At 37.6% G+C, this 72,089-nt stretch overlaps 1 pseudogene; it reads right to left on the bottom strand.

The window, feature by feature from the left end:
* Positions 1 to 27,543: 27,543 nt before the first annotated feature.
* LOC112840750 (angiopoietin-related protein 5 pseudogene) lies at positions 27,544 to 58,534 on the bottom strand (annotated as a pseudogene).
* Between the last annotated feature and the right edge of the window lie 13,555 nt (positions 58,535 to 72,089).

Genomic DNA, 72,089 nt, shown 5'->3' with positions numbered 1-72,089 from the left:
CACTCTTTTTTTTTTAATTCTCTCATATATTCCTTTATCCTATCGATCTTTAACAATTCTTACAGGTTACTAACTTACTTACTATTGATATTTAACATGCCATGTGAATTCTGCCTACATTTTACAAACTACTTTTTTACCTCCTTTTTATGTTTAATACTTCTAAAAGGGTTTCATCCATCCCATTTATTTTTCTTGTTTTCTAGAGCAGAATTGAATATTCTCAAATAATAGAGCAAACACACATTACAACTTCTATATCCCCTGCACTGAGATAAAAACTTCCATGGATGCTGTCTCATTTAACATCCCCAATGGTCCTTAGATGTAAGTACTACTATTAAATAGGAAGCCGAAATTATGTAACTTGTCCAAAAATCACCCAGGCAGTAAGAGGCCATGCTGGAATTCACGTGATTTCTGTTTTTCATCGTCTTGACATACTCAGAGCTCTAAGAGGTCCTACTGCATGGTGGATATGCCTCTAATATGGCCCTGTGGTACAACATCTGCTTACCAACCTGTCTTCACATTCTGATGCAAGGGGCTGAAGAGACTGTGCCCATTCATTTTGTTATCTGCACTGCCTGACACTGTGTTTCACACAGAATACATCTCAATAGACTTAAATATACCCTTTTCAAAAATTGTAAGTTGTTACCTACCTGAGTTTCCTTCTTTTCTTCCTCCCTACCTCAATTCCTTCCTCTCCCTCTCCCTTCTTTCTTCCCAGGAAATCTTAACATTTGTTAGATGGTCTTGATGTTCTGCCAGGGATTTGTTTAAATAACTTCCTTCCTATCTTACCTTCCCTTTTCCCCTGATCACCATCTTTGTTTGAACCGTGTTTCAACTGTTCAACATTTGTAGGCGAGAGAGAGAGAGCTCTACATATCATTCGGTTGAAAGGTGTTAGGACCTATCTCTTTAATAGCACAAGGAGTGGAAAGTAGTTTTACTTAATGAGACAGAAGATCTGAGCTACTAGTCCAGAAAAGATCTAAAAGAAGGTTGCTCATGTAACTTGTCAGCCTCCTGGTTTTTACTATACAGGCCATCCTCATTTCCTGAGACATAAAAAATGTGTCATTTAAAAGGCATTAGATACATTTTTCTGGTTTAACACATTTAATGAGTCTTAGATATTATAAAAAGCTGTGGAGCCTCAATTCTTACAGCCCCAGTGTTGGGAACTGTCTACATGGAGCCAGAGGGGAGACACAGAGTTATAAAAATGTGCATTAGCCTCCATGTAACAGAGAATAAAGTTTTTCTTTAGATTTTTCAAAAAAATAAACTGGAAAAAATTAGGGATGAAATGTTAGTAGAAGACATTAAAAGGCATGATTTCATTCTTCATTTTGTCCATTGAGCAGTCTGAGATTAGGAAAGGGAAGTATCATGTCCACATTCCTACAGTGGTTTCCCAAGACTCTTTCCAACCCCTGTGGTATTCATCCATTAATTCAATGAACAAATGCTTACTGAATCCCACTACAGTTCAAGCACAATGAACAAGACTAAGTCCCAACCCATTCCTCAAGTTATTTAGTATGCCTCAAATATCACAGCATTTCCACCCAGTTAATGTTACCTTCCTCTGAAATCTCACAATCCTCTGATTGTTCCTCTTTGTAGACTATCCCCTTTTTATTTACTCCTGCTCTTCCATATTTCTCCTCTGTTCACTTCTTCCTCCTGGTTCCCTTTTTCCTTTCTTCTTTCCTGGAACATTTATTAAATAACTTCTGTTTTCAGGGCACTGGAATAGACACTGGGAAGACACAAATGAATATGCATTTCTGCTTTTGAAAGGCTCACCGTACAAATGGAGATAGTAAATTACAATACATTATGATACAGGTCTTGTTTTAATTGAATGTCTCCTCCATCTAGCTCATGGTAACATCTCGATCATTTTTTCCTTTTTTTGTTAAAGATTTTATTTATTTATTTGACACACAGAGATATAGAGCACAAGCAGGGGATGCTGCAGAGAGAGGGAGAAGTAGGCTCCCCAGTGAGCAGGGAGCCCGCTGTGGGGCTCGATCCCAGGACCCTGAGATCGTAACCTGAACTGAAGGCAGACACTTAACCAACTGAGCCACCCAGGCACCCCTTGATCATTTCTTAAAAGAGAATAAATCTTTAAAAGTAGAATCTGGTTCCACGTCATCTTTATACTGTTCCTTGTATATATTGGATGTACAATAAATGTTTCCTGAATTAAAATGGAGAGAATCAAAATGCTGGGCAAATCATGAGAGACACTGGATCATGCCTTGCTATCTTTAGTTTCTTGCTGCCTTCTCTTTCTGAGTTTTGTTCTTATGCCTATGCCATAATGAAAATAACTTTAATCACCCACTTATTATGTGCCAAGTGCATGGTGCTGAGTGAAGTAGAACTATTATTCACATTTACAGATGAAGGAAATGAGGCACAGAGAGAGAAAGAAATCTGACCAAAATTATGATGCAATGAAGTTGAAGAAGCTTGGATTTGGTTCCATAATATGAGCTCTTGTTTGTGATTCTGCATAGCACAATGTAGTAGATATAGGATAACCGTTTAGAGTCAAGTAACCTTGACTATTTTATTTGAACTTCAGTAAATTAATTAATCCCTCTGAGTTTCAGCTTGCTGGAAAATTGGTATAGTAATATTTACTTTAAATTAGTGCCTTGAGGATTAAATGAAATAAATATCCAAAACAAGGCCTAGCACTGAAGAAATGCTGACTGTTGTCTTTCACTTTTCTTTCTTCAGAGACTCAGTATCCTTCCCCCTCTTCCTCTTCTCCTTCTTCTTCCTTCTTCCTTCTTCTTCTGTCTTCTTTTCTTCTTTCTTCTTCTTCTTCAGACTCAATGTTCTTGAAAATGGACTTATTTATTTCTGTTTCCTAAAGAATCGACACTTTATACCAGGTTGTAAATGCTCTGTCACTATTATAGGACTTGGGGGGAAGTGGTAGGAAGTGGGTAATGCTGGTGTTGGCACTCCAGGGGCTTTGGATTTCTAAGGCCAATGATCATATTCTAGAATTAGAGGGAGACCACTGTGGTCATTGTATGCAGGGGTCTTTAAAGATTTTGGCATCTGAATATAAATTTGTTCCTAAAAATTATATACAATAGTTGCCTCAGCAATTTTTCCATGTCCTTAAAATTTTTTGAAAAGATTGAGAGAGTAACAGATGTCCTCTGCTTTAGCATCCTTTTCTCCAGTCACAGAATGGCTCCAGGTATCTGCCCTCTTCTCTTCCTGTAACAGGAAGTCAGTGTGCTTATCTCTTCTTTTGGAAATTACCTCCCCTACCACACTCCACCACTTACTCTCTTACTTGGTTTCTTGTTTATATTTAACATAAAGTGTTAAATTAATTTCAGATGTGCAATATAGTGATTCAGCAATTCTATGCATTACTCAGTACTCATCATGGTAAGTGTACTCTTTTTTAAAAATTTAAATCAATTTAGTTAACATATAGTGTATTATAAGTTTCATGGGTAGAACTTAGTGATTCATCAATTGAATATAACACCCAGTGCTCATTACCTCAAGGGCCCTCCTTAGTATCCATCACCCAATTACTCCATCCCCCCACCCCTCCAGCAACCCTCAGTTTATTTCCTATAGTTACGAGTCTCTTGTGGTTTGCCTCCCTCTCTGTTTTTATCTTATTTTATTTCCCTTCCTGTATGTTCACCTGTTTTTTTCTTAAATTCCACATGAATGAAATCATATGGCATTTGTCCTTAGCTGACTTTTTTTGCTTAGCATAATACCCTTTAGTTCCATCCATGCTGTTGCAAATGGCAAGATTTCATTCTTTTTGATGACTGAGTAATATTCCATTGTGTGTGTGTGTGTGTGTGTGTGTGTGTGTGTGTGTATACACACACACACCACCTCTTATTTATCCATTCATTTGTCAATGGACATCTGGGCTCTTTCCATATTTTGCTTATTGTGGATATTGCTAATATAAACATTAGAGTGCATGTGCCCCTTTGGATCACTATGTTTGTATCCTTTGGATAAATACCTGGTAGTGCAATTGCTGGGTCATAGGGTAGCTCTATTTTTAACTTTTTGAGGCACCTCCATATGGTTTTCTGAAGTGGCTACACCAGTTCGCATTTCCAGCAATGGTGTAAGAGGGTTCACCTTTCTCCACATCCTCGCCAACATCTGTTGTTTCCTGTTTTGTTCATTTTAGCCATTCTGACCAGTGTGAGGTAGTATGTTGTTGTGGTTTTGATTTGTGTTTCCCTGATGCTAGCAATGAGCATTTTTTCATGGGTCTGTTAGCCATTTGTATGTCTTCTTTGGAAAAATGTCTGTTCATGTCTTCTGCCCATTTCTTGACTGGATTATTTGTTTTTTGGGTATTGAGTTTGATAATTTCTTTATAGATTTTGGATACTGGCCCTTTATCTGATAAGTCATTTGCAAGTATCTCCCATTCTGTAGGTTGCCTTTTAGTTTTGTTGACTATTTCATTTGCTGTGCAAAATCCTCATCACCTATTTCACCCATCCCCCCACTCACCTCCCCTCTGGCAGCCACCAATTTGTTCATTCTAATTACAAATCTGTTTTTTTGTTTGTCTCTTTTTCTTTTATTTCTTAAACTACATCCATATATGAGTGAAATCATACGGTATTTGTCTTTCTCTGACTTATTTTGCTTAGCATTTTACCCTCTAGAACCATCTGTGTTATTGCAAATGGCAAGATTTCATTCTTTTTTAATGGCTGAGTAATGTTCCACTGTATACATATACCACTTCTTTATCCATTCATCTATTGATAGGCACTTGAGTTGCTTCCATATCTTGGCTATTGTAAATAATGCTGCGATAAACATGGGGATGCATATATCTTTTCGAATTAGTGTTTTTGTTTTCTTTGGGTAAATACCCAGTAGTGAAATTACTGGATAGTATGGTAGTTCTATTTATATTTTTTTGAAGAACCTCCATATTGTTTTCCACAGTGACTTCATCAGCTTGCATTTCCACGAACAGTGCATGAGGGTTCCTTTTTCTCTACATCCTTGCCAATGTTTGTTGTTTCTTGTGTTTTATTTATTTATTTATTTTTTATTATTATTATGTTATGTTAATCACCATACATGACATCATTAGTTTTTGATGTAGTGTTCCATGATTCATTATTTGCGTATAACACCCAGTGCTCCATGCAGAACGTGCCCTCTTTAATACCCATCACCGGGCCAACCCATCCTCCCACCCCCCTCCCCTTTAGAACCCTTAGTTTGTTTTTCAGAGTCCATCGTCTCTCATGGTTCATCTCCCCTCTGATTTCCCCCCTTCATTCTTCCCCTCCTGCTATCTTCTTCTTTTTTTTTAACATATAATGTATTATTTATTTCAGAGGTACAGATCTGTGATTCATCAGTCTTGCGCAATTCACTGTGCTCACCATAGCACATATCCTCCCCAATGTCTATCACCCAGCCACCCCATCCCTCCCAACCCCCACCGTTTCTTGTGTTTTTGATGTTAGCTGTTCTGACAGGTGTGAGAGATAGCTTCTTGTTTTAGTGTTTGTCTTCCTATTTGCCCCTGAAGGGAAACCTAAGGTCTTTCTGGCTTAAGGGAGTTGCTGACTACTATGGAATATAAATAATTTTAAGCAAAGAATACAAGCAAAGGAACAAGTGTTCAGAACCTTGGAAAGTTCTCAGAGTTTGGCTTCCAGACTTGAGTCCTTCCTGACGTGAAAACTAGAAGTCCTACTGCTTTTATTCTAAGTAGTGGAGACTGCCAACCCTCCCCCACCACCACTCCATTCTCCAGAGTCTACCCTTTAATGATACCAAGTTGAAAAATGGAAGGAAGGAAGATAAAAATTGATGCCTGCTAATTTCCAGAAAGCAATGTGATCTAGGCCAAGTGATCAAAAATGTTTTCATTTAATGGAATTTTTTGGCAGTCCTGTCAGGCTTATACACCAATTCTCAGAATAAGTTTCTTATATACATACAATAAAATACCCAAAATTACAGAGGATAACAATTATACTGAAATAAAGGAATCTAAATATTAGCACGACTCAAACCTTTCACTATATTCACCAATAAGCAGTTTTAAGGTGCACTGGAAACCAATGACCATGTCTTGGTTACCAGTGTGAGAACACACAGCTTTATTGTTAGGGGTTGAATGACTACGAGGGGCAGAGGTGTGCTATAGTTAGGCCAACATCTGTAGGTAGGAAGATTGTGATTAAGTGTGATTAAGGGCAAGTCTAAATACTGTAATTTCACATTAGTGATATGTGTGATATATTTGTAATATTTATGTTATATCAAAGTATCTGTCATTTCTCCTGGCTACAAAGTCACAGGCACAGCTAATCCTATTGTGCTTTTTACTTATAGTCATAGTTTAAGGAAATGCTAAATTTCAGTTAGAAATAAGTGAAAATACTATGCAATATATTTTTGCATGCAAATTCATGGACTCCAGAAATCCATTTATATTCCTATTGGTGGTACGTGGACCCCAAATTAAAACCCTGTTCTAGGACTTCCTGTCAGCTCTCGTCTTTCCCTGTCTTCTTTACTAGGCCAATGGCTCCTGTCCTTTGGGCCTTCCTTGCTGTCACATAGTTTTGTCTAAATATCTTGGAATATCAGTAATATCGGGATAAATTAACAGCATCTGTAAGAATAAGAAAGTTTGAACTGTCAGTTTGGCTTGAGGCTGCAAAATACAGTGACATAATTTTGCTTTGCTACCCTTGCCATTTCTTGCCTTTTTTTTTTTAAGCAGTTATTTAGTGGAAGACTCAAGGGGTGGGGAAAGGAAGATAGCAATTGTAGATGCAACATAAGGACCACACAGCTCATGGTAGCTTTCCAGATGAGTATGAATATGCAGATTTTAGGCTTATGATAATGAAAAGGCCTGGAGGTTCTTTTCCCAGTCTCCTTATATTTCAGTGCTATTTCCAGTGCACATTCTGATGATCCTAATTAGGTTTTTCTCCCATATGTGTTAGAATTTCTATTGTGATTGTATGCATATCAATTTTTGAATAGGCAGGAATGCCATTTCATCTCATGGATCATCTGATCTCATCGATACAGCACTGACAGGCAGGGGTTGTCTCACAGTCTCAATATTCAGTGTGCTCTGTTGTCTCTGAAGTTGTGTGAGCTAAAACGCCTCCACGACTTTGGGCCTCTAAATGAATGCATCTTGAATATGTCAACTGCTGCTTTCCTAACTGACGCGGACAAAAGAGGGCACCTTCAGATTTACCACACAGGTTATTTTAGTCATTTGTATTCATAAGAGTGTGGTGTCCTGAACAATGGGGTGCTAGTCCTATTAGCATCCACACAGAGTCATGTCCCTGTAGTGAAATGTATGAACTCTGTGCTGTGGTGGATCACATCAAGTTGGTAGCACTTGGCTTCTGTTCCCCTTTCTCCCATGAGAGAGAAGCGCTCTCTCACATGGATGCTGAGACTGAGCCACATCAATCTGTAGATCCCCAGACACACCAGGCCATTTCACACCTCTTTGCTCCCGTACATGTTGTCCCCATTGGCTAGATGTACTCAGGCTGCTGTTTTCTGGGGGACCTCAAGATTTTGCTCAAATAGCACTTCATTCAATTAAACTTCTTCAGGAATCTTTTCCTGAAAACTCTAGGAATAGTTAAGCACTTCCTTCTATGTGTTCTCACACTACTATGATTAAACTTTGTATATTGATGCTATAATTTGTCAATTCTTTCAGCAGATGTTTATTGGAGATATTCTCAGTCATGGACTCAGTCTCAAGGCAGTGATGAGTAAGACAGACATGACCCTGCCTTCCCAGAGCTTAGAACCCTGTAAATATTCCACAACACTGTATCTTCTTATTTATATTTCTTGCCATCAACTCAAATAAGAAACACAGTACTCTTTTCTTTAATTTCCCCCAAACCATTCACAAAAATATTTATGTTGCAGCAGACCTTAGAGAGGGATATTTTTCATTGCAGAAATTGAAAATACCATAAATTTCAAATGTAGACAATTCCCTTCTTAAAAGTTCTTCTACCCCTCCACCACTGGAAAGTGATCAAATTTCCCAGTAAGTTCCAGCCTTCTGCCAGGCTGATACGTTCTCTCCTTCTTGAAGGTACAATCACATCTTACTTTTCACAATAGTTTTGATACCAATTTTAACTTTCTATTCCCTTATTTGCTTCCAGGCATGCTTTCCAGAAAGAAAAACTAATTGAGGAACTCTGCTAAAAAAGTCATCTGCCCTGGGTCTTACTTACTCTTTAACAGTTACAGAAATAGTAAAAAATAGGAAATCTTATGTTTTATTATCTTATTCATCATAGGTGAAGGAACCAGGATAGAGATATTTTTTCTTCCATTAAGATGATTTATGTACCTTATCCAAACTTTTAGAAGGCAGAGGTATCTACAATCAAGTTTGGTTTTAAATAATATCAAAAATTTCTGCTGTAATATAATGTTATATACTGATATAGCATTTATGGCTTTATAAAGGATTGTAACTTTCACTGAGAGCCAGTAATGAAAGATTAACAGACTGTAGAAAGATGAATTTAGCTTTGTTATGGGACTGGAACTTACTAAAACCTAGGGAGGGTTTACTGAATCAGAGCCTTGGTTATTTCTAGTAAAATATCCTTTTCTGCAAACTTAAAACACAGTCCATGTTACACTTATTTTTTTCTTGCCATAAATCAGCTTCTTCATAGGTCCCTTCTATTCTTTGATTTTTTTAAAAGTTTTTACTTTAGTTCCAGTTTTACATACAGTGTTATATTAGTTTCAGGTGTGCAGTATAGCGATTCAACACTTCAGTACAACACCTGGTGCTTATTACAGCAAGTGGGCTCCTTAATACCCATCACCTATTTCACCCAACCTCCCAACCCCTCCCCTCTGGTAACCATCAGACTGTTTTCTATAATTAAGATTCTGTTTCCTGCTTTGTCTCTCTCTCTTATTTTTCCCCCTTTCTTTTGTTTCTTAAATTCCACACATGAGTACTTAACATAATATTCTTTGACTCCATCCATGTTGTTGCAAATGGCAAGATTTCATTTTTTATGGTTGAATAATATTCCATTGTATATATACCACTTCTTTATCTATTCATCAGTCGATGGACACTTGGGCTGTTTCCATGATTTGTAGATGCTATTGTAGATGCTGCTGCTATAAACATTGGGGTACATGTATCCCTCTAAATTAGTATTATTGTACTCTTTGGGTAAATACCTAGTGTTGCAGTTGCTGGATCTTGGGGGCAGTTCTATTTTTAACTTTCAGAGGAGACTCCATACTGTTTTCCAGAGTGGCTGCCCCAGTGTGCATTCCTACCAAGAGTGCAAGAGGGTTCCTTTTTCCCCACATCCTTGCCAACACCTGTTGTTTCTTGTGTTCTTGATTTTAGCCTTTCCAACTGATGTGAGGTGGTCAAATATTGTTAAAAAGTCTATAGTACCCAAAGAAATCTACACATTTAATGCAATCTCTATCAAAATACCAACAGCATTTTTCACAGAGCTAGAACAAACAAACCTAAAATTTGTATGGAACCACAAAATACCCTGAATAGCCAAAGAAACCCTGAGAAGGAAAAGCAAAGGCATCACAATTCTGGATCTCAAATTACATTACGGAACAGTAGTGATCAAAACAATATGGTACTAGCACGCGCACGCACACACACACACACACACACACACATATAGATCAACGGGACATAATAGAAACCCAAAAGTGAACCCACAACTATATGGTCAGTTGATCTTTGACAAAGCAGGAAAAATTATCCAAAGGGAAAAAGACAGTTTCTTCAACAAATGGTGTTGGGAGAACTGGACAGCAATATGCAGAAGAATGAAACTGGACCACTTTCTTATACCATACACAAAAATAAATACAAAATGGATTACGGACCTAAAACCCAAAACCATAAAAATCCTAGAGAAGAACACAGGCAGTACCTCTTTGACATTGACTGTAGCAACTTCTTTCTAGGTATGTCTCCTGAGGCAAGGGAAACAAAAGCGAAAATAAACTAGTAAGACTACATCAAAATAAAAAGCTTCTGCACAGTGAAGGAAAAATCAACAAACCTAGAAGGCAACCTATGCAATGGGAGAAGATATTTGCAAATGATATATCTGATAAGGGTTGGTATCCAAAATATATAAAGAACTTATAAAACTCAACACCTCCAAAATGAATAATCCAATTAAAAAATGGGCAGAAGACATGAATAGACATTTTCCCAAAGAAGACATACAGATGGCCATCAGGGAAATGCAAATCAAAACTACTATGAGATACCACCTCATTCTTTCTGATTTTGTCAGAAATTTTCTGTGGCTGTGGATGTATTGAGCCAACTTTTTATTATGTTTTCAAATTCTTACATGTTTAAGGAAGGATTAATTACTTAATCTTATTTGTGGTGGCTAATATTTTCATGATTCTTTAGATGTGGATTTGTGTTAATTTGAATGGAATGGATTTCTATGTGATTAGCTTGATTTTCATGTTGTAACTGTTATCGTCATTACTATTACTACTTGGTGTATTTCATTTCGGAAAATTTTCATATGTGTTTATATTACTGTCATAAAAATTCACATCATATTTTGTATTTTGCTTTGTTCAGTTAATATTTGATGTGCACTTTGAAGAATATTCAAAACCGATTTTTCCAGATTTATTAAGAAATAATTGACATATAACATTGTGTAAATTTAAAGATACATAACATGATGATTTGATACATTTATGTATTGCACCATAGCATTAGCTAACACCTCTACCCCATCACATAATTACCATTTCTTTTTGTAGTGAGACATTTAAAATATACTCTCTTAGCAACTTTCAAGTATATAATATAGTATTATTAGCTATAATCACCATGCCGTACATTACATCCCCAGAACTTGTTAATCTTTTTTTTCAAAAAAATCTTTCTTTTATTCTCTTAATCCCCTTTACCTATTTCACCCATTCCCCCCACCCACCATCCCTCTGGTAACCACTAGTTCTCTATAGTTAAGGGTCAGTTTTTGTTTGTCTCTTTTTCTTTGTTCATTTGTTTTATTTTTTAAATTCCACATGTATGTGAAATGACCTGAGCCGAAGGCAGACGCTTAACCATCTGAGCCACCCAGGCGCCCCTGCTCTGGCTTTTCAGAGTCTTTGTGGTTCCATTCAAATTTTAGTATTATTTGTTCTAGTTTTATGAAAAATACTGTTAGTATTTTGATAGGGATTGCTTTGCACAATTTATTAATCTTATAACTGGAAGTTATAAGACCAATGTCTCTTCATTTCCCCCATCCCCAAGCCCCTAGTAGCCAAAACTGTGTTATCTGTTTTACTGAGTTTACCTTTTTTAGATTCCATGTATAAACAATATCATAGAGTATTTGTCTTTCTGTGTCTGACTTACTTTGCTTAGCATAACACCCTCAGGATTCATCCACATTGTCACAGACAGCAGGATTTCCTACTTTTCCGTGGCTGAATAATATTCCGTTGTTTATATATACAGCATCTTTTTTATCCACTCATCTGTTGATGGACACTTAAGTTGTTTTCACATATTAGCTATTGTGAATGATGCTACAGTGAACATGGGGCTGCAGATATCTCTTCAAGATCCTGCAAAATCAAAATTTTTAATGACTGCATAATACTTTATTAAATTGATGTCAGTATTCACTTCACCATTTCCCCAGGGAAGGTTGCTTATTTTCATTTTTAAAATAAGTATAAGTAATTCTGTGATTAACTTCTACTTAGATTTGACCTGTCCATATTTTAAATTCCTAGAGATGCAACTGCTGTCAATAAAGTAGTTTTTAAATTTTTGATTTTCAAAGGTTTGAGGTAGTATACAGTTCTACCAATTAAATGGAAAAATTACTGTTTTATTGCTCACCAGTCTGTTATATGTAAAATCACTAAAGACACATATAAAAGATGTTACGTCATTGTTGCTACAAGGAGTTAATTACTATATTGCTATAATTGCAGTTGTATTACTACATTTTTATGTTTTGGTTATTAGTTGCTTTTTCTCTTTTGTGAATTATTTATTTTCTCCCTTCTGATTATTTAATCTATTATAGTTTGAGTGATTTTTTACTTTATAAGACTTTTTAAAAAAATTATTATGCTCAATTAGCCAGCATCATTAGTTTTTGATGTAGTGTTCAATGATTCATTAGTTGCATATAACACCCAGTGCTCATCACCACATGTGCCCTCCTTAATACCCATCATCCAGTTATCCCAGCCCCCAACTCCTCCCTTCCATAACCCTCAGTTTGGTTCCCAGAGTCCAGAGTCACTCATGGTTTGTCTCCCTCTCTGATTTCTTCCCATTCAGTTTTTCCTCCCTTCCCCTGTGGTCCTCCATGCTATTTTTTATGTTTCACATATGAGTGAAACCATGTGATAATTGTCTTTCTCTGCTTGACTTATTTCACTTAGCATAATCCCCTCCAGTTCCATCTATGTCGATGCAAATGGTGAGTATTCATCCTTTCTGATGGCTGAGTAATATTCCATTGTATATATGGACCACATCTTCTTTATTCATTCATCTGTTGAAGGGCATCTCAGCTCCTTCCACAGTTTGGCTATTGTGGACATTGCTGCTATGAACATTGGGGTGCATGTGCCCCTTCTTTTCACTACATCTGTATCTTTGGGGTAAATACCTAGTAGTGCAATTCCTGGGTCATAGTGTAGCTCTATTTTTAACATCTTGAGAAATCTCCATACTGTTTTCCAGAGTGGCTGCACCAGCTTGTATTCCCACCAACAGTGTAAGAGGGTTCCCCTTTCTCCACATGCTTGCCAACGCTGTTGTTTCCTGTCTTGTTAATTTTTGCCATTCTAACTGGTATAAGGTGGTATCTTATAGTGGTTTTGATTTGTATTTCCCTGATGGCTCATGATGTTGAACATTTTTTTATGTGTCTGTTAGCCTTTTGTATGTCTTCTTTGGAGAAGTGTCTGTTCATGTCCTCTGCCCATTTCTTGACTGGATTATTTGTTTTCCGGGTGTTGAGTTTGAAAAGATCTTTATATATCTTGGGTACCAGCCTTTATATATAATAAAGTTACTTTCCTGGATTATAGTTGTTGCAATTTTATTTTCTTTTTAATCTTTTTAATATTTGCTACTGACACTTAAAAAATTTTTAAATCTTCATCAGATCTGTAGATCCTTTCTCCGATGCTAGAAGTTAGAAGACTGGAGTAAATGTTCTTGATGTCTAGGAGCCTTTTGATTTTGTAATTTTGGGGGTTTATGATTTTATCATGGAGAATCAGCTTACACATTTTTTTTTCCTGCCTTCAGATAGTGTGTCTTATTGGGTACTACCTTTCATTCATATTTCAGAGCACCAGTTTTTTAGAGAATAAACAATTTAAATTTTATATTAAAATGCTAAGAAGCACAATAAGAGCCCCAAACAATGACAAAGACTCAATGCATAATTTAAGAGAATTTTATGTAAAAATAATTAATAAGGTAGCTGTGATTTTAAACTGTTTGGCCATGTGCTTTATTAACACACTTCACAGCAGCTAAGGAAACACAGCTAGGTTGTCTGTTCTGGTTCCAAAACCTATAAGCTTCTTCTGTGCCTTTTGCTTTCATGATCGCAGAACTCCCTTTTATTATCATTGTTATAATAACATGGAATCAATAACAATTAAAAATGATTGAGAGCCTATGATGTACTCTCTACTCTTCTAGGTTCTGATGATACAAGCAGATAAATCTTTGGAGATTACATTTGAAGGAATTGCATAATATAATAAGGAAAGATGTGATAACTCCTTTGAAATCCTCTCTCTGTCTCTCTCTTTTTTAAATAAGGATGAACATAGAAAACATTGTGTCAAGGAGAATCTGAATTTAAATAAATATGACTGAAAAAATTCTTTAATATAGTAGTTAGAAAATCTTGATGCTGATGAAAATAAATAAAAAAAAAATATCCCCAAAAGGTAAGATTTGAACAGAGAAAAATCCATGGACTCTTGAAATTCATTACTTCTTTGCAGTCTGAGAATGACTTTCACTCTTATTCTTAGAAGGGTAAACGTCATATCTAATATATTTTCTAATAAACCTTCACATTTCAGTAAATTGAATTAAATGAGAATGTAGCTTCTTACCTTCAATTTGTTATGAATAAAAACTTCAGTCCGCATGTCAGCTCAAGTTTCTGACTCATGTTCTCCTCAAGATGTCCACATATCATTAAGGGCTCTGATCTCAGAGTCTGCTATATAACTTGGGCTAACATTTTGAACATCACTGCTGGGGAAATGTGAGACAGTCCACTAGAGAGGTGGAATGAACTATTCTGGCTCAGCCACAGACATGCACAAACCTGTTCTCACTGGCTGGGATAAGGGCTTCCTTCTCAGCTGTGTCTGTTCTCTCTTTTCTTTCTGTCTACCTTTTTAGCAAGGAGACTGTCTTAGGTATCTTCAGGATGCATAAAAGCAAAAGTTACTCAAAGTAGACAAAGAAAAAGAGAATAAGCGGAAGGATGCAGGGAAGTCTCAAAGAACTCAATCTGGAAACACAGTTGAGTATTTCCCTGCCTTCCAGTTTCTGCTTCTCTTTGTTTATCTGTCCTGTTTCAATGCTTGTTTCTTTTTCTCTCCCAACTTTATTGTGGTATAATTGACAAATAAAATTGTAATATATTTAAAGCATACATCATTATAATTTGATATACATATGTATTATGAAAGGATTTCCCCACTAAGTTTCTGCATATCAAGGTTCACATCAATTGAAATAAAGTTTCCAAATACAAATATGTGTATGTGCAGCAGTTTAAATTCCACTCTCCCAAAGTCTTTTGATGGTAAGTGGTAGTTGTATTAGGTAATATGTACTTAGTGTTTTCTGCATGCCAGGCCCTTGTTCCAAGTGCTTTAGAAGTTTTAGTTCTTCAAACCTCATAAGCCTATGTGGAAGTTACTATTCTCACCATTTTGGAGTTGAGAGGTTATGTGACTTGTTCAAGGTCACACAGCTAGTAATGTTATAGAATTAAGATTTGAACTCAAGCATTCTGGCTCTAGAGTCTGTGGTTTTAGCCATCGTGCCTTACTGCCTCTTAAAAGGTGCTAATGGAAGCTTTTTTTTACATTGCCAGGTATATCTAGTTTTATTGCTGTACACTGAAATGCAGGCTATTCAATTGGGTGCCAGTCCTGCATGCATCACTATGAAACTTCACAAAACTGGCATTTAATATCAATGCAAATAAATCTGTCACACAATGACATTGTGTTTGAGGCAGAGATAAAAAATATTGTGTGTGGCTTTGTTGACTATCATTCATCCTTTTATTTATAGCAAATTATTGAGTTAGAATTATTGAACACCTATTCATAAAATATTGGTAAATTAATAATAATAGATTACAAGCTGGAGATCATTTGTATTTCACCTAGCATGGAAGGTAAGGAATAGTTTAGAATAAGTCCCTTATAATGCATCATTTTGCCATTCTTGTGTAATTTCAATGCAGTCCAGAATGAATATGACTTCACTCTGGAACTGAGGCTCTATCAGTGCCCAAAGAGCATCAGATCTACTGAATATTTTTATTTCTGAGTACATATGTGTATCTACTAACCACACTGAGATTTAGAAGGCAGTATGATAGAGTCTAAATTAGGTAGACTTTAGAGCCAGAGAGATAGTTCAAACCTTAATAATAAGGAATAGCACAGAGGACCACAGGGGAAGGGAAGGAAAACTGAATGGGAAGAAATCAGAGATGGAGACAAATCATGAGAGAATTTGGACTCTGGGAACCAAACTGAGGGTTATAGAATGGAGGGGGGTGGGGTAATGGGGATTAAGGAGGGCACGTGTGGTGATGGGCACTGGGTGTGCAACTAATGAATCATTGAACACTACATCAAAAACTAATGATGTACTTTGGGAAAATGTCTGTTCATGTCTTCTGCCCATTTCTTGATTGGATTATTTGTTCTTTGGGTGTTGAGTTTGATAAGTTCTTTATAGATTTTGGATACTAGCCCTTTATCTGATATGTCATTTGCAAATATCTTCTCCCGTTCTGTCGGTTGTCTTTTGGTTTTGTGGACTGTTTCTTTTGCTGTGCAAAAGCTTTTTATCTTGATGAGGTCCCAATAGTTCATTTTTGCCCTTGCTTCCCTTGCCTTTGGCGATGTTTCTAGGAAGAAGTTGCTGCGGCTGAGGTCGAAGAGGTTGCTACCTGTGTTCTCCTTTAGGATTTTGATGGACTCCTGTCTCACATTTAGGTCTTTCAACCATTTGGAGTCTGTTTTTGTGTGTGATGTAAGGAAGTGGTCCAGTTTCATTCTTCTGCATGTGGCGGTCCAATTTTCCCAACACCATTTGTTGGGAAAAAATTTTTTTTCCATTGGACAATTAACATAACATAATAAAATTAAAAAAAAAACTAATGATGTACTATATGTTGGCTGATTGAACATAATAAAAAATAAAAAAAGAAAAGAAAAAAGAGAAAAAACAAACAAAAATAATGAAAACTCCCAGAAATTGACAATTTTGTGATTTCACCTTCCTTTCTTCATCTGGAAAATGGTAATTGTTGTGAAGATTAAATAAGAAAATAATCTTTTCATGAGAGGAGTAACTGTTAGGAGATTATTTAGCCTTCCTTGACTTCCTTATTTGTAGAATGGAGACATTAGTGTCCATTTTTTAGGTGATTGTGATGATTTCATGAAAAAATATAGGTAATGTGCCCAATGCTAATTCTAAGCTAGTAGGTACTCAAATACCTGATTTCTTTCCTTCTTCCTCATTTCTGAACTAAGTTAAAGTACTTCAGTTGGCTCAGTGTATTCTGATGAAAGTGTTTTCTGAAATATTCAGGTTACTTATATATGGAGTAATATATTTGGACAAGTAAGAATTGCTATGACAATTCAGGAAGATAAGAAAGGAAGTGAATGGGCCAATTTTGGAATTAATGCTAAATCCTTCTAAGCATTTCACAGCAATTCAGAATCTCTTTCCAACTGGTCTGTAATCAGATTATCTGGCATCTGATATTTGGAGAAGCCTAACTGAATTAAACTCTGTTTAGTTCAAAGCTGCTTCACTCCCTCTTCTGTACCTCATCGCAACTACCACTGAAGAATTGAGTAGTTCCATAACTGAATTTTCTATGAGATTGATTTCCCCAGGTACTATTTTTTTGCCTATTTCCTACTTCAAGTCTTCCATGAGGGTGAGATCCTCCACACTTGCATCCTATTACAGAGAATCCAGAGATATTAGTTTTCTTACTACATCAGGAGGTAAAACTTCTAATGTAAAAAAATTGCCAAAACTTAGGAAAGTGTTAAAATGGTGGTTATCCACAAATGATGTGTGTTCAACCTACCATAACAAATGTACCTATTCTATGGCTGGATATTAAAGTTGTTTCTGAATTTTTGCTTTTTTTAAAATAATGTTATACTGAATATTGTTTATAAATTGGCTTTAAAAATTTCTTTGAGAATAGAGTCCTACAAAGGGTATTGTTGAGTTCAAATGTATAGAAAACCTTACTGTGATTCTTAGCACTGGTAGAATATTTCTATAAAGTTGTTAATACTCCTGACGGTTGTGGATTTTTTGCTTCACCATTGTCTTGAGCATTATCAGTTAAAATGTTTTTTAGAGAATGTCAATTTTATAACTAACTTGCATTTCCACAATGGCTAGTAATATTAACATAATCTCATTTGATTATTGGTCACTTTTATTCCTTTCACAATTTTATTTTGTGTGAATTATTTTTCTATATACTATGTTCATAATTCTACTGGAGTTTTAGTTTTCTTCACATTGACTTGTATGAAGTTTTACATACCAAGATCATGAAAATTTGTTTATAGTATATTTCAAATATTTTTTCTGGATGTATTGTTTACTTTTTATTTTGGTTTGTTACAACCTGTGATATTCAGAAATCTAAAAATTTGCATGTCGTTGATGCTACCTGTTGTTAATATTGTGGTTTATTCTTTTATGCTTTAGTGTTGTTTTCAACATAAGATCAAATACATTTTGAAGTATATTTTAAATTTTTAAGTGATTTCTCATTTTACATTTGGCTTTTTAATCCACCAAGAATTTCTGTTGGTGTATGGTAGTAGATAAAGGTCTAATTTCATTAGGGTTTAAATTGGTTGTCTTAGTACTTTTTATTGAATTGTCTTTGATTTCTTCATTCATTTATGATCTCTCCTCTGTAATGTAAATAAAACAGGTTATTTTTAGGCTATCTTTATTTAAAAAATAATCTGTGCATTGATTATTCATTGCTAATGTATATCAAAATTTTTTTATTATTCTCACTTATTTATCCTGTCAGGTAAACTTTAGAATCATTTTGTCAAGTTAGTAATTTTGCATCTAAATAGGGAAATGTATGTCTCTCATTATCTTTTATCCTGTTATTATAATAACCGGATAACTTGCTTTGAGCATCCAAGTTAAATGCAGACCTTCTTTTTCTACCATGTACTTTGATCCACCTGTCTATACATATCTATCATTTTGGATTGATCCCATATGAGATGAGTCTAAGCCCATTTGAGTCAGTATTATATCAGAGCAGGAAAGTGGAAGGCCTATGTAACATTGGCCATATGTTAATCTTGAGGTAAAAATTTTGGAAATGGCTTGGTAGTGTGTCTGTACCACATACATTTTGCCTTCCTTTCTTTAACACATGAAGAAGTCATTCTACATCTATATTAACAGATCTATACTTGTTCACTAGATTCCATTCTCTTTTGCCTGTTTGAAGTAGAGAAAGCTCAAAATAAAAATACCTCTTACAATACAAACTGAGTTTTATTGACTTACTCCATTGACAGGGAACACCAAACATACAATTCTTAAATGGCATCTTGTTAGGGGAAATTGGGATATCAGAAATGGGATAAGTCTTTAGGTTTGTTGGATTTTAAGGTAGGTCAATCTAAGTGACATGAGGTTCTGAATATAGTTGGATAATTGATGAAGGTATTCTTCTGTCAGTATTGCATGTCTGGTGGGGTTTGTTGTATAGGTTCTCAGACCTCTATCTTTTGGTCATTCTCTAGTGAGGCCAGAGGGTCAGTCTTAAAATCAGTGTCATGCCAGATTCACACCATGGTCCTGATCTCTAGGTAACATCTTTATCTCAGACACAGCAGTTCAGCATCAAACCAGGGTTTGCCCTTCTTGCTGCTTTTGTCAGATGATGAGTGGTTGAATCATCTGACATGATAGTGGCTATACAGTGGCATTTAGGACTCATGAGAAGTCACACTTGACAACTGGAATACACACAAAGAATAAGAGCCTGAATGCTGTGAAATCATGATCCCCAAATACCAAAATCTGTAAAGAAAACATGTCCCACACTCCCTTTTGATTTGTTTTAGAGAGTCCAGTGGTCATCACCTTCAGTTTACATGAACTGTTCTACCTGACCAATTATATTTATCCAAATTCAACATGAAGTATTGGAAATTATGCAGATACCAACATGGCTAGCTAATAGAATGTGAAAGCTATTTAATTATTTATTTCTACTTGGGTTAAAGAGTTTTAGACCTGCTTTTAAGGCTTGAACATTAGATACTAGGAGAATATCATTTATATTTTTGGCTTATTGATAAATTTCTGACCACCTTTTCTAATTCCATAACCTTTATTGTATAAATTTTTGCTCACATGGTATATATAAAGAGTAGATCAATAATTATTCTAATTCTCCAGAGTAGCTTAGAGTAACTTTGTTTTGAAATTCCTGGGAATACACTTAAATGAAACATGAAGCACAGAGGTATAGTGATCCTGAATATACTTGAAAGTTTTGACAAATTACCAGTATAGACAAGTACAATTTTTTTTATAGTAAACAAATGAGGGTTTGATGGCCACATAAAAGACAGGACTTTATTGGAGCACAAATTTTGTTGTGGGAGTAAATGTTTAATATAATAGGAGTGCCAGTTAACTCTTGTTTTGAGAAGACAGATTCTCTAGACAGAGCCAAATAATTCCTGTAAGGATGTTGGAGAATCTCTGAGGAGAACAAGTGCCCTATTATGCAAACATAGCCTCAGTGTTCATTCCTGTTCTTGCTGGGTTTTTGGCTTCTTTTGAGAGCACTGTAATAATTTTTATAAAAGTTTTTTTTGCTGTTATATGGTCAAGTTCAATTTTTACATGATTGGATATTATAGTCGATACCATGGTTATATTTTAGGTGCTAGAAGTGTTTTGTGGATGACTGTGAATGTTCAGGTAAATGGTGATTAGTGTATGGCAAAACCAAGTCATTATGGTTTAGGGTTATTGTTGTCAGTCTGTAAGAATCTTATGATATAGCATAATGTAAAGACTTGCTAAATCACTATGTTGTACAGGTGAAAAAAATGTAACATTGTGTGTCAATTATACTTCAATAAAAATAAAAGAATCTTATGATAAAATTGAATAATTGTATCTAGAACAAAATGGTTCTTGTAACATATGGTTAGAGGAAGTCTCTTCAATATGGCTATGGTACAGAAGTTCTTTTATTAGCAATTTATGACTGAAAATCAGTGAAGTGGCAAGAAATAGACAACTATTAAAGTAAGAATGCTAGGGGTAGTATTTTGTCCTGTTACTCTGGGCATCTGGTCGGTCTAGTTCCAAACATCTTGGGTGGAAACTGTATATCCTATGCTGTTATCATCTTGATCTAAATAATCTTGAGTTAGCACTCTCCTAAAGATCATATGCTTCTGGAGAATTCTTAGGAATTCTTAGCTTGAGGTCTTCAGTTGGGATGGTCTACCTGTGTTCTGAAGATAACTTGTGACTTAGAAATTGTGAGACATGTATCTACAGATTCACCCTTTGGAGTTTTTACTGCTTTTTTATTTGTTTAAAGAACCTGATAATGTTCTTTTCATTGAGGCTCAAAGGCTGTCTTTCTCTGATATCTCTTTAGGAAGACCAATTCTTCAGGTTTTAGGTAATGCAAGGATTGCTGGATGGACTTTGAGGAGGGCTGACCCTATCTGTTGATAAAACTGAGTGTACTGCATTAGTCCCTTGCTGTATTTTAGCCATATTAACTTTTTTAAAGACTTTATTTATTTATTTGAGAGAGAGAGAAAGAGATTGTGAGAGATAGAACACGAACATTGGGGGAGAGGGAGAAACAGGCTCCCCACTGAGCAGGGAGCCTGATGTGGGGCTCGATCCCAGGACCCTGGGATCATAACCTGAGACAAAGATAGATGCTTAACCAACTGAGCCACCCAGGTGCCCCAGCCATTTTTACTTGTATGAAGACAGTGTCTAAGATTATAAATTATATTGCTAGATGCATGGTTGGCTTGTTATTAAATCATAGAAAGAGACTGATGAACTTCAAAGGGAGTTGATATTATTGTCTTTAGGCTAAGGACAGAACCTTGGCTAATAAAATTCAGTTGTTTTTGCAAATTTGACTAACTTTAAACTGATAATTTAATTTGTATTGCCTGAAAAAGAAGGATGCCTCAAACTTAGTGTAATGCCTTGCAGAGTTCTTTAACGACTGTCACATTATAATGAGTATGGTTATTATTAGAAAGGTAATTCAGATTTGCTAAGTGGAAAACACAAAATAGCTCTCTCTTGCTATCAAGATGTTGCTCTCCACAAGGAAAAGCTTTAGTGATCCCCAAAATAAGCATGCAACAAGCAGAGTACAAAAGTAAAATTCCATCTTGAGAGTCAAACAGACCCTGAAGTTGGTGTCATTCATGTCACCATCTTTACTGTTTTGCTAGGATTACATTTTAGCAGGTAAGATGAGCAGTAGAGACATTCTCAGTGATTTTTCCAAATTTTCCCCACAGTGTTTGTGTGCAATGGTGGCCAGGTTGTCCTTGCTGTGGTGTGGATTTCATGAAGGATCTTTTTTTTTTTTTAAGATTTTATTTATTTATTTGAGAGAGAGAGAGAAGGAGAGACAGTGAGCGAGTACAAGCAGGGAGGAGAGGGAGAAGTGGGCTCCCTGCTGAGCAAGGAGCCCGATGTGGGGCTCGATTCCAGGATCATGACCTGAGCTGAAGGCAGACTCTTAACTGACTGAGCCACCCAGGCACCCCTTCATGAAGGATCTTAACAAGGTTCAACTTGAGGTCATCAGGTGCTACCAGTAAGCTATCCTGGGACTGCCAGAGCTTATCTCCATATAACTTACATTCATATAGTTTCCAGTATATGTTCTTTAGTGTTGAGGATGAATTTTAGCATTTTATAATGGTTTATTTGAGCCCTTCTATAATCTAGGTGTTTGAGGCATCACAGATGCACATACCCTTTATAAGGACTGTCTGCTTGACATAATGATGAGCTAGTCTCTTGGTTTCTAGGTCATCCATTTTTAAGATAATTTTTGCCTTTTAGAGTAGCTATTTCCTTTGTCAGCATTGGAACATCTAGAAGTTCCTTGACTCCAAATCATTGTTGATAGGAATCCATCTTATGTTTAGAAAAAATTACTTTTTTTTTTTAAGATTTTGTTTATTTATTGAGAGAGAGAGAGCAAGAGCAAGTAGGGTAAGGGGCAGAGAGAGAGGGAGAAAGAGAATCCCAAGCAGCCTCCATGCCTAGCATGGAGCCCCACGTGGGGCTCAATCCCATGACCCTGAGATCACAACCTGAGCCAAAATCAAGAGTCAGATGCCCAACTGACTGAGCTATCCAGGCACCCCTAGAAAAAATTACTCTTTTCAGTGCATCCCAAATCATGGATAATTCTAAAGATCTATTATGGGCATTTTTTGTTTTGGGGAACCCAAGATGACAAGGGGCCATTCAGTGGTTTTATTTTGCAAAGCCATTAACTTGTTTTGGGGTCTTACTTTGTTTTTGTTCTAAGACCCTCTCAATATGTTTGGGCAAATGCTAAAGGCCCATTAGGAGAGCTATTTCCTATTTGAGTATTTGTTTGCATACCAAGTCCTGCATTTATAGCTTAAGGCCATTCATAAGAGGTGAGAATAGTGCAGCAGAAGCATCTGCCTGTGGATCTATCCTGAATGTTGACCGAAGTTATTGAAAAGGTAATTTCTAAGACATCTGATATATTTGCCCTTTCTTTGCTTGCAAGACTGGATTAATATCTAGTCATTCTTTACTGAAAATATAACAAGTATAATCCTCAGTTAAGGTTGCCCCACATTTTGTGCTTTTAAAAGTTCCTATTCTATTTGGTGGACCTTGGGGATAACTTCACTTTTGGGGAATATTCCCAATAAAATGTTTTTGTTGTTGTTGCCAGGCTTCAGCATCAAATATCAAATGGATTTATGAGCACAAGTATTAGTCATTATTAGTTATTATAGGTCAGAGAGGTTGGGACACTGCGTTCCCAATACTGTTGAAAGCCTTCAGTAAATTTCTACTTTTCCTTTCAGAGTTTGGGGAAATATGTGATAATTATCTGTTAGACCAAGGCCGGATCTTAAAATCTACCTGCCAAGTATGTATTCCTGTTTCAGTGATCTTATTTTTAAAGGAAATTATGAACTTTAGGATAAAATCAGAGGGGGGAGGTTGGGTTAAGACCAGGAGAATCTGGGGAAAAGGGAAGAAGATCTAGGTGAAAAGATAAAAAAGGAAAAATTGGGAGATTATCAGAGGGAGAACGAGCTATTGTAGGAGATAGGCAATGAATAGAGGAACAAGATTTTGATGGATTCAAAAGTAAAATATTTCTAAATTTTCACATATTTCATTGGCTTTTCGCAAAGAAGCATTTAATGAATATATATATTTAATATCACATATATATATGAATATATTTTGGATAATATATTTTGCACAATAATAAAGCTTTAATGAAAAAATTTTAAGAGGTTTTTAATCCAACCAAAGGTGAATGACCATTGATTATTAGAAATTTTGCTTCCCTTTTGCTCTGTGATACCTCCACAGTGGGGAATTTTGGTTATATCCAAAGTTGTCCAAAGTGGTACTTTAATTCCAAATTATTTCCCATAAAGTTGTAACATTTCATAAGATAGGTACAAACAGATATTCAGACTGGCAGAACACAAACTCATAGATAATAAACTCAATATGCTTCAGGCACACAGGCATTTTTTCTGTTTCTTGAATATCCACATTCATTTTTGTCTCAGGCCCACAGTATTTGCTATTTCTTCTGCTGCAATTGCTTCTTTATATCATTTGGTTTTACATTCACAGGCTACCTCCACAGAGCTGTCTTCCCTGATCACTGTATTTAAAATAGTCTGATCTGTTTCTCTATTTTTTAATAACAATTATCATGCCTGATATTTATTATATATGCATGTGTTTTTGGCTTATTGTTAACTCCATTAGGGTAGTGCTTTGTTTTTTTTGTGTGTTACTATATCTCTGCCATCTAGAATCACTCCTGGCACATGTCAGGTGCTTAATATATGCTTATCAAATGAGTTAAAATGCAGCCTTGCATAGGCCAGAATCTGTCTGATTGGGTAATATTGCTGCCTAATAACTTATTTTTTTTTAACAGCTTTATTGAAATATAATCCACATATCATACAATTCACCTGTTTAAAGTATACAATTCAATGGTTTTTAGGTGGTTCCAGATAAGTATAACCATCATTATAGTCAATTTTAGATCACTTTTATCATCTCAAGAAGAAATTGTGTATCTTTTGCTATCATCCCCTTATCCTGTTTCCCCCATATTTTTTTTCTTTCTTGACAAATGATCTGAAGGCTGAATCACCGTGATTAGACATTTTATGTAGCATAAGAAGGGCCTTACACAGTACCTAATGCACAGTTGGTAGGTAGCATGTGTATACCATTCCTCTTTTATCTTTTAACACTCTTGACAGCCACAAAGCCAGAGATATCTTTCCTCATTTTTTGAATATAGAAATTGGAACCTAAGGAGTTAAGAAACATGTTTATGGTCACATAACTGGTCTCCAAACCCTTCTCGCTTGGTGGCAGTAACAGGGAGTGTGTGTGAAACTCACAACTAGCAGTTTCTATTTGTGGTTATGTGGCACTTGGCGTTTTGATGCCAGGCAGTGATGATTAAGAAGGAGGGTCTCGGGACACCTGGATGGCTCAGTCTGTGAAGCACCTGACTCTTGATTTCAGCTCAGGTCATGATCTCAGGGTCGTGAGATCAAGCCCTGCATCAGGGTCTGCACTGAGCATGGAGCCTTCTTAAGATTCTCTCTGCCCCCCCCCACTCATGCATGCATGTGTGTGCACTCTCTCTTTAAAAAAAAGGGGAGGTTTTCATTTCATGCTAATGAAGGAATGCAAAGTTTTGTACAAAAATTATAAATAGAAGTGTACTTGATGAAGGTGCTAACTGCCTTTTAGTTTTGCTGTCAATAAAGACAATTTGAACTTGAGTTATAAGAACTGTTTAGAAACTCATTTTTACCCTTCAGAACAACCATACATCAGTTTCAAACTGAAATGGTGATAATTTTCTGTTTTTCCATTCATGTCTGTATTCACTTATTCAGCAAGTGTATTTTTGAGATCCTGTAATACTCTAGGTATCTGTAGCCTTCTAATTTGGGGATTCTTTTTCCTAAGAAAATTATCCTTAGATAATTAGACATATAGAAAAAGCTTTATGCCCAAGAATGTTAACTATATTATTGTTTATAACAAAGAAAAATAGGAAACTACTGAAATATCCAATAATAGAAAATGGTTAATGGATGCATTCCTAAATCTAAATATTATGTAAGTAGTTAAAACAAATCACACTTAATTACTTATAAATGCTTAGAATATAGTGTTAAATGAACAAGGTAACATTGAAAACTCAGAAATAGCACACTCAACTATACATATGTAATTACACAGATAGATAACTTAGGGAAGCATTCTGTGGTCCACCAGGCTACATTTGGTCCCTCTTATTACAAGCTTTCAAACCACTTTTCTTTTATTATACACATCACATTTGTAATTACTTATAAAATGTCCACCACTTCTGCTAGGATAAAAATTCAGTGATGGCCAAGACTGTCCTTACCTCTGTACCTCCAGTATCTAATATAGTGCCTGGTATAACCATGTAATGAAATATTTAAGTAAGTTAATAAATTAGTTAAGATGGGATGCCTGGGTGGCTCAGTTGGTTGAACGTGGGATTCTTGATTTGGGCTGTGGTCACGATCTCAGGATCCTGAGACTGAGCCCTACTTTAGGCTCCTGGTTCAGCAGGGAGTCTGCTGAAAAATCCCTTCTCTCCACCCCGTCCCCCGCCCCTCTTCCCCACACACTTGCTTGTGTGTGCATGCTCACACATGTGCTCTCTTTCTGTATCTCTCAATAAGTAAATATTTTATAAAAAATAATTAATTATTTAATTAAAAAGGGGGAAACCTGCAACTAGATGAAGTGCTGGCTGCCTTGTAGAAGATGAGTAAATGTGAGGGTTCTGAAGTCAGATATTTTAAGTTTGTTAACTGGCGCTATCCTTGGCTGGTATCTCTAGGTCTCCTTAAGCCTCTTTTCACTTATTATAAAAGGATAATGATAATATTACCTTACCTCATAGAGTTGTGGTGAGGATTAGATGAAGTAATGTATGTGAAGCCCAATGCACAAAGTGTTTAGTAAGTGACAGCAATTATGATCATTGTTATTTTTTTCTGTCTTTTTCTCCCAATTTTCCAAGTGTGATTCTATTCATATATGATTAGGAAAATCAAATTTAGGAGAAAAGATAAACAAAATTGGTGTATTGCAAAAGTCTTCCTCCTTATTTGTCCTAACAAGGAATGGATGGAACTGGAGGGGATTATGCTAACGGAAATAAGTCAAGCAGAGGAAGGCAATTATCATATGGTTTCACTTATAAGTGGAACATAAGAAATAGCATGGAGGACATTAGGAGAAGGAAGGGAAAAATGCAGTGGGGGAAACCAAAGGGGAGATGAACCATGAGAGACTATGGACTACAGGAAGCAAACTGAGGGTTTCAGAGGGGAGGGGGGTTGGAGGGTGGATTAGCCCGGGGATGGGTATTAAGGAGGGCACATATTGCATGGAGCACTGGGTGTTATATGCAAACAATGAATCATGGAACACTACATCAAAAACTAATGATGTACTATATGGTGACTAACATAACATAAAAAAATAAAATATGTTGACTTTTTTTTTTACTTAAAACAAATTTTATTACATATTGTTAATGTGCTTAGTAGTAAAAGCATACATTGAGCCATGTTTTATAAAATTCTACAAAAGATTTCTAATTAAACAACACCTAGATGTCATCTATAGTTAAATTTTGGCTAAAAGGTTTGAAAGAGTAAAAAGAGAAACTATGTAAAATCCCTTCCATATTATCAAAAATAACCCTGGAATGCACACTGCAATTTAAAAGGAGATTACTTAAAATATGGATTGTAAATACTTCTAATCTTCATTGAAACAGATTTAATCCTGATAGGTGAGTTGTTTTTGGTCCATGTGCCCCACTGGATTCCAGTTGCAGGCAGTTTTCCAGGGAAGTGATGAATGCCGTTTAGGTTCACTAGACCACACTGGTTGAACCACCAGCCGGTGTTGTTACTCAGGTGACTACAGCTTTTCATGGACTGACCCCGGACTAGGCATGCGGGGCGACACCCATCATTATCCACATCTGATGTGCTGAAAGGCATTGCGTTTTGGTTTTCTTCTTTTCTGAAGCCCTGGAAAGCATCACCAGCATTTCCTGAATACTGTCCTAAGTGCATCTTAAAAAATCTTTTTTCATCTTCTAGCCAAAAGTCATCATATGATGCATAAGCAAATGTGTCATCTTCAGATTCCAATGCAATATACAGCATAAAACTGGTATTTTTCTGATTTACTTTATAAAAAAAATCTTTTTTAGTCCTAGCCAAAATTCGCCTAAAAGATCGCCAAGTCCGTCCAGATAATCACACCACAGCCTTTGGAAATCAATGACCCCGTCAACCCTCTTCTGTATCATGGTCCATCCACCTCCTCGGTAATCCATGTCACACATTACCTCAAACGGGTAACTAGATCCTTCCGGGTAGATTATATATAAACCACTTGGTGTTTTGGTGACAGAGCCAATGGTACCTTTAATATCAGTACAATCTAAACCACGTGACTGAACCGGCCTGTGGGGAAAAGGATCCAGGTGCCTTCTGAAAACTTCTGTGGTCAGAAGGAGAACCCGGTTCATGAGCTCGTTAACCTGATTGGATAAATAATCCAAGGAAGTTTGTTGCTCGTCCATCATATTTCTTAGCAGCTTTTTGGTACTCAGGTGTAGGAAACAACAGAATTTTGCAAATTTCCTTAAATCATAATAAAAAGTGTTGGCTAAATGTTAGATTGTTAGAGAAAATAGAGTGAAAAATCATGAATTTTACATGATTTTGGATAAATATGTAGACACAATAATATCTCAATCTATCTAAATACTCCAGTTAGTATAATTTTTGTTTAACCAAGAATATAACTGTCTTAACACTTCTTAATGAAACTATGCTTTCCAATAGTTTAGATGACCCCCCAAATAATTTAATCTCATGTAACAGAGAGACAACATTCTGAATATTAATTCTGACTTCATAAGATGAGAGATACAAAAGCAGGAGGTCCAGAAGTCCTCAATTCTTACCATATAAGAAAGAAAAAGGCAATAATCCATATCATGCAAGTTAATTTTCAAAAAGTTTCACTTAGTTTGTTCTATTAATGCTGTATATTTTTTATCTTTAAATTTTTTATTGTTATGTTAATCACCATACATTACATTAGTTTTTGATGTAATGTTCCATGATTCATTGTTTGTGCATAACACCCAGTGCTCCATGCAGAACGTGCCCTCTTTAATACCCATCACCAGGCTAACCCATCCCCCCACCCACTCCCCTCTAGAACTCTCTAGTTTGTTTTTCAGAGTCTATCCTCTCTCATGGTTCCTCTCCCCCTCCGATTCCCGCCCCTTCATTCTTCCCTACCTGCTATCTTCTTCTTCTTTTTTTTTCTTAACATATGTTGCATTGTTTGTTTCAGAGGTACAGATCTGTGATTCAACAGTCTTGCACAATTCACAGGGCTCACCATAGCACATACGCTCCCCAATGTCTATCACCCAGCTACCCCATCCCTCCAACCCCACCCCCACTCCAGCAACCCTCAGTTTGTTTCCTGAGATTAAGAATTCCTCATATCAGTGAGGTCATATGATACATGTCTTTCTCTGATTGACTTATTTCACTCAGCATAACACCCTCCAGTTCTATCCACGTCTTTGCAAATGGCAAGATGACATTCCTTTTGATGGCTGCATAATATTCCATTGTGTATATATACCACCTCTTCTTTATCCATTCATCTGTCGATGGACATCTTGGCTCTTTCCACAGTTTGGCTATTGTGGACATTGCTGCTATAAACATTGGGGTGCACATACCCCTTCAGATCCCTACATTTGTATCTTTGTGGTAAAGATCCCGGATGTGTAATTGCTGGATTGTATGGTAGCTCTATTTTCAACTTTTTAAGGAACCTCCATACTGTTTTCCAGAGTGGCTGTACCAGCTTGCATTCCCACCAGCAGTGTAGGAGGGTTCCCCTTTCTCCACATCCCCGCCAACATCTGTCATTTCCTGACTTACTAATTTTAGCCATTCTGACTGGTGTGAGGTGGTATCTCACTGAGGTTTTGATTTGGATTTCCCTGATGCCGAGTGATGTTGAGCACTTCTTCATGTGTCTGTTGGCCATTTGGATGTCTTCTTTGGAAAAATGTCTGTTCATGTCTTCTGCCCATTTCTTGATTGGATCATTTGTTCTTTGGGTGTTGAGTTTGGAGAAGTTCTTTATAGATTTTGGATACTAGCCCTTTATCTGATATGTCATTTGTAAATATTTTCTCCCATTCTGTTGGTTGTCTTGGTTTTGTGGACTGTTTCTTTTGCTGTGCAAAAGCTTTTTATCTTGATGAAATCCCAATAGTTCATTTTTGCCCTTGCTTCCCTTGCCTTTGGTGATGTTTCTAGGAAGAAGTTGCTGTGGCTGAGGTCGAAGAGGTTGCTGACTATGTTCTCCTTTAGGATTTTGATGGACTCCTGTCTCACATTGAGGTCTTTCAACCATTTGGAGTCTTATTTTTGTGTGTGGTGTAAGGAAATGGTCCAGTTTCATTCTTCTGCATGTGGCTGTCCAATTTTCCCAACACCATTTGTTGAAGAGACTGTCTTTTTCCCATTGGACATTCTTTCCTGCTTAGTCAAAGATTAGTTGATCATAGAGTTGTGGGTCCATTTCTGGGCTCTCTATTCTGTTCCATTGATCTATGTGTCTGTTTTTGTGCCAGTACCATACTGTCTTGATGATGACAACTTTGTAATAGAACTGGAAGTCTGGAATTGTGATGCCTCCAGCTTTGCTTTTCTTTTTCAACATTCCTCTGGCTACTCGGGGTCTTTTCTGGTTCCATACAAATTTTAGGATTATTTGTTCCATTTCTTTGAAAAAAGTGGATGGTATTTTGATGGGGATTGCATTGTATGTATAGATTGCTCTAGGTAGCATTGACATCTTCACAATGTTTGTTCTTCCAATCCATGAGCATGGAACATTTTTCCATTTCTTTGTGTCTTCCTCAATTTCTTTCATGAGTATTTTATAGTTTTCTGAGTACAGATCCTTTGCCTCTTTGGTTAGATTTATTACTAGGTATCTTATGGTTTTGGGTGCAGTTGTAAATGGGATTGACTCCTTAATTTGTCTCTCTTCTGTCTTGTTGTTGGTGTATAGGAATGCCACTGATTTCTGTGCACTGATTTTATATCCTGCCACTTTACTGAATTCCTGTATGAGTTCTAGCAGTATGGGGTGGAGTCTTTTGGGTTTTCCACATACAGTATCATATCATCTGCAAAGAGTGGGAGTTTGACTTCCTCTTTGCCAATTTGGATGGCTTTAGTTTCTTTTTGTTGTCTGATTGCTAGGACTTCTAACACTCATGTTGAATAGGAGTGGTGACAGTGGACATCCCTGTCATGTTCCTGACCTTAGGGGGAAAGCTCTCAGTTTTTCCCCATTGAGAATGATATTCACTGTAGGTTTTTCATAGATGGCTTTTATGATATTGAGGTATGTACCCTCTATCCCTATACTCTGAAGAGTTTTGATCAAGAAAGGATGCTGTACTTGGTCAAATCCTTTTCTGCATCTATTGAGAGGATCATATGATTCTTGTTCTTTCTTTTGTTAATGTATTGTATCACATTGATTGATTTACAGATGTTGAACCAACCTTGCAGCCCAGGGATAAATCCCACTTGGTCATGGTGAATAATCCTTTTAATGTACTGTTGGATCCTATTGGCTAGGATTTTGTTGAGAATTTTTGCATCCATGTTCATCAAGGATATTGGTCTGTCATTCTCCTTTTTGATGGGGTCTTTGTCTGGTTTGGGGATCAAGGTAATGGTGGCCTCCTAAAATGAATTTGGAAGTTTTCCTTCCATTTCTGTTTTTTGGAACAGTTTCAGGAGAATAGGTATTAATTCTTCTTTAAATGTCTGGTAGAATTCCCCTGGGAAGCCATCTGGCCCTGGGCTTTTGTTTGTTGGGAGATTTTGATCACTGCTTCAAATTCCTTAGTGGTTATAGGTCTGTTCAGGTTTTCTAGTTCTTCCTGGTTCAGTTTTGGTAGTTGATACATCTCTCAGAATGCATCCATTTCTTCCAGGTTATCTAATTTGCTGGCATAGAGTTGCTCATATTCTGTTCTTATAATTGTTTGTATGTCTTTGGTCTTGGTTGTGATCTCTCCTCTTTCATGCATGATTTTGTTGATTTGGGTCATTTCTCTTTTCTTTTGGATCAGTCTGGCCAGGGGTTTATCAATCTTGTTAATTCTTTCAAAGAACCAGCTCCTAGTTTCGTTGATCTGTTCTACTGTTCTTTTGGTTTCTATTTCATTGATTTCTGCTCTGATCTTTATTATTTCTCTTCTCCTGTTGTGTTTAGGCTCTATTTGCTGTTTTTTCTCTAGCTCCTTTATGTGTAGGGTTAGATTGTGTCTTTGAGACCTTTCTTGTTTCTTGAGAAAGGCTTGTTTTGTTATATACTTTCCTCTCAGGACTGCCTTTGCTGTGTCCCCAAGATTTTGAACAGTTGTGTTTTCATTTTCATTGGTTTCCATGAATTTTTTTAATTCTTCTTTAATTTCCTGGTTGACCCATTCATTCTTTAGTAGGATACTCTTTAGCCTCCATGTATTTGAGTTCTTTCTGATTTTCCTCTTGTGATTGAGTTCTAGTTTCAAAGCATTGTGGTCTGAAAATATGCAGGGAATAATCCCAATCTTTTGGTACCATTTGAGACCTGATTTGTGATCTAGGATGTGATCAGTTCTGGAGACTGTTCCATGGGCACTAGAGAAGAATGTGTATTCTGTTGCTTTGGGATGGAATGTTCTGAATATGTCTGTGAAGTCCATTTGGTCCAGTGTGTCATTTAAAGTCTTTATTTCCTTGTTGATCTTTTGCTTAGATGATCTGTCCATTTCAGTCAGGGGGGTATTAAAGTCCCCCACTATTATTGTATTGTTGTCAATGTGTTTCTTTGCTTTTGTTATTAATTGCCTTATAAAATTGGCTGCTCCCATGTTAGGAGCATAGATATTTACAATTGTTAGATCTTCTTGTTGGATAAATTCTTTAAGTAGGATATAGTGTCCTTCTTCATCTCTTATTACGGCCTTTTTTTTAATATCTAATTTGTCTGATATAAGGATTGTCAGCCCAGCTTTCTTTCGGTGTCCATTAGCATGGTAAATGGTTTTCCACCCCCTCACTTTCAATGTGGGGGTGTCTTTGGGTCTAAAAGGAGTCTCTTTCAGACAGCATATCAATGGGTCTTGCTTTTTAATCCAATCTGATAGCCTGTGTCTTTTGATTGGGGCATTTAGCCCATTTACATTCAGAGTAACTATTGAAAGATACAAATTTAGTGCCATTTTATTGCCTGTAAGGTGACTGTTACTGTATGTTTTCTGTGTTCCTTTCTGGTCTATGCTGCTTTTAGGCTCTCTGTTTGCTTAGAGGACCCCTTTCAATATTTCTTGGAGGGCTGGTTTTGTGTTTGCAAATTCCTTTAGTTTTTGTTTGTCCTGGAAGCTTTTTATCTCTCCTTCTATTTTCAATGACAGCCCAGCTGGATATAGTATTCTTGACTGCATATTTTTCTCGTTTAGTGCTCTGAAGATATCATGCCAGTCCTTTCTGGCCTGCCAGGTCTCTGTGGATAGGTCTGTTGCCAATCTAATGTTTCTACCATTATAGGTTACATATCTCTTCTCCTGAGCTGCTTTCAAGATTTTCTCTTTGTGTCTGAGACTCATAGTTTTACTATTAGATGTTGGGGTGTTGACCTATTATTATTGATTTTGAGAGGGGTTCTCTGTGCCTCCTGGATTTTGATGCCTGTTTCCTTCCCCAAATTAGGGAAGTTCTCCGCTATAAGTTGCTCCAATATGCCTTCTGCCCCTCTCTCTCTTTCTTCTTCTTCTTGGGATCCCAATTATTCTAATGTTGTTTCATCGTATTGTATTGCTTATCTCTTGAATTCTGCCCTCATGATCTAGTAGTTGTTTATCTCTCTTTTTCTCAGCTTCTTTATTTTCCATCATTTGGTCTTCTATATCGCTGATCCTCTCTTCTGCCTCATTTATCCTAGCAGTTAATGTCCGCATATTTGATTGCATCTCATTAATAGCCTTTTTGATTTCGACTTGGTTAGATTTTAGTTCTTTTATTTCTCCAGAAAGCGTTTCTCTAATAACTTCCATACTTTTTTTAAGCCCAGTTAGTATCTTTAAAATCATGATTCTTAACTCTCGGTCCAATATCGCACTAATGTCCATATTGAGGAGGTCCCTGTCAGACGGTAGTACCTCTTGTTCTTTTTTTTAGGTAATTTTTTTTTTGTCTTGTCATTTTGTCCAGAGGAGAATAGATGAATGAGAGAACAAAATGCTAACAGGTTAAGAACATCCCCAGAAAATATACTCTAAACAAATCCGAAAAGACCTGAAACCAGTGGAAAAGGAAGGGAAAGAAAGAAAAAAGAAAGAGAAGAAGAAAAAGATAAAAAAAAAAAACCAACCAAACAATAAAATCAGAATATGATCATATATGATCAGGCTGGCGTATAGATTAGTGCCACACACTAGATTTTTGGTGTATTTTGGTCTGTTAGAAGAAAGTGCCTACTAAAACTTTAAAAAGGAAGACTTATATATGTACAAAATAAGGTTTGATATGATGAAGGGATGGAATATGACTGTAAAGATGCAAATTTTAAAAAAATTTTAAAAAAGGAATTGATAAGAAGGTGTTTGACAAAATAATGAAGAGAATTAAAAGAAAAGGAAAGAAAGAAACAAAAGGGGGAGAGAATGTAATCAGGCAGGAGATTGGAACAAAGCCATGGACACTAGAGATTTAGGGTATACTTTGATATGTTAGAAGAAACTGTATCTCAAAAACTTTTTTTAAAGTTTTTATTGTTATGTTAATCACCATACATTACATCATTAGTTTTTGATGTAGTGTTCCATGATTCCTTGTTTGTGCATAACACCCAGTGCTCTATGCAGAATGTGCCCTCTTTAATACCCATCACCAGGCTAACCCATCCCCCCACCCCCCTCCCCTCTAGAACCCTCAGTTTGTTTTTCACAGTCTATCGTCTCTCATGGTTCGTCTCCCCCTCCGACTTACTGTATCTCAAAATTTTAAAGAGAGAACAACTTATATATATATGTGTGTGTGTGTGTGTGTGTGTGTATATATGTATGCCAAAAATAAGGATAAGTACTAGGAAGGGATAGAATATGACTAAAAATGAAAAATAAAAAATTTTTTTTAAAAAAGGGATTGATAAGATGTTGGTTGGAAAAGGGAAAAAGAAAAATTAAAAACAGTTAAAAAAATTAACTTTGAAAGACTAATGAATCATGGTAAAAAAGCCATGATTTCAATGTGCAGTATTCCCCTAGCACTGGAGTTCTCCCGTTCTCATTGGTTGATAAATTTGGTCTTGGCTGGCTGTTCTTGCTGATTTTCTGGGGATGGGGCCTGTTGCCATGGTTCCCAAATGTCTTTGCGGGAGGCGGAATTGCCCCACCCTTGCCGGTCCAGGCTAAGTAATATGCTGGGGTTTGCTCTCAGGAGCTTTTTTTCCCTGCAAGCTTTCCGTACACCATTGGAGGACGAGAGTGAAAATGGCGGCTTCCCAGTCTCTGTCCTGGAGGAGCCAAGAACTCGGAGCCCCGCTCCTCAGTGCGCCCACAGAGAAAAGCAGTCAGTCACTCCCATCTCCCTGGTCTCTGGCTGCACTCCCTGCTCCCCCGGCCTGTGACCGAGTGTTTCTGTCTATGGCACACGACTCCGTGAGTCTCCAAACCCAGCAGATCCCTGCGGTGTGCTCCTGTGCCGCTCCTCCTGGGGGAGGAAGGGGAGTCTCCCCGGATCTGCCGCTTGTTGGGTCACCCCTGGAGGAGCAGTGGCCCGACTGTCATCGATCACAGTTTATGGCAAACCCCGAGCTAAGAGCCTAAGCCTCGGCTCCGTCTCTGCAGCCGGCTTCCCTGCTCTGATACCTGGGAGCTCTGCTGCCCTCAGCACCCCCCCCATTCTTTCTGTGACCCCCGAGGGTCCTGAGACCACAGTGTCCCGCGAGGGTTCCACCCCTAGCTTAGCCACTGGAGCGACGTCCCTCAGCTGCGCCGACTTTCAAAAGTTCTGATTTTGTGCTCCATGGCTCTATCACTTGCCAGAAGCGGCCGATAGAGGCCCTCTCCCCCGCCATCTGTCTTCCCGAATATCGCCTCGGATTCACTTCTCCGCATGTCCTACCTTCCAGAAAGTGGTCGCTTTTTTGTTCAGAGAGTTGTTTCTATTCTTTCCTTTGATCTCCTGTTGAGTTCGTAGGTGTTCAGAATGGTTTGATCGCTATCCAGTTGAATTCCTGAGACGGGGCGAAATCCACGTCTCCTACCCCTCTGCCATCTTGCTCCACTCAAATATGTTGACTATTGATTAAGTGTTTTGTACTTTTTGAAAGTATTGTGAAAGTTTTTCTTTTCCATGAATCCCTACTTTTTACTGTTTGTAAGGCACCAAGAAGCCCATGTTAGCAAAATCTGGAGATGATAAATTTATTCTCAAGTGAAAAATTTTATGGCATAGAAAAATAATTTGTTGTGTTGCCCATACATATACAAAAGCTTGTTGAAAATCCTTTAGTCAATATGTCTAAAATACCAAAAATGAATAATTTGACACAGCACTCCTGAAGATTCTATATTGGGAGAACTTTTCTTTAAATTCAAGTGCCTGGGAAAGTCATCTAAGCTATTCCAGTTAGGAAAATGCCAGAACACCTGTTTCTAGGAAAGTCGTCCCCCTCACATGTTGTTAACTGTGTCACACAGCTAGAGGCTCATATTGGTTAGTATGCACCGTAAAAACCAATTCCATATTCATCTCTATCATCGCCTCAAACAATAAAACTTCTGGTAAACTAGCTCCTTCCTCAAGACTGAAGTTAAATGTTATCTTCATTGAGAAGCCTTTCATGATCCCCATGCAAAGTTGTTTCCTTTTATTTTAGGTGTTAGTTGTATTTATCTGTTTTCATTAAAAATGCCTCCCCTAAGGAAAAGTATTTATCTTATATTTTTGTACCATCTGTTCTTGGCAAAATGCCTGATGTGGGACATGGTCAGGAAATATTTATTAAATGAATGAGTTAATGAGTGAATGAAAGAATCTTGTAGAGATTTTTAATCAAGCAGCATTCATGATCATAAAAAAAATAGGGAGAAAATATGTTTGTTTAAATTTCCAGGGCTCAGTGCAAAAATTGCTTTTGATCACATGCCAGAAGAGTATTGATCAACACTGATGATTTTGTTGTGTTTTTAGTTAATTATAAATGCAGCTTGCCAAGGCTTTAATTGTAGGAGTCTTGTCTTGGTCATCTTTGGTTCCCCTTTTCTGGCACTGTATTTAGATTATGTACATTCTGCAAAAGTCTCCTTACAAGATATGTTTCTGGGGCGCCTGCGTGGCTCAGTTGGTTAAGCGACTGCCTTTGGCTCAGGTCATGATCCTGGAGTCCCGGGATCGAGTCCTGCATTGGGCTCCCTGCTGAGCAAGGAGCTTGCTTCTCCCTTTAACCCTTCCCTCTCTCATATACTCTCTCTCTCTCTCATTCTTGCTCTCAAATAAATAAATCTTAAAAAAAGACATGTTCCTGATAAAATGACTGATTTTTAATTCTCAAATTTCATCTCTCATTACAATATTTTCCATGTGATACTAATTTAAGAAAAACTACATTTACATCCTTCAAATTAAATATATTTTAAACAAATTGATGTGAGGTAAGTATTCAGTTATATCATAGATACAGCTGGTAGTTTGTCAGAATCACATGAAGTAGGCTTGTAGTAGGTGCCATGGTCTCTTCCTTGGAAAATTTCTTAGTTTACTGGTAAAGACAGTAAGTCAGCAGTTGCAGTGACCTGAACCTAGAAGGATGCACTGAGAGTTAAGGGAAGTGGGAGGGGGACTATGTCTCTAGCCCGGTCTAGGAGGATAAGAATTAGTTGAGCCTTTCCAGGGAAGGTGAACAGTTGAGCTAAATTTTTTTTTTTTTTATGGTTGTACTTTTTTATCCAGGCAGAGAAGAATGAGGAGTTTCTAAGTGAAGAAATACATGCAAAAACAAAGAAGTAATACAGAAATCGATGGTCTGCTTTGGAGGCTTGAATGGGTCCATATGAGTGGACTGTAGGCTCTGTTTGTGGGAATGGTAGAATTTGGGGCTTAGGTAGACACAGAGCAGGCATGGTCTCGTATGGCATGATCAGGCATCAAGACTTTCTGCTGAAGGCTGTGGGGTATCATAGGAGGGTATTAAGGTGGCACTAGCCTGTAGAAAAAAATATCTGCATTTGCCATGGAGAGGGAGAGGAGTAAATCATTAGAACAGATCTAACAGTGGAATCTGTGACTGTGACAACTGAATAGCAGAGAAGAATCTAGGTTTGAAGTGTTTGGCCTGAAAGATTGTTTGATTGGTGCTGCTGTTCATTCATTGATTCATTTAAAAAATTTAAGCAACTATTGCTTTAGCACCTCCCTTTGCAGAGCAGTTTTTTTTTAATTAATTTTTTATTTTAATTCTAGTTAGTTATATGTTTCCAGAGTGTTATATGAGTTTCAGTTATAGAATAAAGTGATTCCACAGTTCATATATCACCCTGTGCTCATCATGGTAAGTATGCTCCTTAATCCCCATCACCTGATTCACTCATCCCCCACCCACCTACTCTCTGGTGACCATCAGTTTGTTCTCTATAGTTAAGAGTCTGTTTTTTGGTTTGTCTCTCTCTTTGGCAGAGCACAGTTTTAAACACTATGGATAAAATGATGAACAGGTTTTCTAGGAGCTCACAGGCTAGCAGGGAAGACAGGGATCTAGACAATTCAAGACAATACAGTGTGTTAATTGATATATATATATATAGCTTAATTTTATATAAATATATATATATTTAATTATATAATTTAAGTTATAAGGTAGTCTGAGGAATTAGAACAGGATGTTTTCTTGGAAAAAATGAGAGAGGTGATGATTTTTGGATTGGGTCTTGAAATAGGAGTAGAATGTTCCAAGTATACAAGGGGGAAAGTTTATTCCAGGGAAGAGAACATCATCAGCAAATGTATGATGATTCCAAAAAAACCACAAGTAGCTCCATATTACTTAGGTATAAGTATTGAAGTTGTTTGGAGATGGGGCTGGTATGCGTTGCTAAGCATGAGTTAGCTAGCCATCATGATGTGTCTATGCTGAGGACTTTGGCCTATACCAGGCAAATCAGTGGTTCTTCACAGACTCATTGAATACTTCAAATACATTTCTGATATCTGTACTAACCCTAGGTTTCCTGAATGAGAAATTCCAAAAGTAAGCATCTAGTGTATGTTATTTTCATAGGTTTATGGACCAATGTGATGCAAAACCATGCCAGAGAATGGTAGAATCATTGAAAGTTTGTCTTTTTTATTGCCACGCAAAGTACTCTTGCTTTTCTATCACTGTGGTATGATTTACATCTGTCTTAAAAAATACAAATTGGATTGTAATGCTTACTGTCCAATCTTATAATAATCAATTGCCATTTTCTAATCAAATTCAGAAAATAAATAGAATCTGATGACTATGGAATCAGCCTTTCTTGGATACATCCTTGCCAGAAGTCACATAATCTGAAAATGACAATGAATAATTTTTCAAAACCACCTTAGCTATAAAAATCTTCCCAATGTATATAATTGAATTATTCAATAGATTTTTATGAAAGAATCAGATACTGAAGCTTGGTACTTGTCCTTTTTATAAACACATGGAAGTCAATATTTATCTAAAATGAGAAAAAGACTAACAACAAATTACAGTTTTGAAAAAGCTAATAAAAATTTCATCACAAAACTCAGAAATAGATAAAATTTTTGTAATCACATGACATATATAGAAAGGAAGGAAATCTTTTCATATGCAGCAACATCGATGAACCTGCAGGACATTATATTAAGTGAAATAAGTCAGTCACAGAAGGACAAACGCTGCATGACTCCAAGTATATGAGGTTCCTATTTCAAAGTCATAGAAGCAGAAATTAGAATGATGGTTGTCAGGGGTTGAAGGGACGGGAAAATGGGGAATTGCTGTTCAAAAGGTATAAATTTTTAGTTGTACAAGATGGGTAAGTTCTAGAGATCTGCTGTGCGGCATTGTGCCTGTAGTGAACAATACTGTCTTTTGCACTTAAAAATTGTGAGCAGGTGGATATGTTAGGTGTTCTTCCCACAATAAAAATAAATAAATAAAAAGAAAATCCCTATATTTTGAGTGGCTCTTGTCTTACTCCTTTCAATTTGTTCAGTAATTAGTGAGGGAAATGTCTCATGATGTTTGATAGGGCAAACAAGAGTGATATCTATATCTTTTGTTATCAGAATAGATAAGCTACCCAGCCTGAAGACAGGAAATGATGATTTCAAGGAGAAAAATAGGTAATCTCCCTTTCCTGATGAAATGACAGTGAGAGCATGTGAAACACCTGGGAGATGGGCAGTTCATGCTGTATCACAGCTTGAGGTTTCAGCAGTCAGTTGTAAAGAACTCTGTAGGAATGCCTGGATTTCACTCCTCAATTCTGAGTGACATCTAAGCTAATGCAAATCAGCATGCTGAATACGGAATGGAGTATATGTAGATACTGGGAAAGAGAAAGTAACTGAAGTAGCAAATTCCTTCTGTTTTAATTGCTTTAGGAACTGCTGGCGTTATTTGGAATAAGGGAAATCAAGAGTTACAGAATTATATGACTGAAGAAACTAAAAAACATAAAAACCATTCAGTTCAGTTTTCTGCCTCCCATTTAAATCTGCTTTCTTTAAACAATCTTGCTTTTCATATAATCCTTAAATTGTAAAATAATATGACTTCTACATAATAGGCACTTAACAGGTATGAGTTAGATGAAAAAATACATGAATCTTTTCAGTAAGATACCAGTCCAGTGGTTTCCCAGCCCTTTCTTCTATACAACTCTTGTGATAGGGATCCTTATTTCTGTTAAGCACATACCATTATGGTAAAGAATATACATTTTGGATTTCAACAATCCTAGGTTAGTATCCACTGCTCATCAGTCATAAATAATTTCACAAATTATTTAACTTCTTTAAGCCTGTATTTACTTACTTGCAGAATGAGACCTACCACTTGCTTTGTTGGAAATAAATGAGATGATTCATATAAAGTACATAGCACAGCCTGCTAGATAATAAATGCTTAATAAATTTTAGCTTATTATTATTGTTAATAATAATATACAGTCTGCCACTAATCTTAGATCTGTTCTGTGGTGCCATATAGAACAATCAGACAAGCTTATGGGTCTATAACTACTTACAATCAGACAAGCTTATGGGTCTATAACTACTTTGTACCATTCAACCTTGGACAAGTTACTTATTCTTTTAAAGCTTTATTTTTCTTATTGATAAAATGGGGAGAAGATCTGTAATACTGGATTTGTGAGATATTATGAGATAATAATCATAACTAGAATTTATTAACCACTCATTATGTGATTGTTGTTATGCTTATTACAATATATTGATCATCCTGGCATTCTAGTGTCTATTTTACAAGGTAGAGATATATTTTCAAAACATGTAATGAGCATAGTTGTCAAAAGTATTATTTTCCATTGTCTTTCCCTGTAGCAAAGTTTCACAAGAACTTTTCAATTTCCTGATATAAAAAGAGGTGGTATGGTAGAGTGGTTAAGAACAGACAGAAGCTCTGTTTCAGTTTGGGTATACAATCTAGCCCTACCATATCCTAGCTGTATGATCTTGGTCAAATTATTTAACCTTTCTAAGCCTCAACTTGCTAACTTGTAAGTTGGGGATGATAACATTGATATTTGATAAAATAGTTTTAATAAATCATTCTACATGTATTAATAATATATTCCTCAAAAAAATCCCTTCTTAGGTAGTGTATTGGAGTTCTCCAGAGAAACAGAGAAAGAAATTTATTATGAGTGAATGGCTCACATGATTATGGAGGCTGAGAAGTCCCATGATCTGTCACCCATAAGCTGGAGGTCCAGGAAAGCCAGTGATGTAATTCTAGTCCAAACCTGAAGACCTGCAAACCACAGGAGCCAATAGTGTAATTCCTCATCTAATATCAAAAGCCTCAGAAGTAAGAGCACTGATGTCTAAGGTCAGGAGAAGATGGATGTCCCAGATCAAGCAGAGAGCAAATTGTCCTTCCTCTGCCTTTTTGTTCTATTTAGGTCCTCAGAGGATTAGATAATGCCCACTCACATTGGAGAAGATGATCCTCTTTACTTAGTCTACTGATTCAAATGCTAGTTTCTTCCAGAAAAACTCTCATGGGAACACCCAGAAATAATGTTTTACAAGTCTGCTAGGCATCTCAGCCCAGTCAAGTTGACACATAAAATTAACCCTCACCAACAGGTACCATATTTTATATTTTACCTTATATTATAGAGTGAAAAACTAAGGCACAGACTGGTTAAAAATTACTCAGAAGAGACAGACACAAAGTGGTTGTATCAAGAATATGTGGGATGTGTTTATGTGTATGTGTGGTATGTATGCAATCCGCAAATCAATTAGGAAAGCACAAATAATAGAAAAATTGGAATTAGGGATATGATAATACTGGAGAGAATATGGAACTAAAAGCCAATAGGTCAACCAATTTGGAAACAGTTTAGTTTTATTTACTTGATTTGAATATTTATGTACCCTATGATCCAGCAAATCCACATTGAGGTGTAAATACCCAAGAGATACTCTTGCATGTGTACAGTGGGAGCTCTGCAAGAATGTTTATAGCAGCTTTTTTTTATAATAGCAAAAATTAAATGGCTCAGGTGATTACTAACATCAAAGTAGGAAAATATATGGTGATATATTGACAGAATGGGCTGTTGTATAGCAGTTACAGTGAATAGACTACAGTGACATGCAAAATATGAGTGATATCAGCAAATATAAGTTTAAGTAAAAAAGTAAATCCAAAAATATTACTTAAAGTTGATTACTTTTTTATAAAGTTGAAAAAAAATGAAATAAAATATTTTTAGGAATACTTATAGATGTACTAAATTGTATTAAAAAATCAACACAATATTGAGACACAATTTATTATGATGGTTATCTTGGGTGGGGACAGGCAGGGAATGTGAATGGTGGTCATAAAGTTAGAAATAGGTTATTGTCAAGATCCTAACTTTTGTTTTGAGTGGTGAGATTAGTTTCTATTACATTATTGGTCAATAAGTAAATAAAGAAGTAAATCCTACATGGAGCAATGATGAGAGTTGTCATGAATGTAGGGCTATGATTAAGTCAATTCTGTTCATCTAAGGTCCAAAAAGAGAGAAAAAAATATCCCCAGCCATTTGACTCCAGAGCCCATAGTCTCAACAGATGTGCTATGTTTTTACTGTTATTAGTTATTGCTGTTACTATATTATAAAATAAAATAGGTTGCTATAGGTTAAATATAAGCTGTGCACCAAATATTGTTCTGAGTTCTAGGGATATAGAAGTGAACAAGACAGACAACATTTATTTCTTCATTGAGCTTACATTTTTCAAAATGCTGTGACCTAGTTCCAGCCACAGAGACAAAACGGGGAGGTCTAATGAAGGGTGTCTGAGAAAATTTCTCTTCCTTTTAAAAAGGACATGTAAGAGGGATGTTATGTTTATTTGGGGAGCTGGAAAATGCAGCAGCATCTTTCAGTCATAACAGGAGCTTCCTTGAGGGCAATGCTGACACATTGAGGATGGAAAGAACCTGGATTTTTAATAATGTTGAGTAATGGAATTAACCAAACCTGGAGCCCTCTTATTTAGGATTTACATTAATGGTTCCATGAGATGATACATTCTCCTTAATGATTAAATTATTTTGAGTTGGACTTTCTATTGTTTCAAGCCAAACAACTGTAACTGAAAAAGATTTGGGATCAGGAGCACGATATTGTAAGGAACAGACTCTAAAATTTTGGAATTGTTAGAGATAGTTACAGAATCATGACATTCTCAATGTCTGTAAATATCCCCTTAAAGGGATTATGTAAATTCTTCCAGAATAATGATACCAACTCCAAGTATAAAAGGTTGTGATATAGCATACAATTAAACTTATTGGATGCAGAAAGACCCTACTTTGTGTGATATAACTGGCAACCATAGCCCCTGTTAGAAAAGCTGTGGTTAGACAAGCTTTAACTGCCCCTACTCAGTGTGGCCTCCCTTTAGCATTCTGGGCTAAAAGAGTAAGGAAGTGTATGCGTGCATGTGCACGTGTGTGTATGTTTCATATGTTCATTTTCTACCAATCACTAGTTCACCTTGTTTTTGGTGCCATGAAAATACAAATATGAAGAAAGACACAGCGAACATAACAGTGATCTACAAGTAACTACTATAAGGCTGTAATAAGCTGAGTGTCCCATAATTGGTGCTCTCAAAATACAGTGGTGATTCTGAAGCATGAGAAATCCCATTCAGTGGGATGCCTGGGTGGTTCAGTTGGTTAAACCTTTGCCTTGGGCTCAGGTCATGATCCTAGGGTCCTGGGATTGAGCCCTACATCAGACTCCCTGCTTAGCGGGGAGCCTGCTTCTCCCTCTCCCTCTGCTGCTCCTCCTGCTTGTGTTCTCTCACTCTCTCTTTCTCTCTTAAATAAATAAATAAACTCTTAAAAAAAATAGAAATCCCATGTGGCTTGCAGGAAGGAAAATGGTTAAGATTCCATAGCATTTTCTTCTCTTAGTTAAACCCCGTGGGCATGCTTTCCATACCTAGACAGTTCTTTCTTCACAAAGCAATCCTGGGGAATGAAAAGATCATGGGTTTATAAATCAAGATAGCTCAAATTCTGATTCTAAGAAGTTGTGCTTAAAATTCACCATAGTAGTTGAATGACCTTGGAAAATTCACTTTGCCTCTCTAGGCTTTAATGTTCTCAAGTAAAATGGGAATATTAAATATATCTCAAAGGATGGATATAAACATGAAGGGCTTAGTAAATAGTAGATTAGGGAACCCTCCCCCACTTTTGCAGCTTATTTTCCTCTTTCCTCCTTTGGTTATACTTAGTTTCCTATATTTTTTCCTCAGTTTTTTTTGTCTGGCCTCTGAGGCATCCAAAGCTATACTTCTCATATTGCTACTGATTTTGCAATCAATGTGTCCTAACCTCCAGTGTTTGCTACTTGGCTTTTTGTTATCTAATTGTAAGCACTTCTGATACCTCCATTCACATTCAACTTTTCCCTCTGGTCTTGACATTTCCCTATTGATTGAGAACAACTTTGAAGACATTCTAACTCTATCAGTCATCCCCTCAGGTTTCATATGTAGAGTGGGTCATCACCTCATTTACTGAATACTTTCTGCTTCTTACTCATTGTTCCTTCCATCTGTGTTGAGCTGGATTTAATTCAGAATTTTGTTTGTTTCCTTTTCTTTCTCCTTTTCTTTTGCATGTTAACCAAAAATTCTATTTGTTGGAAATGTATACTAGATTATTTGCTATTGTTACATATATACATATACATATATATATTTCATATATATGGAGCTCCACAAAGGCATGAGGCTTCCAGATAGCCAGGCAATTGAAGCTCATATGCCATTCTGAGCTAAGGAGAAGGGGGTAAAGGTCGGGGACTTCAAATAGGAAGGAAAATAATTCACAGGAAGATGGAGAGAGGAAATGTTTGGTAAACAAATGTTTGCCATGCCTTGGAGAGAAGTCTGTCTAATGTAAAAAAAAGTTACCTTTGATAATAGCTATCTTCCTGGTGTAGACTTTCTATCTGAATTCTTTTAGGCAGCTAAGGGTGAAGTAAAAGGTATCATTGGTCTGTTGGGCCTTGATTGTCTTCAGCTTAAAATAATCTACATGTCAAGGTGGCATATTCTGGGGTGGCCTGCCCTGAAGCCTGTCAATACTTCCTTTGAATTTTCCTAGTGAACCTGCTCATATACTGACACCCTAAGGGATCTGGAGGTGATGCCAGTATCATCTGGCTTCACAGAGGTTCTTCCTGATTGTTATTCCTCTGCTTATGGGAAAAATTGTATCTGTTCTTATGAGGTAGAAGTACATAGAGAGTGTTAGAGGAATAGAAGCTAGGGTTTATTTAGAGAGTAACAGCCTTTGGCTATGGTGTCACACAGAAATGGAAGGAAATCTAAGTCATATTTTCTATGAATTGTCTGACCTTGAGCAATTTAACCTTTCTAAGCTTCAGACACATCATCTATAAAATTGGGATAAAATTAATACCTACTTCATAGGGTTGTTGTAGGAGCAAATTTAGACAATCTACTTATAATGCTAAGGGCTGTACTGGCATATAAGAAAACTTTTATGTCAACTACAATTATTTTTATTACTGATTTTACAACCAATACTATCATTTATTGAGTATGTGGCATAGATCAGACCTGGTAAAAGGTATTATATATATGTTGATTCATGTCCCCTCATTTAAGTTTGGCAGATATGAGAAGTTTTGCTATGCAGAAAAATGGGATATTGGCTAGCGAGGGATTTGGGAACTAGGGAAGATTTTTTTAAAACTATGGGAAGTATGATAACATTTAATGATGTAAAAAGTCCACTAGAAAAGGAAAGACAGAAGGTGCAAGAGAAAGAAAGATAATTGAGAACATGAGAGAGAATAAAATTCAAAGCATGTATTCCAAGGGTAGAGGAAGTGACCCTTGCTAGAAGAAGGAATGTTCCACAGTTTTTTACAGGAGGGAAAGGGAAATAGCTGCAAATTAGGTATTTTTGTAGATTTAAAGATATGGAGCTATTGTCAGGTGGTTTCTTTTTTTCTTAATAAAAATACAAAGTAAGACGAACTACTGTAAATATGGGTGATGTATGGGATCTTTGAGGAAATTGGAGAATTTTGGGTAGAGGAAGAGACTAAGCTTAACAAAAGAATGCAGTAGCATTACCAGGCAGTGCTGAGTTTGGGGTTGGTGATCATGAATATATAGTAAGAGCAGTTTTTCCAGTTACATGATATTCTTCAACAAATTCAGCTGCCTTAGTGAAACAGAGGGTTAGGTTCATTCAGGGTTAGGATGAACATAATTGAGGGGCACAGAGATAAGTGAGTTAAAGATATTAATATGAGGTTGATACCATTGGCCATGGATCAGGGTTGGGATTTACATGATAGAAGGCTGGTGGTTAGAGAGAAAGTAGAGGGTCAGTAGATTGGTGATCTCCAGCAAATGAGCTGGAAGACTGATAGGAGTTTGTGGTTGGTTAGTAGGAGATTGGATTTATAATTTTAGAGGTGATACAGTTTTTTGGTAATGCCATGGTGCAGATCACATGCAAGGTGAGTGAGATATAAACCTTTGCTGTTGAGAAGCCCTGAGAATTAGTTGTTTGCCACTACAACAAAAGCTGATTAATATAGGGGATTATGTGAAGGACTTAGACTTTCCCCACTGGAGAAGACCCTGGGGTTTCAAGAACTCTGTTTAACAACCACTGGTCCAGGCAAAACTCCTCACTGGTTAATGAAGTCTCAATTTCAGGTATTTTCAATTCTATCAGATATTGGAATTAAAATGCAAATAATATCATCCAGGGATATCAGGCCTACTGCTTTGTTAGCCACTTTTTCTTCTGTGTAAACCCCTACCTAACACTTACAGAGATAGACACAGTAGCATAAGGTTAAAGTCAGACTTTAAATCAGATTTTACCTCTTTCACTTACCAACTATGCAGTGCTGGGCCAGTTACTTTCTCCAAGCCTCAGGTTTTAATTCATAATGTAAACTGTTATGAAGATTAAATTACACAATTTATCCAAAATATTGGGTTCATAGTCCCACAGAGCCATTGAATCTAGTGTATCACAAGGCTGTGGATCATAGTTCTTACAAGCAAATTCTGCCAAGTCTCAGTTCAAATGTCACTTGTCATCACTTATTAGCAAGTAGGAGAGAAACAAGATTTCTGAGTCTCAATTTCTTCATCTTTAAAGTAAGACAATAGGGGCGCCTGGGTGGCTCAGTTGGTTAAGCGACTGCCTTCGGCTCAGGTCATGATCCTGGAGTCCCGGGATCGAGTCCCACATCGGGCTCCCTGCTCAGCAGGGAGTCTGCTTCTCCCTGTGACCCTCTTCCCTCTCGTGCTCTCTATCTCTCATTCTCTCTCTCTCAAATAAATAAATAAAATCTTTAAAAAAAATTAAGACAATAGGAGGGCTCGCCTAATTGGGTTGTAGTGGGGATTAAATGAATTAATGTTTTGAGGCAGTTAAAGTGATAACCAGACCATAGTAAGTGCTATGTAAGCAGTGGATCTTCTTGTTATTTCTTTCTCTGCTTCTTACTTGCAATCTTCAAATTGAGGGTATGGGAAGTTACCCAAAGTGTTAATACAAAGTTTAACAACCTATTGGTAAATGGTTGTTTCCTTCACTTTGTTTAGAGGCAATTTAAGGAATATGTTAAATCAACTGCCTAGTCTCTATCTATTACTACAAAGAATCAACATGGATCAGATTGCTTTTCAGTGAAGAGTGCCTCTGAGCCACTGGGGCCTCTGAGGAGGAGGGTCTTATTTGCTCAGACTGAGCAGCTCCCCCATGAGAAAGGAAGCTGCCGTGTGAATACAGTGCATCAATAATGAGAAGTGTCTTGTTCACTTCTTTAATGGGAAAACCTAGACTAAGGGAGCAGTGCAGATGAGGAATGGCTGGTGTTTGTGGTGGGGGATACTGTCCTTTAAGAGGCTGGGGAGAAGCCTCAGTGGAATTACAGAGCATTTTCCCTTTCCTTTCCATTCCTCATGTCTTGCATTTTTTGGACTAAGAAGAGTAATTGAGGGTTTAGATCATTTCCTCTTCCATTCAGAGGTCTTTCAATTTTTAGTGCCCTTATCCATGCTGTTCACCTTGCCTGGAATGCCCTGCCCGTCTGAAAATCTCTTATTTATCCTTCTGAATTCAGCTCACATATCACCTCCTCTGTGAAGCCTTTCTGACCTTTCCAGGGAAACTGTTGTGCATAGATGGTATCTCTTCTTGTGCTCCCACTGTTCTTGTAAACTGTCTTTGACACCACTTAATGTCTTTAATTAATTAAAAGTCCAACTCTTCCAACAGAGCCCAGTGTCCATTGAAGGCAGGGTCATGTTTATTGACACCAGTGTTGTCAGCCCCTACGTCAGTGCCTGCAATACTTACTACTATGTGAATAAATGAAAGAACGAATGAAATTCAGAGAAATAGCAGTCACAGCATCATAGCCTTAAAGCATTTTAGGGTCCTTGGAGTCACAAAAGAGCTGTCCCAGGTGACGCATAGCTGTACAAGGCTTAGGGTTGTGCTTTGTTTAGCATCTTATGTTTTAATGGGCAAGGTAACTAGGTAGAAACCATGATTGATTGTGATAATCATACATGCAACCAAGCTTCTTTTTGTCTAAAACCCAGCAGAGTTTACTCATTTAGGTTGACAGCAGGTATTTGTGTTTGTGATTTAGGATCTAATCCAATTTTCTATTTTACAATTAACAAATTTAAGGCTCAGTGGCTAAGTTCTCATGATTTAAATTTCAATTAAAGAGCAATTCTATAAGGGTAGAACTTGCCTGCCCACTTCAACAAAGCTCTACAAGCTGGTTCTTAGCTTACCTTGACTCCAAAGACAGTTTTTCCAGTGAAGCCAAAGTTTAACCTCATGATGACTGACTTACACTAGCCATGTTCATAGAATATTGACATGTAAGTCAGAAAGCCCACTTATTAATTTAAAAGAAATATAACTATAGGAGGTCTATTAGCTGGTCAGCACATTTTTCCATACAGAAATGGTTTATTTATTTTATTTTTTTAAAAGATTTTATTTATTTATTTGAGAGAGAGAGAGCACATGAGGGGGGGAAGGTCAGAGGGAGAAGCAGACTCCCTGCTGAGCAGGAAGCCCGATGCGGGACTCGATCCAGGGACTCTAGGATCATGACCTGAGCCGAAGGCAGTAGCTTAACCAACTGAGCCACCCAGGTGCCCCATACAGAAATGGTTTAAATGGGAGAGGAAAATAATACTCAGAAAACTGATTGATTTTTAACACAAAAAGTTACTGAGAGAACTGAGTATAGATTTCAGCTAACCTGATTCCATTCCTTAATATATTAATTATCATAGTATTTATTCAACTTGTTTTTTCCTCAAATGTTTGTTGAATGACCAGTATGTTCAAACTGGGGTTTAAAGATGAAGAAGACATAGTTTCTTTTCCTTTAAGGAACCATAGTCTAAGAAAAGTAAAGAGAGTTCTGAAATGAGAGACTGATATGGGATGGGTTTCATAATAAGAATGTACAAAGAATGGTGGGTGTCCAGAAATGAGTGATAAACTTCTGCAATGACCATGGGAGGCTTCATGAAAGAACTAAATCTAGGTTTTGAGGCATGATTTGGAGTTCACTAGAAGGAGTGTGTGTGTGTGTGTGTGTGTGTGTGTGTGTGTGTGTGTGTGTGTGTTGCAGTATGTGTAAAAGTTACAGGTGAGCACAGAATGGGAAGTGGCAGTGTTTAGGTAGGGTTGGAGGATAGGATTTAAGAATGAGGGTGGGGAGAGTAGCAAGGGATAAGGAAGGAGTCAGAGACCAGAGCATGGACGGTCTTATATATGCTGTTTATAATTTGGATGTGATCAGATAGGTGGGGGGTTTTAAGCCAGTGAGTGACATATTCATATTTACATTTTGGAGACACATCTTTGAAATCTGTGTTGAGTATGGATAGAAGAGGGAGAGATAGAAAGACAAATGAAGAATGAGGAAGCTGTCAAGTAAGAGAGATGATGAAACCCTTAGTTCAGACAGTGTCAGGAGCCTAGAAATGAGACCATCGCTGAGTGGGTGGAATAGAACTGAACAGAGCTGCCTTTTTGGCTCCTGGCAGAGCTTTGATGAGTCTGAGAAATTGTGATGAGTCACGGATGGGCAGAGAATGAGGAATCCTATCTGCCCACCAGTGAAGGAACACCATTTCAAGAAATAACACATGGACTGTGAGCCTGAGAAATACCATATTGGCTGTGAAATGGAAGACTCCTTGCTCATTCAAAAAGTTCACCCCAACCTACTCAATTCCTTCTCAGTATAGTAGAAAGAACAAAAACTTTGGAGTCAAATGAGGGTTAAAATCTTAGTACTACCACTGGTTTTCTGGGTGACCTTGGGTTTACTATTTAATCCTATTTAGCCTCAACATTTTCTTAGATGCAAAATAGGTATAAAAAAATTCTTGGCATTATGCTAAGTGAAATGAGTCAGAGAGAGAGGAATGCTGTATGATCTCACTTATATGTGGAATCTTAAAAAAAAGCAACAACAGAAAACAAGCTCGTAATGGAGAGAACTGATAGGTAGTTTTCTGGGGCAGGGGATGGGGTGGGAAAAATGGGTGAAGGGGGTTAAGAAATACAGACTTCCTTATAAGATAAATAAGTCTTGAGAATGTAATGTACAACATGATGATTATAATTAACAGTACTGTACTGTATATTTGAAGTCTTAGGAAAGTAGATCTTTAAAGTTTTTATCACAAGAAACAAACTTTTGCAACTATGTGTGTCGTGGTGATCATTTTACAATATATACAAATATTGAATCTTATGTTGCACTCCTGAAATGAATACAGTTTTAATTGTCAATTCTATGTCAATTAAAAAAATTCTTCCTCACACACTTATTGAAAAGACTAAATAATATTATAGTGTATAAAATTTGCCTATCAGAGTGGTGGGCCTGTAGTGAGGGGTCTCAAAAACATTCATTTATTTTCTTTATTCTGTGATTCCCAGCAATCAGGAAGGGGAAGAGTAGAGAAGGATGCCATCTGGGTGTCTGAGAGACTTCCTAATTCTATCAAGCCATGAAGTGTGGTAGTAAAAACCCTGGATCAGGAGGGAGAAAGCCTGGGTACCAGTCTCACCCAACCCCCAACTTGGCCTCCTTACTTTCAGTTTATGCATGGCAGCCACATGGATCCTGTCTGAATGACAAGGAAGTCAGAATCTTGTCATTTTCAAGGCTAAGTTTAGGCAGCAGTGGTGCATTTAATTTTGTTCCTGGGGGTCACTGGGCATCCCAAGGACACTTAGATTACTAGTCATAGAGAACAAAGGCAGTTTAGAAGAAAGGGAAAAACATAAAGGACATCTCCTGTTTGAAAGGATTTTTCATATGAAATTCAGCTCAGTACGGTAAAACTTAATGGAACAACTGTGTTTTAGGTGCTGGAGGCTAGACAAAGGGCAGTAACACATAGGCCTTGTACAGAGATGTTTACAGTTCAGATGAATATTCTCAGGCCTCAGTACCTTAGGCCTTTGACTCCACTTTCCTCCTGCTTTTGTATAGAAATAGGCTTCAGGGTTAAAGCACAGTGACTAAGGTACTGGAGTTTCAGGCTGCTGACCACATGTCATTATGACAAAAGCAGAGGAAAAAGGAATTTTCCACTACTGAATTTCTTAGATTGACACTGTATTTTCAAGATACATACCCTCCGAGAACAGATGATGTGACTCTTGCTCATTCCAGAGGGCCTTTCCTGGACATGAGAGAGTCTTAGTTTACAGCATCCTGGCTCTTTTCCTCTTTCCACTATGAGTTTTACTTACTCTTCTGATGATAAAAATGCGAGGACAGATACATTTCAAGGAAATGAACAGTTTAAAATGTTGCCTGTTTAAAAATTAAAATTAATTTGCCCTGTGAGTTGTGAGTCTCATTTTAATAGTGCCCTGAATAATTCAGGAGCTGCAGTTTGTTCAGAGCTTGTGTTGCAGCTTTTGGCTGTGTTGCTTGGGAAGCAGCCCATGCAGAAATGCTTAGCTTGTACAAAATGAATTATCCTGGGGTCTGCATAACATGGCATCTTAGGGATATGGTTATGGAAGGTGCAGCTTGAAGATCTTCAAGAATAGACTGGAAAGTGTATGCATTCTGATCCAAAACTGTAAGTTTATGTAAGAGAGATGAGCTGGTCCAAGTTATGTTGAGGGAGGTGTTACTTATGGATCACCCATTTCTGCTTAAACCTTTTAATTGTCCTTTGAGATTCACAGGAAAATATCTAAAATCCTTAGAACGAGACACAAGGCCCTCAATTTTCTGGCTCCTTGTCACTTTTCCATCTTCAACTTATGTCCTGCTTCTTTGCAATATGGACCTAGGGCTCTAGTTGCAACTTTCAGTTTCCACAGGCATCCTGCTTAATTTGAACTGCTTTCACCTACTGCTTCTTCTGCCTGGTAAACATTTCCATTAACCGTTTTTCTTTTAAGACCCTCTTCCCTTGTCTTCCTTGTTTCAACTTAATTGTCATGGCCTTTGGGAAGCCTTTCCTGAAATTCTAGATTGTTAGAGGTATTCTCTGCATTCATACAATACCTTGTGCTTTCCTTTTTGTCAGTACATAATTTTCTACATAACCATCATCTGCTTACAGTCTTTCTTCCACTGAAAGAAAGGCTTCTTGAACTCTGAAGCTCCTTCTTCATCTGGCTCATAATGGACCCTCTTCAAATGCCTATTGAATTGATTGGAATTAGATAGATCTACTGCCCTCAGCCTCAAATCTCTCTATTTCCCCAAGGGGCAGCCCAGTATCTGAAATTCCACTATTAGAGTGTTTCTGCTCTTGGTCAAGTGTTGCTATTTTCCTACAGATGCCCCTGGCAGGTGCAGAGCACACTGTGGAATGCCAGACCTGGAAGGGCCCCTGAAGACTCTTAAGAACCTTGCTCTGTTTTACAAATGAGGAAATTGAGGTCTACATAGAAGAAATAACTCACTCAGAATCACATAGCTTATGAATGATAAATGCAGGATTAGAGCATGGGAATTATGACTGAAAATTTAAGATCTGCTCTTCATGTGGAGGTCAAATTCTCCCATGCCAGCAATTAAGAACTTTAGGAGTCTGTGTAGTAAGATAATGGTTGAGAGCAGGAAAATATTATAGAAAAAGGAAAGCAGAGAAGCCTAAAGACAAACTGCACAGGTTTTTCATGAAAGGAGCCTTTGGTGGTGGGGGCGGGGGGGTGCTTGGGTGGCTCAGTTGTTTAAGCATCTGACTCCTGGTTTCTGCTCACAGGGTCGTGAGATTGAGTTCCGTGTGGGGCTCCACGCTAAGTGCAGAGTCTGCTTGAGATTCTCACCCTCTCCTTCCCCCTCTGCCCCTACTCCTACTCCTGTTCTTCTCTCCCTAAAGTACATAAATGAAGAAACAAAATCTTTTAAAAAATGAAAAGAGCCTTTGGGACCAGATGGCTATATTATTATTTGTTGATTTATATCACTCTTAAATCATTCTCAAATTTGTTGATTTGAGCTACAAGAGGTCCAGGACCTTGCCTTATTTTTCTTTGTATTCTCAATACTTGCTATTTCCTGGCCATGAGTAGGTACTCAATAAATATTTAATTCTTGAAATTTGGATCTGAGGAAAAATTCACATGATTGGTCTAGTTAAATAGTATCTTTAATATTTATTTTAATTATGAATATACAGGGAAAAGCTGCTCTTTTGGTTCTAAATGTTTTCCCTTATTTAATAACCTTATTCTCCTATTTATTCATTTGCCTGCTTACTATTAAGGATTTGAAATTAATTCTCTTATGTAATCATTTAGGTGCTTCTTTTGTCTTTGTCCTTACAGATCATGAGGCTAATGCTCTGTGCAATACTAGTTCATAGTATTACTAGGTCATAGCATTACTAGTCCATAGTAATTCTAGTATCCACTTGGGGACAAAGAGCACCCTCTTTCCTCTGTTATTAAGACAGTATCCTAAGGAGCCACAGTCCATGAGGGTTAGTTCTTTCTCATATATCAAAGCCTTTTAACAAACCCTGACAAAAATCTCAGAAAGCCTCAATTCAGAAATATCAAACTAGCAGGGCAGATCCATGGAGTGAGTTGTTCATTTATTTTTCTTAAAAAAATTATGATCCTAGTACAAGCATTTCTTTCTTGAAAAACCTTTCCATTTTAATCAGAGAACTTGCCCCTAAATGTTATTTCCAATTTGTGATGCAGATAAAATGAAAACGAATGGGGAAGAAAAGAACTGCTACACTGAGGATGGATTTGTTTTTCAGACAGTTGCTCAGTTCCTCTTGAATCACTGAAGAGAAAACATTTTAGCTGTCATCTCTATTTAGGAAATCATGCTGTGATTCTGAAACCTCTTTAACTCTAGTCACTGTCTGAAATAGGAAGTCTTCTTTTCAGTATCTCTTAAAGACTTTGGAAAACACCAGAATTTCATTTTTTTAATTAAAAGCATTTATTTCTTAAATAAAACTTTCTCAGACTATAAGAGTCAGTAAATTGTGCATGCTGCTAAAAGCAAAGCAAAGTAAAACAAAATACATTTATCATCTTAGGCCACATTAATTGTGATAATGTTCAAAGCAGAGGTGGTTATGGTGCTTTTCAACTCGTTTTAAACCAACCACAACTTGGATCATTGCATTCATATCTGGGAGCTATGATTTTAAGAAGGATATAGCATATTCTTGAGGGAGCATGTTTGGATGTAGATCAGGACAGTGGGAGGGCTCAGAGGTGGCCATCTGGAAACATTTGAAGAAACTAGACTTTACAGTAGTGCCCCCTTGTCTGCAGCTCAGCTTTCAGTGGTTTCAGTTCCCTGTGGTCAGCCTTGGTCTGGAAGCAGATGATTCTCCTTCTACAATATCATCAGAAATTAAATAGTAGCCTAATGCTAAATCACAATGCCTATGTCATTCACTTAAGCTCATCATGTAGACATTTTATCATCTCACATCATCACAAGAAGGGTACAGAACAATAAGATATTGAGGGAGAGAGAGAAACCACATTCACATAACTTTTATTACAGTATATTGTTAAAATTATACTATTTATGTTATTTTTAATCTCTCACTGTACCTAATGTATGAATTAAACTTTATCATATGTATGTATGTATAGGAAAGAACATAGTGTATATAGGGTTTGGTACTATCTGCTGTTTCAGGCATCTCCTGGGGGGTGTTGGAATGTATCCCCTGTGAATAAGGGAGGACTACTCTATACTAAAAAACAATCTTTTGTGCCTTTGAAAGAGGTTTTCTGGACGTATCAATTTACCAGTGTTCCAAAGGTAACTCAGAGGTGGGTAGGTTTCATTCATATCCATTCAGTCCTTTGTGACTCCATCCCTTCCTTATCCCAAAGATCTCTAAATCTTGCTGAAATCAACAACTTCTCTAGCAAGACTGCTTCCCTGTACTCCTTTTGCAACCAGCTTGCTCCTTCAAATCCACTCAGATCAGCAAATGTTCATGGAACACCTTCTACAAGAGCCTTTGTGTAGGCATCTCCAGGTAGGCTGAGAGGTGGCACAAGGGGTACAAGGCACAGGGTACCTAGGGGCTAGGATTCTAGTTCTGCTACTTGTTTGCTGTGTGATCTTGGAGATCATTTAATTTCTTTGAGTCTATTTCCTTATAATACATCCTTATGGGGTTGTGGTTAGGATTAAATACAATATATGAGAATGTGGTGGTTTGATATCTAGTTTCCTTTTTTAGTTGGGCTGTCTGCTTTCTAACAATATTTATTGGATCAGTGAAAAAAACTTTTTAATTTCTACTTACTTATTCTCTTAAAAATACCTCCTTAAAAAAAAACCTCTCAGAAAGAATAAAAGCGTTATGACTCTGCTTCTCTATCATATAACTTTTCTATTACAGGGTCATTTGTTATAGTTGCTTGTAAACTAGTCTTATCTACTAAGGCTAATGGCTAACATTTATTGGGATTTACCCACTTGTTACTAATTCTCATAGCAACTGTGAGAGTTAAGTATAGTATATTACTTTGTTTTAAAGGGGAATAAGTGGAGGCTTGGAGAGTTTGAGTGATTTGCCCCTGACATGCACCACTGCAAGGCCAAGTTTCAAAGCCAGGTCAGTGCGGCTGTAAAAACCATGTTCTTTTTGCAGCAAGATAGATTTCTGAGTCCTAGGGGACAGAAACTTTACCACAAGCCTTCTTATAATCCTATTACCTAGTGGAGTGCCCTACATGAAGTAGGTGTTCAATAACAGGTTTTTTAATTGGATTGAATTGAACCAAATGATTAATTTATCAAATTCCCTTGCTTTGCTGTTTTTACTTCTCGTTGTATATGTCTTGACTTCATAAATAACTACAAAGGCTCATTTCCTAGGACTTATATGAAATCAGGTCATCTATCTGTTAAAGATATTTTCAAATTTCAAATTTCATTTAAATTCATGAACTGTGTTAAATAGAACTTTCATGTTTTTTTTTTTAAAGATTTTATTTATTTTTTGACAGAGAGGGACACAGTGAGAGAGGGAACACAAGCAAGGGGAGTGGGAGAGGGAGAAGCTGGCTTCTTGTGGAGCAAGGAGCCTGACGTGGGGCTCGATCCCAGGACCCTGGGATCATGACCTGAGCCGAAGGCAGACGCTTAACGACTGAGCCACCCAGGCACCCCAACTTTCATGTTTTAAAGTTTAAAAGTAATTGAGGTAATACCAACAGTTATGCTGAGAAAAGACATATATTATAATAATGACGATGCTCTTTTCAAGTATCAAGAGGTTTGGAAATGGTTGCTTGGAATTTACAGAATCCCATTTATTTTCAAGGAGATTGATATTATGGAAGATACATATCAAAAAAACAATTTTAATATTTTCTTTCTATACTGACATGCCTCCCATCGCTCAATATATGGTACCACTATACTTGCATTCCTTCTGTCACCAAATTTGGAGGTCATTTTGGTGAGGAAGTTTGGCCCAAAGAAAAATTCACTGACTTTTACATCAAATAGATCTGAATTTTAATTCTCACTCTACTTTTTGTAAACCTTTTTGATGGACTTCATACATCAGTCTCTACCTGCTCAATCTCTTCATTTGTTGCCACGAGAGTGATTCTTCTAAACTTCAAATAATCTCCCTTCTAGTTGCAAAACTTTTTCTTTCTTTCCATTTGTATAAAGTAAAACCTGGAGTCCATAGACTGATATTCAATATCTTTCTCAATTGGACTTTGACCTTTGATTTGGTATAGTGGTTAAGAAGGTGACTTTGGCATCAGTCACATATAGGACAGAGTCCAGGCTATGGACTTTTGGCAACTTACTTAACCTCATTGAGCTTCACCTTACTCATCTGTAAAATAGGGATAATAGTGTCTATCTCACAACCCTGTTATAAGGAATAGATGAGATATTTCATGTGTTCTGGGGTCATGATTGTATTCTTACTATTACTCAGAAAATATATGATTTTATTTTTTATAACTGATTTAATGCCCCTCAAAAGCCCCATGTTGTTGGGAAGCTGGACAGAAGGGTGAGTGGTGGGGGAGGAGGACTCAAAATTTCTAATTACTGAAATCTCTCTCAGTCCTTTCCAGTTTAAACCATGGCTTTTGGATGATTCAGTCTCTTTGGATAATATCCCTCTTTTAAATCCAGCTTCTTTCCTGCTTTTCACCAAGATGTTCTTGAAGTGTGAGATTGGGGCTGATCCTGCCATTGCAGCAGCTGGAAGGGGACTGCATCCCCACATGCAGGCCCCTATACTGCTGTCTGGCTCTTCTCATCTCCATGGCAACATTTTGGGGGGTTTTTTGCCTGGTCATTGGCATAGAGGACAAAATTTATGATTGGCAAACTTGTGATCTATTCTCTGGCCTCCAGCAGAGTCTGGTGGTTCTTCTGCCACCTTGCTAACTCCACCCCTTTTCACTGGTACTGAGGATGCTCCTGGTTAAGTCTGGTTGGACAGCCCTTTCTGTAGCCCTCATCTACAGAGTTGCTTTGTTCCAACCACATACTCTATGGTCCAAGGGGGAAACTTCTGGATTCCTCATGACATTAAAGTTGAGGGAACTTTGGAAATGCTAATTCAGGCTCTCTTCCTCCTAAACTAATTGTGTGACTTTTTACCCCATGTTGCTAAGGGACTATCTTGTGTGTTGCCTCTCACTGCTGTCTTTAAGTTCCAAATGGAGAACAGAGCACAGCCCATATTTTCTGACCCCAAGATGTTGGCTTTTGGACATGCCATCTGGTGCTTCCCCCTCCTTTTAAATAGAAATCCCCACTCTCTTCCTATACTAGAAGAAGCAAGCTTTTCTTTTTGCTATGGGCTTAAGTAAACTCCTCTGAAGTTCTGGCTTCTTCTTTCCCCAGCTGTTATAAGTGGAAAGGGTGGTTTCTCTATATTATGGGAAAGCATCTGTGATTTGAGTTGATTTGGCTTGGTTCTTGATTTGGGGATATGGGGCAACTAAGAACTAAGAATTATCTGGGTTTGGCATACAATTCAAGGCAACATAACTGCTCAGAAACCAGTGGGTTTTTTTAGATTTTCACCATTACTACTTACAATGTACTTCCCTCTCCTCCCTTGTACACTAAATACAGTATTTTCTACAAGAATATGGATTCAATTTTATTTTATACTTTTGATAAAGATGGCTTATTAAATAGACCACAGAAAGAATTTAATCCTCATACTCTTTTAAGTATATGAAACAAATTTAAAACCAGCAAAAATGTTTCTAGACAATGATAATATTAAAAATATCTAATTTTTTAAAAGAATTTACATGTTGCAGAAGCTTTTACTTATTATCTTATTTAATTCTTACAAGGGCCCTCTGAGGCAGGTATTACTACCATTTCAATTTTGGATGTAACATATTAATTTATGTAACAAGGTCACAGGAGTAGGAAATGATAGAGTCAGAATTGAAAACTGGATATTCTGATGGCAAAATTCATGCTCATGACTGCTATGCTTTATCAGTTCCTATGTGTCCTGACTTTGTTCAGAATATATGCTTACCCTGTAATCCATGCACTGTCCTAAGCTTCTCCCCACTTGTGTACCCTGAGCTCCAGGCATAGACCACTACTACCTGTCCTTGAAAGCTCCTGATATTCCTTCATAAATGTGGCTTTGTTTAATCTGTAACTCTGTTTGCAATGCCATCCTCCTTGTCCTCACCAGCACCCTACATCTAGCTCAGTGCTACTTTCCTTTAGACTCCCACTTTCTCACAAGTTGCAAGTAATATTTGCTCTCATACCCTATATGATGGTTGTTTATATCTCTGTCAGACTTCCAGTCTGCCTTCCATAAGGGTTATCTAGGTATGTCTGTCTCTCTAAATTGAATAACAGTTTCTGGAATTCAAGGGTAGATTCTTCTTTCATTGTTAAAATGAATGGAATCAAAGATAAGCTTTTTCTTAATGTGAATTACATTAACTACTGGGAGAAAAGGGAGATACTGAGCTCCTGATGACTGTAGATACAATTGGTCAAACCAGCAAATTGCTCAGGTCATTGTGAGAGTTGAATCAGTTGGAAAACTAGCAGTATGACAAAAATTCTCTGCCACTTGGAGGTTGTCAGGAGCTAGGAGATGAAGATATTTATTTATGATATTCTTATTGCATACCAGCTATTGTTCTAGATGCTGAGCATAGAGTAATGAAGCAACAACCAAGGTCCCTACTGTCATTGTGCTTATATCTCCTGGGAGGAAATGGACCATAAACAAGAACAGTATTTGATAATAACAAGTGCTGTTCACAGAGATGGGGAAGACTCAGGGAGAACAGATTTTGGGGAAGAGATGCAATCAGAATTTCTATTTTAACCCTACTATTCAGACCCTACTTTTTGGTATCCCCATAGCATCTTGTTCTTGCCCTCAAATCACACCATCCTTACCATATGGCATTGTATTTGTCACTTTCAGATTTTTCCCTCACCAGTTGAGCAGTTGGCTAAATGAAGACACATCTTGATCTCAAGGATTCAGTCAGTTCAAGGCTCTTTCTAAGTATGACATGCTAATAATTAATTAAAGTGGTAATAAATGTGCTAAATGCTATAATAGAAATGTACCAGTAGTGCAGTGTGGTATATTGGGTGTTATGCACATGAGTTCTGGGGTCTGATTGCCTAGATTCCAATTTTATTTTTATTACTAATTACCTCTATGATTTCAGGAAGTTAAATAATATTCCCAAATTTTATTTTCCCATCTGTAGAATGGGAATAAAAATGATATTGTATGGTGACTAACCTAACATAATAAAATTAAATTAAAAAATGATATATGCTTCATAGTGTTATTGAGAAGGTAAAATGAGATAGCCTATGGGAGGCATTTGGTATTCTGGCTGGAGCACTGAAAGCATTCTACATATGTTAGCTATGGTGATTATAAGTGGAAAGTTGAGAGCCAAAAGGCTGGAGTGGAGAAATGATGTTTCTAGGAAAAGTTTCACAAGGAGGCTGATGCCTTGACTTCATTCTCTTTGAATAGTCTGTAATTTTCCAGATAAAAAAGGTATAGTTGAAAAGGGTGTGAAGAGTTCCAGACAGAAGAAACATCAAGTACACTGGTAGGAATGCAAACTGGGACAGCCACTCCGGAAAATAGTATGGAAGTTTCTAAAAAAGTTAAAAAATAGAACTACCTTATGACCCAGCAATTACACTACTAGGTTTTTACCCAAAGGATACAAAAGTACTGATTCAGAGGGGCACATGCACCCTGATGTTTATAGCAGCATTATCAACAATGGCCAGATTACAGAAAAAGCCCAAATATCCATCAACTGATGAATGGCTAAAGAAGAAATGGTATATATGTACAATGGAATATTACTCAGCCATCAAAAAGAATGAAATCTTGCCATTTGCAACAATGTGGTTGGAGATAGAGTATATTAGGCTAAGTGAAATAAGTCAGAGAAAGACAAATACCATATGATTTCACCCATATATGTAATTTAATAAACAAAACAGATGAACATAGGGAAGGGGGGGAAAAAGAAGGAGGCAAACCATAAGAGACTCTTTAAAAATTTTTTTAAAAGTATTTATTTATTTGAGAAAGAGACAGAGACAGCAAGAGAGAGCATGATCAGGGATGAGAGGGAGAAGCAGGCTCCCACTGAGCAGGAGGCCTGATGTGGGGCTCAATCCTAGGACCCCAGGGTCATGACCTGAGCTGAAGGCAGATGCTTAACTGACTGAGCCACCCAGGTGCCCCACCATAAGGGACTCTTAATTATGGAGAACAAACTGAGGGTTGATGGAGGGAGGTGGGTGGGGAATGGGCTAGATGGGTGATGGGCATTAGGGAGGGCACTTGTGATGAGCACTGGGTGTTATATGTAAGTGATGAATCCTAAATTCTACTCCTGAAACCAGTATTATATATGTTAACTAAATAGAATTTAAATTAAAATTTGAAGAAAAAAAAGAAACATCAAGTGCAAGGTCATAGAGATATGAGAGAGCAAAGTTTGGGAAGTTTGAAGTAATATTTTGACATGGCTAGAACATAAGGAGCTTGTGGGGTAGAAGAAGGAAAAAGACTGGAGAGATAAAGGTGAATGCAAACTCATGAAGAGTTTTGTTAATATACTAAAAGATTAATCCTTGATTTGGTAAATAGCAGGGAATTATTCAAGAGGTTTTTTTTATTATGTTATGTTAGTCACCATACAGTACATCTTTAGTTTTTGATGTAGTGTTCCATGATTCATTTTTTGTGTATAATACCCAGTGTTCCATGCAATACGTGCAAGAGTTTTTAGCTGGGGAATATCATGGTCAGATACTTGTTTTAGAAACAAATCATTCTTGTGTTGGGGCCATGAAGTGATGAAGGACTGAATTCAGGAATTGGCAGTGCTAATGGGATAGGAGGGATGAGGTGGGATTGGCAAGGCTGACAGTTTGATGAGATAAGGGGTTGAGGGAGAGAGGATGATATCCAGGTTACAGATCTCAGTAACCTGGGATTTCAAAGAAGCAGAGTCTTAACAGACCTCATGCATTTTGCAGAACCTTAAAAAGCCACTAGAAATGCTGTCAGAAGCATTTGCATTCAAGGATGAAATAGTATATATAGAACTGTGTTTTGTATTGAACAGTCCAGACAGATTTAACTCTGAGTCTGTCATAGTCCATTATTGTGTTTCTGCTGTGATGCTTGGTGGGGAAATCACCCAGGAATCCACTGCAAACCAATAAACCCCTCAAAGTACTTACCCCATTAAAGCTGGAGTGACAAGAGGGAGTAATCATTGAAATGCTACTTTATTCTATATTTGTACTCCTACAGCTCTCATCTGTGTAGACACACATCCACATAGCAAAGGGTGAGTAGTCCAGCATGGTCTGTAGCTAGAGTGATGAATCCCTTGTATCTATACAGTATTCTTTAGGTCATGTAGAACCTTCACATCTTTTCCCTAATAATTCTCACAACTAATGTGTGAGAGAGGCAAGCACATGTTCTATTTTGCAGATGAGGAGATGGACCCTCCAGAGATATTAACATTTTTGTTCAGTGTGGCCAAGCTGGCAAGTGATTGAGCTGGCTCTTGTACCAAGTTCTCTGTCTATGGAGCTGAAGTTGGAATCCCATCTTTGGAGGCCATTTACTATTGAATCATGTCAGTATGATTTCTCAGTCTGTTATTCACCATGTAGCTCAAAGAAATGGTTCTTTTAAAACATTTCTTTATACTGACCGGAATCTATTGCTATATTGATAGTATATCCACAGATAAATATATAGACACATCTGAAAGTTATATAGCATAGCATTTGTAAAAAGTCTTTTGGTTGGAAGTGACAGGAAGAGAATGCAGTGTTTCACATAACTAGGGTAGTCTAAGGTGGTCAGTGCTCCCATCAGCAGTGGCTAGATCCAGGGCATTGCAGTAATTCTGCTCCTGCTCCCTCCCTCTTCTCTCTCTTGCCATCCCTTCATTCTTTCCGCCTTCATTCTCTCACTCCTTGATCTCTGTTTTCTTCTGTGTTGGCTTCATTTCCAGGCGAAATCTCTCTCTCTCTGATTGTAAAGGTAATTTTGGAAGCTAGAAATTTAGATATCTTTTAGTGTATACGATCTTAGCAATAAAAAAACCCCTCTCTTTTAGCATCTATATCAATATTCTCCAAAACATTGGTCTTTCTTGGGTCATGTGCCCTTCTCTGAGGAAATCTAGTTTGGATAGTGTATCCCAATTTGGCAACTGGGATCAGGAGACCAATGTGGTGTGTGGTGTGGTCTCACCATGGCTGATGGGATGGGAGAGTGTTGTTCTTTAAAGAGAAATTAGGTGCTGCTATTAAGAGACAGGAGATAAAAAGAGGGAAAAACCCAGAGATGTCAATCACATTATACTCAGGGATTTTGTAGATAAGACAGTCTTTAAGAAGCATAAGACAATGCAGGGCTTCCCTTCCCAGCTCTTCTAGTCTTTACTGTGTAACTTTGAGAAGTCGTCTTTTTCAGACTTGGTTTTCTTAACTGTAAAATGAGGAAAAAATTCTTTGCCCAGCTACTACTATGGCTTCTGTGAGGATCTCAGGGAGCCCCCAATTGCTCTGCACACATACAGTGTCCCCTGAGGGACTTGAGTTCTGCCAGCACATGTCTCATTCCTGCTTTAATCTTCCTGGGCACAATGTGTGTATTCAGGAAAGTCTGTGGTACAGCCATGACATTTCTTTTCTTTTCTTTTATTTAGATTCAATTAGCCAACATATAGTACATCATTAGTTTCAGATGTAGTGTTAAGTAATTCATCAGTTGCATGGAACACCCAGTGTTTGTCACATCACATGCCCTCCTTAATGCCCACCATCCAATTACCCCATCCCCCACCCACCTCCCCTCCAGCAACCCTCAGTTTGTTTCCTATAGTTAAGAATCTCTCATGATTTTTCTCCCTCTCTGATGAATTTCCCTTCAGTTTTTCCTCCCTCTCCTTATGATCCTTTGCACTGTTTCTTATATTCCACATATGAGTGAAACCAAATGATAATTGTCTTTCTCTAATTGACTTATTTCACTCAGTTCCGTCCACGTTGATGTAAATGGTAAGTATTCATCTTTTCTGATGGCTGAGTAATATTCCATTGTGTGTGTGTATATATATATATATATATATACACACCACATCTTCTTTATCCATTCATCTGTTGATGGACATCCTGGTTCTTTCCACGTTTTGCTATTGCGGACATTGCTGCTATAAACATTGCGGTGAAGGTGCCCCTTTGGATCACTACATTTGTATCTTTGGGGTAAATACCTAGTAGTACAATTGCTGGGTCATAGGGTAGCTCTGTCTTTAACTTCTTGAAGAACCTCCGTACTATTTTCCAGAGTGGCTGTACCAGATTGCATTCCCACCCACAGTGGAGGAGGGTTCCCTTTTCTCTGCATCCATGCCAACCAACATTTGTTGTTTTCTGTCTTGTTAATTTTAGCCATTCTAACTGGTGTCAGATGGTATCACATTTTGGTTTTGATTTGTATTTCCCTGATACCAAAGGATGTGGAGCATTTTTTCATGTGTCTGTTGGCAGTTTGTATGTCTTCTTTGGAGAAATGTCTTCATATTTTCTGCCCATTTCTTGACTGGATTATTTGTTTTTTGGGTGTTGAGTTTGAGAAGTCCTTTATGGATCTTGGATACTAGTCCTTTATCTGATATGTCATTTGCAAATATCTTCTTCCATTCTGTAGGTTGCCTTTTAGTTTCGTTGGCTGTTTCCTTTGCTGTGCAGAAGCTTTTTATCTTGATGAGTCCCAATACTTCATTTTTGCTTTTGTTTCCCTTGCCTTTGAAGACGTGTCTAGCAAGATGTTGCTGCTGCCGAGGTCAAAGGGGTTGCTGCCTGTGTTCTCCTCTAGGACTTTTATGGATTCCTGTCTCACATTTAGGTCTTTCATCCATTTTGAGTTTATTTTTGTGTATGGTGTAAAAAAAAATGGTCCATTTCATTCTTTTACATGTGATTATCTAATTTTCCCGGCACCATTTATTGAAGAGACTGTCCTTTTTCCATTGGATATTCTTTCAAAATGTTGATTGTATTTTGGTAGGGATTGCATTGAATGTGTAAATTGCTCTGGGCAGCACAGACATTTTAACAATATTCTTTCAATCCATGAACATGGAATGCTTTTCCATTTCTTTGTGTCTCTCTCAATTTCATTCATAAAAGTTCTGTAGTTTTTAGAGTACAGATCCTTTACCTCTTTGGTTAGATTTATTCCTAGGTATCTTATGGTTTTGGTGCAATTGTAAATGGGATCGATTCCTTAATTTCTCTTTCTTCAGTCTCATTGTTAGTGTATAGAAATGCAACTGATTTCTGTGCATTGATTTTATATCCTGCCACGTTGCTGAATTCCTGTTTAGGTTCTAGAAAATTTGGGGTGGAGTCTTTTGGGATTTCCACATAAAGTATAATGTCATCTGTGAAGAGTGAGAGTTTGACTTCTTCTTCGCTGCTTTGTATGCTTTTATTTCTTTTTGTTGTCTGATTGCTGAGGCTAGGACTTCTAGTACTATGTTGAACAACAGTGGTGAGGGTCAGCATCCTTGTCATGTTTCTGACCTTAGAGGGGAAGCTCTCAGTTTTTCCCCATTGAGAATGATATATTCTGTGGGCTTTTCATAGATGGCTTTTATGATATTGAGGTATGTTCCTTATATCTTTACACTGTGGAGAGTTTCAATCAAGAAAGGATGCTGTATTTTGTCAAATGCTATTTCTGCATCAATTGAGAGGATCATATGGTTCTTTTCCTTCTTTTATTTATGTAGTGTATCACAATGATTGATTTGCAAATGTTGAATCACTCTTGCGGTCCAGGCATAAACCCTACTTGTTTGTGGTGAATAATCCTTTTAATGTACTGTTGGATCCTATTGGTCAGTATCTTGGTGAAAATTTTGGCATCCATGTTCATCCAGGGATATTGGTCTGTAATTCTCCTTTTTGATGGAGTCTTTGTCTGGTTTTGGGATCAATGAATGAGTTTGGAAATTCTCTTTCCCTTTCTATTTTTTGAAACGGCTTCAGAAGAATAGGTATTAGTTCTTCTTTAAATGTTTGGTAGAAATCCCCTGGGAAGGCATCTGGCCCTGGACTCTTGTTTGTTGGGAGATTTTTGATGACTGCTTCAATTTCCTTAGTGGTTATGGCTTTGTTCAGGTTTTCTCTTTCTTCCCGTTTCAGTTTTGGTAGTTTATAAATTTCCAGGAATGCATCCATTTCTTCCAGATTTCCTAATTTGTTGGCATATAATTGCTCATAATATGTTCTTAAGATTGTATTTCCTTGGTGTTGGTTGTGATCTTTCCTCTTTCATTCATGATTTTATTAATTTGGGTCCTTTCTCTTTTCTTTTTGATAAGTCTCGCTAGGGGTTTGACGATCTTATTAATTCTTTCACAGAACAAGCTTCTAATTTCATTGATTTGTTCTACTGTTCTTTTGGTTTCTATTTCATTGATTTCTGCTCTAATCATTATTATTTCTCTTCTCCTGCTTGGTTTAGGCTTTATTTGCTGTTCTTTCTCCAGCTCCTTTAGGTGTAAGGTTAGCTTGTGTATTTGAAACTTTTCTTATTTTTTGAGAAAGCATTGTATTGCAATGTACTTCCCTCTTATGATCACCTTTGTTGTATCCCAAAGGTTTTGAACAGTTGTATTTTCATTTTCATTTTTCCTGATTTACCCATTCATTCTTTAGTAGGATGCTCTTTACCCTCCACGTGTTTGAATTCCTTCCAAATTTCCTCTTGTGATTGAGTTCAAGTTTCAATGCATTGTGGTCTGAAAATATGCAGGGAATAATCCCAATCTTTTGGTACCAGTGGAGACCTGATTTGTGACCCTGTATGTGATCTATTCTGGAGAATGTTCCATGTACACTCAAGAAGAATGTTTATTTTGTTGCTTTAGGATGGAATGCTCTGTATATATCTGTGAAGTCCATCTGGTCTAGTGTGTCATTCAAAGCCCTTGTTTCCTTATTGATCTTCTGCTTAGATGATCTGTCCATTACTGTGAGTGGGGTGTTGAAGTCCTCTATGATTATTGTATTATTATCAATGTGTTTCTTTAATTTGGTTATTAATTGGTGATATAATTGGCTGTCCCCAAGTTAGGAACATAAATATTTATAATTGTTAGATCTTCTTGTTGGATAGACCCTTTAAGTATGATATAGTATCCCTCTTCATCCCTTACATCCCTTTGGTTTAAAATTTAATTTGTGGGACATCTGGGTGGCTCAGTCCGTTAAGTGGCTGCCTTCGGCTCAGGTCATGATCCCAGGGTCCTGCTTCTCCCTCTCCCTCTGCCTGCTGCTCTGCCTACTTGTGCTCTCTATCTCTCTGTAAAATAAATAAATGAAATCTTAAAAAAAAATAAAATCTAATTTGTCTGATATGAGGATTGCCACCCCAGCTTTCTTTTGATGTCCATTAGCATGATAAATGGATCTCCACCCCCTCACTTTCAATCTGGAGGTGTCTTTAGGTCTAAAATGAGTCTCTTGTAGACAGCATATGGATGGGCCTTGCTTTTTTATCCAATCTGATACCCTGTGTCTTTTGATTGGAGCATTTGACCCATTTACATTCAGAGTAACTATTGAAAGATATGAATTTAGTGCCATTGTATTACCTGTAAAGTCCCTGTTCTGTAGATTATCTCTGTTTCTTTCTGGTCTGTGTTATATTTGGGCTCTCTCTTTCTTACAGGGCTTTAATATTTCTTGCAGGGCTGGTTTAGTGATCACAAATTCTTTTAGTTTCTGTTTGTCCCAGAAGCTCTTTATCTCTCCTTCCATTCTGAATGTTAGCCCTGCTGCATAAAGAATTCTTGGCTGCCTGTTCTTCTCATTTAGTACCCTGAATATCTCATGCCAGCCCTTTCTGGCCTGCCAAGTCTCAGTGGGTAGGTCTTCTGCCAGTTTAATGTTCCGATCCATGTAGGTTAAGGAGTTCTTGTCTCAAGCTGCTTTCTGGATTTTCTCTTTATCTCTGAAATTTGCAAGCTTCACTGATATGTCCGGGTGTTGATCTATTTTTATTTTTATTTTATTTTTTTTGAGGGGGGCTTCTCTCTACCTCCTGGACTTGAGTGCCTATTTTCTTCCCCAGATTAGGCAAGTTCTCAGCTATGATATGTTCAAATATACCTTCCTTCTCTCTCTTCTTCCTCTGGGACCCCAATAATTCTAATATTGTTTCACCTTATGGCAATGATGATTTCTCAAAGCCTCCCTTCATGGTCCATTAGTTGTTTTTCTCTCTTTTCCTCAGCTTCCTTCCTTTCCATCATCTTGTCTTCTATGTCACTGACTTTCTCTTCTGCCTCATTTTACCTAGCTGTTAGAGCATCCATTTTAGACTGCATCTCAGTGAAATTATTTTGAATTTTGGCATGATTAGATTTTATTTCTGTAGTAAGAGATTCTCTAGTGTCTTTTATGCTTTTCTCAAGCCCAGCTAGTAACTTTATAATCATTATCCTGAATTCCCACTCTGACATTTTACGTGTATACATGTTGATTAGATCTGTGGCATAGAGTATTACCTCTGGTTCTTTCTTTTGTTATGAATTCCTCCTTCTAGTCATTTTGCCTGGAGAAGAATGAATGAAAGAGAGAACAAAATGAAAAATATCAACCACGACCAAAGCAAAATACACAGTAGACAGATCCGAAGAGGTCAGAAACTAAAAAAGAAAAGAAACAGAAAAAAAAGTGGGGGGGAAAGAGAGAATATAATCTCCTAGGTGGACAAAACAAGGTGATCCACTTGGTCCTAGGTGTATTTTGATCTGTTTGTTAGAAGACACTATATCCCAAAATTCTGAAGAAAGCAAAACATATGTATACAAAAATAAAATTGAATACAGTGAAAGGAAGCCAAAAATGAAGAATATGTCTATAAAATATAAATGTAAAAATGTAAGTTAAAGAAAGACTTAAAAACAAAGAGTTGATAAATAAGAAACTAGTTGAAAAGAAAAAAAATGAAAATTTTAAACTCATGATAAAAAATCATGAGAAAAACTCTCAAATTCTCTATACTATTTTCCCCTAGCACTGGAGTTGCAGTTCTGTGTGGTCCGTAAACTTGATATTTTTCTGATGTTCCAGCAAGTCTTCTGGGGGAGGAGCCTGCTGCACTGATTCTCAGGTGTGTTTGCCTGGGTGAATTTGCACCACCCCTTTCCAAGAGGCCAGGCTCAGTGTAAACTACTTTGGGTTGTTATATGTGGCTTTTGTTCCCTGAAGCCTTTCCACACCGCTTTAGAGGATGAAAATAAAAATGGTGGTGACCCATTCTCCAGCTCTGGAGGTGAAAGATTGTGGCCCCCTCTCTTCAGTAAACCCTCAGGGAAAAGCAGTCTTCACTTTTGTGTGCACCAAACTCTGCAGATTCCTGCAGTGCACACCTATGCCAATCCTCCCAGGGGAAGGAGGAAGGTCACCTCAGACCTGCCACTTGCAGGGACCCCACAGGCAGAGCAATCACCTGATTGATTGTGAGTGCACCTGTGCTGCCCCTCCCATGGGAAGGAGGAGGGTCCCCCTCTCTTTTGCAGGCCCCTGCATGGGAGTGGTTGCCCAATCCTGCTGGGGTTCATGGTTTATGGCAAAACGAGCTGAGAGCCCACTCCCAGGCTCACTGACCATAGCCAGGTTCCCTGCTCCAATGCTTAGGAATCTGTTGGCTTAGGCACCACCCCATTCTTTCTGTGACCCCGTGGATCCTGAGACCACACTGTCCACCTAAGATTCTGTCCTGCTTCGCCACCTGTGCACCTACCAGGCAGGGACATCTGTCACTGGGGCAGACTTCTAAAAGTTCCAATATTGCTCTCTGCTGCTATATTGCTTTCTGGTAGCTGGCTTGCAAAGGCTCCCTCCCCTTGCCATTTATCTTACAATAGATCCCCTCAGATTCACTTCTCCACACTTCTTACCTTGCAAAAAGTGGTTGCTTTTCGAGGATGGAGGCAAGATGGCGGAGGAGTAGGAGACCTAGATTTCGTCTGGTCTCAGGAATTCAGCTGAATAGGGATCAAACCATTCTGAACACCTACGAACTCAACAGGAGATCGAACAGGAGAGTAGCAACAACTCTCTGAACAGAGAAGCGACCACTTACTGGAAGGTAGGGTGTGCGGAGAAGTGAATCCGAGGCGATATTCGGGAGGATAGACGGTGGGTGAGGGGCCTCTGCCGGGCGCTTCTGGCAAGTGATAGAGCCGCGGAGCACAAAATCGGACCATTTAGAAGCAGGCTCCGCGGAGGGACGTCGCTCCAGTGGCTAAGCGGGGGGTGGAATCCTCCCGGGACAGTGGGGTCTCAGGACCCCTGGGGTCACAGAAAGACCGAGGGTGCCTGAATGCGCCAGAGTTCCCAGGTATCAGAGTGGGGAAGCCGGCTGCAGAGACAGAGCCAAGGCGCGGGCTCTCAGCTCGGGGTTGCCATAAACTGTGATCCGCGGCCCAGTCGGGCCACTGCTCCTCCAGCAGGGACCCAACAAGCGGCAGAGCCGGGGAGACTCCCCTTCCTTCCCGGGGAGGAGCGGCGCGGGAACGCACCGCAGGGATCTGCTGGGTTTGGAGACTCCACACGGGGTTGGGTGCCAGAGATAGCAACACTCAGTCACATGCCGGGTGAGCATGGAGTGCGGCCGGAGACTGGGGAGACGGGAGTGTCTGCTTTTCTCTGGGGGTGCACTGAGGAGCGGGGCCCCGAGTTCTCAGCTCCTCTGGGTGGAGATTGGGAGGCCACCATTTTCACCCTGGTCCTCCAAAGCTGTGCCGAGAGCTTGCAGGGAACAAAAGCTCCTGAGAGCAAACCGGAGTAGCTTCCTTAGCCCGGACTGACAAGGGCGGGGCAATTCAGCCTCCGGCAAAGATATTTGGAAACCCCAGCAACAGGCCCCTCCCCCAGAAGATCAGCACGAACAGCCAGCAAGCCAAGGCCAAGTTTACCGATCAAGGAGAATGGGAGAACTCCAGCGCTAGGGGAATACTGCACATAGAATTCATGGCTTTTTTTTTTTTACCATGATTCATTAGTTCAACAAAGTTAGTTTTCGTTGACTGCTTTTTTTTTTATTTTTCTTTTTCCCTTTTTCAACCAACATCTATCAGTCCCTTTTGTTAAAAAAAAAAACATTTTTTATTTTTCATTTTTAGAGTCATATTTTATCCCTTCATAGTAGTTACCCTTATTTTTGGCATACATATAAAAGTTGTTCTCTCTTTCAAATTTTGAGATACAGTT

Source organism: Callorhinus ursinus, unplaced genomic scaffold, assembly GCF_003265705.2.
Source record: "Callorhinus ursinus isolate GAN/ISIS: 27379988/994484 unplaced genomic scaffold, GSC_fseal_2.0 scaffold35, whole genome shotgun sequence".
NCBI lineage: Eukaryota > Metazoa > Chordata > Mammalia > Carnivora > Otariidae > Callorhinus > Callorhinus ursinus.
Note: the sequence above shows the minus strand (reverse complement) of the source record. Positions and strands in the feature narration are given on the sequence as shown.